Source organism: Microtus oregoni, unplaced genomic scaffold (assembly GCF_018167655.1).
Source record: "Microtus oregoni isolate MIOR12 unplaced genomic scaffold, Mior012 000008F_ref0000371, whole genome shotgun sequence".
Taxonomy (NCBI): Eukaryota; Metazoa; Chordata; class Mammalia; order Rodentia; family Cricetidae; genus Microtus; species Microtus oregoni.
This window is the reverse complement of record NW_024543067.1, coordinates 31,873,410-31,936,742: the sequence shown is the minus strand read 5'-3', so window position 1 is coordinate 31,936,742 and position 63,333 is coordinate 31,873,410. Positions and strand designations below refer to the sequence as shown.

The window sequence follows — 63,333 nt, the reverse complement described above, 5'->3', positions numbered from 1 at the left end:
TCATCCTAAGCAGTTCCTGACAACCTTTAATCAGTTTTCTTTCCATACCCACTTCCCCAGTTAGATAAATAAAAAAACGTGTGCTTGAAACAGGAAACAACCCTGATTGATTATCTCTCCTGCCACACCTGCTCACGGGCCCTTCCCTTTTAGGATAAGCACTAACTTACAACATAATCACGGATATAAAACTGGACTTTGACCTGCCTCTTTCTCCCCTCAGGAAAGCAACTCAAGGTGCCTTTGAGAGCTCTGCATTCAGTTCAGTACATCCAACCGACGAATATCAGCACCTTTGAGAGCAGCCCGACTCTCAGAGTTGAGGAACAGACTGAGGCGTCAGACCATATTCTGGGGCTTCCACAGAAAATGCCATCTCTCTCTGGTGGGTTTACACTAAGGTAGTCTTAGGAAGAACTAGGTTGGTTTAGCTCAAATTATCTCCCAATGGGCATGGTAGCATACACCTATAACCCTAGCACTTGTAGGTGGAGGAAGGAGAATCAGGCTTGGCTGCCCAGTGAATTGAGACCAGCCTGGGCTCTATGAGACCCTGCCCCAAAATTTAAAACAAAAACAAATGGGAAAGTCCAGTGAACTATTTCCATGAAGGAAAAACAGAAGAATGAATTTGAACTTAGGACTTAGAGTTGCTGGCGCCTTTCCCACAGAGGCTGGTCCTATGTGACACCAGAAGCAAGCAGCAGGCAGCCCTCGCAGGCTCTGAACTGATTCCCTCCACTTGACCATTGACCCAGGATATAAAACCAAAAGCCCTCTTCTGTAGCTGACCTGGCAGCTGCCTTCATGCAGACAATGGAAAGGTGTTCCTTGTACAAGTTGCTCCTTGTTTCTGAATCAGAACCATTCCCAGGGAGATTGAGCTCATTTAGTCTAGTCTCTTCATCTAGTAAAGTCTCTCACATCCGGGAGAAGGCACATTTTTGTCTGACTTGTATCCCTTCCCTCTTATTATCTTTTAAGAAACTACTTTCTACCCATTTTTGTTCCATGTAATTTGAGATGGGGTCATTTCTAGCTCTTCTGTCTTGAGAAGGTTCTAGAAGGAGTCCACACCTCCTGGCCATTGATGGATGAACGTACATTTGGTCTGGGCTACATCAGTCTTAGTGACCTAACTGAATGAGTTTGAATTCTAATTAGCACACGTCTATTGTTTTCCACTGAAAGCTTATGGCGTGTCTTAAGGTCAGTTAAGGTAAGCCATTCCCACAGTCACTTTCTTACAGAGGACGGATACAGACATGATTTCAGCCATACACTAAGAGCCCTCATTCACCCATTTGTCCATTGGTGGGTAGTCACTGAGGTGATGCCAACTGCTAGGTGATTAGTTTGGTGCTGTGGCTATGATTGAAGCAGTCACCATCCCGTCCCCATAGAACAGCACACATATGGGCAGACCAAGGGGGTAATTTACACTGGACAGCTATCCAGAAAGACTTCCCAAGAAGTACATAGAGTACTTTCCTAGACTACCGCTTAAGTGCCTTCTCTATGCTCTGCCTCATCCTCACAGCTATTGCCATGGTCTAGACCCTCTTTGGCTCATATTTGAATGCCAACAGTAGTTTTTGTTGCATACAGAGAAAAAAGAATAGCAGCGGCTAAACCGGAAAGGCAGCTGACATATAATGCTCAGGAGATGCTGTTCTTTAGAGAAATGACCTTCAGGCCGTGAGCAGGCAGGCACCAAGATGGCAGAAAAAGCATTAGACAGAAGCAATACAACATATGGGACTATATATGATAGCATTGCACAAAGAGGTAAAAGCTTCCATTTAATACCTGCAGAGTAGCCAACAGTGGTGGTGCACCCTTTTAAACCCAGCACTCGGGACACAGAGGCAGGGTGATCTCTTAGTTTGAGGTCAGCCTGCTCTACAGAGCAAGTTCCAGGCCAGCCTGGGTTACACAGTGAAAGCAACCAAACAACCAAACAAATCTAGAGAGGATCTTCATTGAAAGAGGTGAGGGGACAGGAAGGGACACTGCCAGGAAAGGGTGCCAGAGGAGCCTCTACCGAGAGCAACAAAATAAATGTCAGACTTTTACGGGGGTGTGTGTGGTGCTACCAGGAAGCTTCACATCACATGATTTAATTCAGTATAGCTTATGTGAACAAGAGCACGGAAGAGCCAGATGCCATGAATTGAAAGCTGTCAAGTCATATTGCACAGTCTGCTCTCTTCCAGAGAGAGCTGCCGGGAGGCGTGGCCTGACCCTCCAGACTATGGGATCTGGTCTAAAGGGCAGGCACAGGGTCTCACAGCTTTTCTGCTGTGCCCCCTTCCACTCCAGCTCTGCTCAGCTCAACCCTTACTGATGGCATAGTGATATTCTAGGATATATAAGAGGACAACTGAAGCGAAAAGCTTGTTGTCTTTCCTGAACCAACACACCTGTTCACCAGAGTCTACACGTGCGAGCAGGCCACCTTAGCAGGAACCCTTACATCCATATATCTACCCTCACATGTGACAAAATTCAACATGCCTGTTCACCAGAGTCTACACGTGTGAGCAGACCAGCTTAGCAGGAATCCTTACGTCCATATATCTACCCTCACATGTGACAAAATTTCACTTTCAGTTATGAATCTCACATCACTTTCTTGCCTCCAGGTTGGACACAAACTTGCACAATCATCTCAGCTCTTTTCCCTCATGTTAACTGTTCTGAATTATTCCAGTGATCCTCTTCCCCAGGCTTCAGTGATCTCTTCCCCCCAACTGTCTGTGGCATAAGAGGAAAACCAACACACTCCTTTCAATTAACACATGTGGTCTGTGCCTTTATAGCTCTTATGTTAATAAAACCAAAAGCAAGCTAGGCTTAGCGGTTCATACCTATAATCCCAGGATTTAGGAGGTGAAGGCAGGAAGATCAGAAATTCAAGGCTAGTATCCAGCTGTGTAGTCAACTCAAGAACAGCTTGGGCTATAAGAGGCCCTGACTCCAAACAGTGGGAAATTACTGAAACTTCTATTTTTGAATAAAAATTGTTGAATTTCATTTTTTTTTAAATTTAAAACATTACCCTAGAAATACTATAAAATGTTGTAGGGTGTGGGAAGATGAGTCTAAACAGTAGGAGCTCCCACCCTGTTCCTGAATGCTGGTAGGAAGAGCCACCAGAAGACACTACTAGAAGCTTCTACATTCTTCTCTTGATTTTTCAGGACCCATATGATAGGAGGAGGGACTCCCTTTCTGCCAGTTGTCCTCTGCACCAACGCAAAACAAATGAATAAAGATGTAATAAGCATTTTAAAAAATTAAAACAAACCAATGAAAACACATTCAAAAGGCAAATTCAGGTGTGTTTCCTGTGGTGATGATGTGAAGGGCCCCCTCCCAACAGGTTCTCCCTAGCTTATGTGGACACACTGCAGGCCGGAGCTAAAACTCTTCTCAAAATTGCTTTCTCTAATTAAATCAGCACCCCCGCCCCCGCTTTTAGAATTCCAGCTAATAACAGCTGAATGACTCAATAAGAGAGGGTCTAGCCCTGGGGTTAAGCTTCCCATGTGATCGCAGATGCAGATACCTAGCTGTAACCATCTAGGTACACGTGACAAATTAGCGCAGCCTTAACTTGGGCGCAATCACGAACATAGAACATTTATTCATCATTTTATAGTCCCAAGTATTTTGCATTACCTTCCTGGGAGTAGAAATTACTTCTTAAGTGTTTAAAAACAGTGAATCTTCATTCATGCAGCTATTCATCCTCAGCTCCGTAGCACAAGGAATGCTGTTGGCCTGCAATTGGGCTCAAGGGCTGTACAAAAGCTGTCCAGTCAACTCACATTAGTGGGCATCAAACTTCTTATGCAAATCAGAGTATCTGAAGTTAGAATTGACTGGGGATGTCTCCCTGCAGCAGTATGCTCCACGCGCATGTGTGTGACTTGTCTGCTCATATTTAAAAGTTCTTATGTGTCATCCTTACATTGAATATTCACGTTCAAAAATCTGTTTGCTTGCGGGGGCTGGAAAGATGGGTGGCTCAGTGCTTAAGGGCACTTGTTTCTTTCACAGAGTACTGATATGGTGGCTCACAACCATGGGGATCCCACGCTCTCTTCTGACCTCTGTGGCACCAGGCATGCGTGCAGTACACATACAGGCAAAACATCTATAAACACAGAATTAAATAAACCTAAAAAAATCAGACTGCAAATATATGGTGTGGAGAAACTGAGGCAAACTTAGATGGTTTATTGGGTAAAGTCGCGTGCATGATCCGTTTCAGTGAAATAAACGCCTTAAAACTCCCCCCCCCTTTCTTTTTCTGGTGGGGAGTCAAGGATAGACTGCATTTCCATAACTCAGATAACACTTTTGCCTTCTGTACTGTGATGTCTCCACGAGCTCCCTTTGCAGTGTTTCTAGGACCTGTCACACTGCTCTGAGTCCGTGCCTGACTCCACAGCTGGCCTGTCTTGCAGGTCTCCAAGATCTGGTCTACAGTCCTTTTTCTAGGGCTTGAGTCCAGCTTCACCACCACCCCCACTCCCATCCCCACCCCCACCCCGCCCGGGGCGTCACTGGCCAAGCACCAGGCAATACGGAAGGAAGCTGTTTCTGCTCTGAGCTCTGGAGTGCAATCACAAGCTCACACCCGACCCCATCCACCCACACCACCGCCTAGAGACTTCTGGGGACCTCTCAAGTCCACTACTCTGAAAGGTGAAGGCTCAGGCCACCTAGGCGCGGGGACAGCGGACACACTCGCACAGAGAGGCGCGACTGCGACCCGGGGTGAGGCTCCAACCGGGAGCAATTGAGGAGCCCAGGAGCCCTTGCTGTACAAGGGAACCAGCGCAGGCGCAGCAGAAAACGCCCCGGGCCCGGCCCCGCAGGTCTGAGGGCGAAGTGTCTGGGAGGGACAGGGTGGCGCCGGGCCAGGCTGTCCGCGGGGCTCACCTCGCGCTGGACCTGGGAGGGGCGCGGCACCGCCCGCGGGCCTACGGATGCCCCGCCCGTCCCACTCCACGGCCCGGGCCGGTCGTGAGCTGCTGCAGTATGAGAGCCGGTGCCGCCCCTCGCGGTCGGTGGACGCGTGGCGAACCGAGGCGGCGGCTCCTGGGCTCTGCATGGGGACACCAGGGGTCCGGCGACGCGCACGGCGCGGAGGCTGGGGATTACCCCTGAGCTCCTCTGCGCTGACTGCAACAGGACTGCTGTGCACCGCGTTGACCGCCTGCATCTGCTGGGGACAGCTGCCGCAGCTGCCCTGGGCGTCCCCAGCTCCGCCGCGCCCAGTTAGCGTGCTGCTCTGGTGGGAACCTTTTGCGGGGCGCGGCGGCTACTCTAGGCCTCCCCCTGATTGCAGCCTGCGCTTCAACATCAGCGGCTGCCGCTTGCTCACCGACCGCGCGGCCTACGGGGAAGCTCAAGCAGTGCTGTTCCACCACCGCGATCTGGTGAAGGGACCCCCCGACTGGCCCCCGCCCTGGGGCGCCCAAGTGCGCACCGACGAGGCTCTGGAGCTACGCTTATTCGACGACCATGAGGGAGCGGCGATGCTAGCAGGCGAAGCCCTGGAGACCGCAGGCTCTAGACCTCCGGGTCAGCGCTGGGTGTGGATGAACTTCGAATCACCCTCCCACACCCCTGGGCTGCGAGGCTTGGCTAAGAACCTTTTCAATTGGACCTTGTCCTATCGGGCCGATTCGGACGTCTTCGTGCCCTATGGCTTCCTCTACCCCAGAAGCCACCCAACTGACCAGCCACCAGGCCTGGCTCCCCCGCTGGCACGCAAGCGGGGCCTGGTGGCCTGGGTTGTGAGCCACTGGAATGAACACCATGCACGGGTCCGTTATTACCACCAGTTGAGCCGGCATGTGCCTGTGGACGTGTTTGGTCGGGCGGGACCCGGACAGCCGGTGCCAGCTAGCGGACTGCTGCACACTGTGGCCCGCTACAAGTTTTACCTGGCCTTTGAGAACTCGCAGCACGTGGATTACATCACTGAGAAGCTGTGGCGGAATGCCTTCCTGGCCGGGGCCGTGCCAGTGGTGCTAGGTCCTGACCGTGCCAACTATGAGCGCTTTGTGCCTCGTGGTGCTTTCATCCACGTGGATGATTTCCCTAATGCTGCCTCCCTGGCAGCCTACCTGCTCTTTCTTGACCGAAATGTGGCTGTCTATCGCCGCTACTTCCACTGGCGCCGGAGCTATGCTGTGCACATTACCTCCTTTTGGGATGAGCCGTGGTGCAGGACTTGCCAAGCTGTGCAGACCTCTGGGGACCAGCCCAAGAGTATCCGCAACTTGGCAGGCTGGTTTGAGCGGTGAGGCCACTCTGCTGTGAATTGACTACATCTCTTCGGCTGAAGTTTTAAAATACCCAATTCTGCTTGATGGGGAAAAGATGAGATACCGATTATTATTTGGCACAAAGATAGGATGGGAACATTCCCAGGCCCGCGTGACTTTTTACGGAGAGCTGGGCTGGCTCTCTGTTAAGGGGCAGTGGTATCCAGGGTGAGGATGGAGGCTCTCTTCCATACCTGCCATCCATGGGAAGAAGTGGCTTTTCCTTCTGGCCATCGGCCTCTTAATTCTCTAGCCCACGGTCGCTTGGACCAGTGAGGAGAAGACCGCTGGTTTTGAAAGCTCAGTGTGAGATGGGGGAGGACTGTGTCCAGAGTGGGTTTTTCTTTGATGGTTGAATTTTTCAAATCATCCAATCCTGGAAAATAGAAGCCATTGATTTCCTTCACCAGCTGTTGGTGTCCCCAGCCTGTGAATAGAAAACAAGAGGCAAAGTTTTCCTCAGCGGAACGTCAAGGTGAAGATGTGGGGGCACCTCACTTTGCACTAGAAACCTATTCCTGACAAGCTGCATTTAAGCAACACATCAAACTCGGGGCCCTAGGAGAGGACGGTATTTGATAGAAATAAATGGAAAATCCCTTCACAATGTGAATGATCACCTCCTAAGTGTTTCTTCTGTCTTCATATGTCCCTATAAGCTGGATTAAGAAAGCATTAAAAATACAAATATGAAAAAGCACACATATCTTCTTGCCCTTTTCCTATCAGTGTTTACAACGGAAGAGACATCAATGATAGTGTCACGTCCACAAAGTTGTTTATTTCGTGTCTCTGCTGGACCTGAAGTTTAAACTGGAATAAGCAGCGTTGGCAGTGCTGTGCAGAGAGAACAGTAAAAGAGACTTTGATGAACTATGGGTTTGTGCAAAAGGAAAAAAAAATCTTTTGTGTGTCTGTTATATGGTTGTTCTGTTTCTGTCCTTTTTGTTGTTGTTGTTAAATGGAACTGAACTAGTGCCTTCAAATTAGTTGTCTGTTCTTTGTTAAACGCTGAAACCTCCAGGTTCTCCTCTGAATCTGTATCTCAGTACACTGATTCTATAGTGCCTTTGAGCCTATCTGTGGACCAATCTTGAAAATCCACTCCTGGACTTTCCAAGTTCAACAGAAGTCAGGGCATGCCTGCTTGTGCCAAACACTGGGCTTGAGCTCCCCGGGAGGTACAGAAAGGTCTGAGAAGTGCCTTCTCTACCACTGCCACAGTGAATAGGGATTTTGGTCACAAAAATAAAGCATCGTTCATAAATCAGAAGGCTTTATGCTGTCAATCAGAAGGCTTCACGCTGTCAAGCTAGGACCTTTGGTCACTGTTATGGGCAGGTTCCAAGATTAGAGTTCTGCCGCCCAGAGTTTTAGGTCAGGTTCTCAGCCTAGAGCTTAGGTCCAGGTGTTTTTGTTTGTTCTCTTCCCTAAAGGCGGCAATTAAAAGCTGTGAATAACGTTTCCTCCCTCTAGTGTTATAGTGTGGGCAGAACCACAATTACAGAGCACCAGCCACCCAGCAAAGGCAAAACAAAAGTTCTGGGTTCTCTTTGTTTTGCTTTTTCAAGACAGGGTTTCTCTGTAGAGTCCTAGAACTCTCTACTTCTTCTCCTCCTCCTCCTCCACCAGGCTGGCCTTGAACTCAGAGACCCACCATCCCTGCCTTCCAAGGGCCAGGATTTAAAGGTGTGCATCACCACACCCAGCTTAAAAGTTCTGTTTTTAAAATGAGTATTGATGAAATGTTGACCGGGGTCTTGGTGTTGTTAGAGATCCACACTGGGCAGTAGGAGAGAGTTTAGGATTTGGTAATCTGGTAAACTCTGCTTTCCAGCTGGGGGAACACTGGGATGAGGGGTGACGCTGGGCATAGAGTCCCTCTTCTGTGAAGTGTGGAGAGAGAATACCTGACTTTTCCCTGGGCTAGGAAGTAATGATGCCTCCCATGATTTAGGCAGCTGATTATACACACACACACACACACACACACACACACATTTCCTTCTTTGCAGTGAGTTTAAGTTGCCCTCATATGCATTTTACATTTCTTGAAATTAAATATCAAAATCTATTACAGAATCAACCTGAAAAAGGAAGGTTAGTCATATCATATTGTGTATTCCAAGTAAGTTCTTAAAGCTAAGCCATATTTCAGAATCATACAATTTTTTTTTCTAAGCTTGTATTTTCAGACTAGAAGTGCCTATGGTTTTTTTTTCCTGAAAAAAATTATTTTGGTAAAGCTTTGTAATTAAATTGTTATGGATTGTTTCACCTATACCCTTTGCATTAAATTTATGTTAAACTAGCCTATGTTTGCGGAATGATTATTATGGGGAAGAGTGCTTCTGAATGTGTTATGTATGTTAAATGTATTTTATGTGATTGTCATGACTTTGTTTAAGGCATAACCTTCCCTTCCAAGTTGATCCCAAACGTAACATTTTTACCCTTGGATGACCCTCCTTCCATTGAGGGACTCGGGAAGGATCGTCTTCAAAACCAGGAGAACTTGCTGGCAGTGCTTAGATTCTTTTGTGTTCCCAAGCCCTCGCCTGACAGTAAGAGGAAGACACTTAGGGTGCCAGGATGACTTCAGGAAAGAGCTTGTTGTTGGGAGCCAGAACCTGAGACTGTGGCTTGGCCACTTTCTGCTTCTGTGGCCTAAATCAGGCAAGTCATTTAAGTTCTTGAGTTGTAGCTTCCTTTTTATCACATGAATGACTGTAAGGAACCATCCTGAAGAATGACATGTGCCTAGGCAAAGTGTAAGCTGCTGTACCATTGCAAAAGCAAGTCTTTGAAGGCTCTGGACAGAGCTTAGCAGACAGTTTCTGTATAGCCAGAGTGACTAGTTTCCACTCTGTGGGCTGGACAGTCTATGCCTGTACCCTGCGGGCTGGACAGTCTATGTCTGTGCTCTGCAGGCTGGACAGTCTATGCCTGTATCTTCCTCTGCTATAGGAGAGCAGGAGAAGCCTGGAGGAGGCAGAACCAGCAGAGATACTAGCTGCTAGCTTTAGAGTTCACCAGCGGGGTGGTGGTGGCACATGCCTTTAATCCCAGCAGAGGCAGATGGATCTCTGTGAATTTGAGGCCAGCATGGTCTACAAGAGCTAGTTCCAGTCCAGGCTCCAAAGCTACAGAGAAACCCTGTCTTGAAAAACCAAAACCAACCAACCAACCAAACAAACAAACAAACAAAAAAAACCCCAAAAAACAAAAACCAGAGTTCACCAACTCAGCTCTTAGTTTAGTTTGTTTATAGACAATGGAAGACATTTGGAAAACTTAACTGTTTTTAAAAAGTATAACATGATGGGCATTCCTTGATTTAATAATTAGGATTTAAGAATTCTGGAGGTGGATTTTAGTGGGTTCTTAGACCAGCTTTGCAACATTCCCTAGTTGCCGATCTTGGGCAAGTTATTGAGCTTTTCTGTGTTTTGGTAGTCTCATCTCTAATTGAAGGTAATCATATATGGAGGTACAGAGGTGGATGAGGTAACACCCTCAACATAGTCCTGGCCCCCCCCCCAGGATGAGCCTAGAAACTGTTCAATTAGTCCAGTCCCTCCCACAGAGGGAGGCGCCAAGGTCCATACCCTCTAAAGGACTTGCCTAAGGCGATGGTAATGTGCCGTGTGTCTCACTCCTTGAGCCTCTGGTCACTTGAACTGCAAATAAGGGGCTGGACAAAAGCTCTTGGGACCTTGTGGTTCCACTTGCTCTTATTCTGCTAATTGGCTCCCCAGAGTTTAGAGAGTTAATTGCCCTCTGGTGGATTCACACCTCAGAGCAGGAAACTGGCAGCAAACCAGGGGGTGGGGTGGAGAAGGAGGGGATAATGTGGGATTTAGCTTCAGTGTGTGTGTGTGTGTGTGTGTGTGTGTGTGTGTGTGTGTGTGTGATTGTGTGTTACACTTCCCAGATACCCAGAAGAGGAGAGAAGCCAAGTTCTTGGTGTTCAAGTGTTCAGTTTGGTGAATAAGAACACAGTATACATTTCAGGTTACTCCTGCCTGTTCTCAGGGACCTTTAAGTTACAATGTCTCTTAACAAATCCAGCCTTTCTTTCTCTTTCTTTCTTTCATTCTTTCTCTCTCTCTCTCTCTCTTTCTTTCTTTCTTTCTTTCTTCCCCTCCCTCCCTCCCTCCCTCCCTCCCTCCCTCCCTTCCTTCCTTTCTTCTTTTTTGAGTTTTAGACACAGAGTTTCTCTGTGTAGCCCTGGCTGTCCTGGAACTTGCTCTGTAGACCTGTTTCTGCCTCCCAAGTCCCAAGTGTACCACCGCTGCCCGACTCAGCAAATCCGGTCTTCGGGAGGGTGGAGTTTATGAGTTCCCCGGTTCTGCACTGGTTTGCCAGTGTGGAGCTGCACCCAGGCTACCTTAGCTGGTCCTTTTTAATGGTGCTGGTTTGCAAGGGCACACACTTGTCTTTCAACTGGACTTGTTTCCCCACATGTTCCTATGTTCTCAACAGTGTAGTTACGAGCTTCTGTCCACCACATTAGGTAATATCAAGTTTGGGTAGAATAAAAAGACTGGGAACCTAATGGGGGAGTGGTAGGCTGGCAGCTGGAAAGGGAAGCTTTATTCTTTATAGAGGGCACACCATCGCCAGGAGAGGAAGATGTGAGCATGAAACCAAAACTAGGGATTCTCTTTTTCCTGTCCTCTTCGGTACACACATGGTGAGAGCTCACTTAAGCACTAAAGGAGAAAACAGAACCACCATGGACATCTAACAGGAGCAGGGCTGCCAGGAAAGAAGAGTCAATAACGTATGAGCTAGAAGTGCAAAGTTGGCTGGGGAGTGGAGAGTGGACATGGAGCCAGTGAGACCAAGTGAAGAGAGCCTGAAACAATGAGTCCGAAGAACGGGCGAGTGGGGAGAGAAGGGGAGAAGAGGGAATGGAAGGTTGAAGGGCAAGAAGTGGAAGAAAACCAGAGTGAGGGCCGGTTTAAGAGAACTGTTCGCTGGTTTAAAGATTAGCACCGTCCACCAGTGCGGATTTAAAGAGCACCATCCATTATGTCCACTTAAAGGTCAGCACCGTCCACCCTGCCGACTTAAAGATTAGCACCGTCCACCTCGTCCACTTAAAGATCAGCACCATACACTACGTCCGCTTAAAGATCAGCACCGTCCACCATGCGGATTTAAAGAGCACCGTCCACCTCGTCCACTTAAAGATCAGCACTGTTCACTGTGCCGGCTTAAAGATTAGCACCGTCCACCATGCCGACGTAAAGAGTGCTATCTTCTGTACCCTTTGCTGAGAAGAAACCTTTGTGCAGCATGAAACAGCCTCTGTGGAAGTGAAATCAAAGTAGGAACTATCTGAATAAGGAATAAGTATCAAACCCAGGTTCATTATAGCAGATTCTCTTTTTTGAATGTTTTTATTGTGCTATACATTTTTTCTCCACTCCCCTACTTTCCTCTCCTCTCCCCTTCTGCCCTCTCCGGTGACCCCCCATGCTCCCAACTTACTCAGGAGATCTTGTCTTTTTCTCCTTTCTATTTAGATCCATGAATGTCTCTCTTAAGGTCCTCTTTGCTGTCTAGGTTCTCTGGGGTTGTGAATTGTAGGCTGGTTTTTGTTTGCTTTATGTCTAAAAGTCACTTATGAGTAAGTACATATATTTGTTTTTCTGGGTTTGAGTTACCTCACTCAATATGTTTTTTTCCAGATCCATCCATTTGCCTACAAATTTCAAGATATCATTATTTTTTCCTGCTGAGAAGTACTCCATTGTGTAAATGTACCACATTTTCTTTATCCAGTTTTTGGTTGAGAGGTATCTAGGTTGTTTTCAGGTTCTGGCTGTTACAAATAATGCTGCTATGAACATAGTTGAGGACATGTTCTTGTGGTATGAATGAACTTCCTTTGGTTATATATCCAAAAGTGGTATTGCTGGTTCTTGAGGAAGATTATTTCCTAATTTTCTGAGAAATTGCCATACTGATTTCCAAAGCCCGCTATACAAGTTTGTACTCCCACCAACAATGGAAAAGTGTTCCCCTTACCCCACATACTCTCCAGTATAATGCGGGTAGCCCCGAGGGGAAACCAGGAAGCCGCATCAATGCAATGGGGGTGGGGAAGTGGGGGGACCACAGGGGAACTTTCTGGGGAAGCAGTTTAAATAAACTGGGGGAGTGGTCAAGATTTTGGCGGGCTGTCTTGACACTCCTCCAGGGAGGGGTCAAGGCTTGGTGGGTACAGGGACAGGGCCTCCAAAGATGGAGGCCAGAGACCGGGACTTGGGGACTTACACTACTTTTTTTGTTTGTTATTTTCAAGACAGGGTTTCTCTGTGTAACAGTCCTAGCTGTCCTAGAACTAGCTCTTGTAGACCAGGTTGTCCTTGAACTCACAGAGATCTACCTGCCTCTGCCTCCCAAGTGCTAGGATTAAAGGTATGTGCTACCACTGCCCGGTTGAATACTCCTTTTTTATCTGGGAAAAAAAAAATATCTTTCGTTGCCCTTTATTAAATTCTGGTTAGCATACTTCATTGATTCTCAATGTCTACTTTTAAAGATAGGGACTTTTGGAAGCAAACACCAACGTTCTTTTAAAGAAAAGGGAGGATATAAAGTTCATTTTCATTGCTTGTAAGACAACTGCTAGTAATATGTATGAAATGCATTTTTATGACATTCATTTTGAGATCTTTAGTATTTTTTAAGTTGCTGTGTCTTGGACCAATGAACTGGTTCAGAGGATGAAGGCACTGGCCACAGCCTGATGATCAGAGTTTGAGCTTCAGGTCCCACTTGGTGGAAGGAAGGAGCAAACTGATTCCCAAAAGTTGTCCTCTGACTGCCACATGTGTGTATGGCATGTGCTTGCCCCCACATGTCCACACACATATGCAACAGATGAATAAGTGCATGCCGTTTGAGATGGCCGAGTCTCATCTAATACTGTGGCAATGAGAATCTTCCATTAGACCACATGCTACATATTTGTAAAGGATCTTTCCCAAAGCAGAAGAAGTGACTGCCAACAGCTAGTGTGTTGAGAAAGCCTTCTGCGCAGGCTCTACGCTGGGACCAGGAGATATGAGGACACTGAGGACAAAAAACGGTCAGACACGTTCACCAGGGAAACGGACGTGTAGATGATTGGCTGATCAGAATTTCAGGACTGTGCAGACTGGAAAGTTGCAAGCCCAGAGGCTAATGACCTTCGCTTGTGCTAAGTTCTGGCCCTCCAGAACAGCTGTTCCTTGCTCTCTTCACAACAAAACTAACGTCTCATGATAACAGAGAGCAGCTGAGTAGGAGCCATTGCCCTAGCAAGCAACTGGCTTCTACCAATCCACAAGCTAAGATGTCACCAGGTAGCACCTTGGTCCTATAGGAAAGCTTTCCCCATCTCGCTGTACCTGCCTCTCTAAAGTACTCATCAATGTGTTTGGATTTTTTGTTTTGGTTTGTTTTTCTAGACAGGGTTTCTCTGTGTAATAGTCCTGACTGTCCTGGAACTCACTTTGTAGACTAAAGTCTTCTGAGTGCTGGGATTAAAGGCATAGGTGCCCATCTCACCAATGTGGGTGGCTTTTTTTTTTCTCTTCAAGACAGGGTTTCTCTGTAGCTTTGGAGCCTGTCCTACAACTCACTCTGTAGCCCAGGCTGGCCTCAAACTCACAGAGATCCGCCTGTCTCTGCCTCCCGAGTGCTGGGATTAAAGGCGTGTGCCACCACTGCCCAGCTCACCAATGTGTTTTAAATTTGCCTTAATTTATGACTTTCTCTGTTCCTTAAAACTATAAAAACTGGGGGGCTGGAGACATGACTCAGCACTTAAGGGCACTGACTGCTCTTCCAGATGAATTGGGTTCAATTCCCAGCACCCACATGGCAGCTAACAACTGTCTCTAATCCCAAGATCTAACACCCTCACACAGATATATGTGGAGGCAAAATATGAATGCAAATGAAATAGAAGTAAATAAATTATAGATAAGACAACTATAGGAAAGGAGTTGGTGCCTCCATTAGCTCAGGTGGACTGCTTCAGAGGGTGTCCTCATCATGGTCTAAGAGCAGAGCTGGTGAGCTCCCATTAGCTCAGGTAGACTGCTTCAGAGGGTGTCCCCATCGTAGTCTTGATCTCTTTGCTCATATTCTCACTCCTCCCACTCTTCAACTGGACTTTGGGAGCTCAGTCCAGTGCTCCACTGCAGGTCTCTGCATCTGTTTCCATCAGTTGCTGGATGAAGGTTCTAAGGTGACATTTAAGATAGTCATCAATCTGACTACAGGGCAAGGCCAGTTCAGGCACCTTCTCGTCAATTGCTTAGGGTCTGAGTTGGGGTCATCTTTATAGATTCCTGGAAATTTTTCTAGTGGCAGGTTTCCTGCTAGCCCCATGTTCCCTCAATCAAAATATCTCCTTCCTTGCTCTCATCTCTGTCCTTCCTCCATCTTGACTCTCCTGTTCCCTTAAACTCTCCTCCCTCTTCTCCCCTCATCTTCCCCTTCCGCCTTCCCTTCTCCCCCCACCCCCATGCTCCCGATTTTGTCTTGCGATCTTATCTATTTTCCTTTACCAACTGTAGCCAGACTGGGAAGGAATCATCATAGGACCAAACTAGACCCTCTGAATGTGAGTGTCAGTTGTATGGCTGGGGCAGACTGCGGGGCCACTGGCAGTGGCACCAGGATTTATCCCTATTGCTTGTACTGACTTTTTGGGATCCCATTCTCTTTGGATGGATACCTTGCTCAGCCTAGATATAGTAGGGAGGGCCTTGGACCCTGCCTAAAGCAATGTGCCTTACCCTCTCTGAGGAGTACACGGAGGTGTGGATGGAAGGAGGAAAGTGGAGGGTATGGGAGGAGGTGAGAGAGTGAAATCTGGGATTGGTATGTAAAATGAAAAAAGATAGTTTGTTTTCTTTTTTAAAAGAAAAACTATGAAAACTGTTAAGCTGCTTCCATACTAGAACCTGGGGTTTAGATAACCTAAGTCTGTGTTCCTGAGCCACGATCGCCCCAAGTGGCTCTAGAATAAATCATCTCTTCTTTCTCTTAAGATGAGATCTGTGGCTTCTGTGTCCACAACAAATAACTCCAACATATGCTATTGCCACATAAATGTCTGTTCTAGGAGGAAATATCAGCATGTGTGGAACCAGTCTAGAACACTCACAGAAACCCTGAAACATCAGAGCCCTGCAGTTTAGGGAAGCATCTCCCAACTACAGACTAAGTTCCTCTAATGCTATCCGGAAGAAGTCAGCATTGCTGCCTCTGGCCTTAGTATGTTGTCTACCTGAACGTTGTCACTAAAGTTATAGTTAAAATGAGAGCTGTGCTCAAGGAGAACCTTCAAAATGACTAATCTCCATGGGGATTTTGCTCTCCTAGCAACTAGACACAGCCATCCTACCCTCTGATTTTCTGGTTCCCCTGAGGTTAAATCAACATTTTAAAAGGCTTCTACTTCTACATTCTGTCTTGGTGATCAAATAAATACATCTCAAGGTAATGCTGGAAGTCCTACAGTTTGTCAGGCCTTCTTGGGGAGGAACAAAGACACAGTTTTTGAACAAATGCTCTTTGCCAGAGGTCTAGCTGACCTGGGATCTGCAAAGATCCTGGTCCACACAGGATACTTCAGGCTTATACTGCCTCTTGCCATCGCCACGATGACAACCATTGGTTCTGGCCTCCTGGCATCAACAGTCACGTGATTTGATCAGGATTGGGTGACCCACCGCTGATATCAAGTACAGGAGAAGTTATGGTTGACTTTCCAAGATAAATTATAAACCCCTTTCCCTCTTTCTTCTACTGCCTGCCGATCTGCTGCAGTTTCTTTTGTGAATGTGTCTACAAATGCCAATTGAACTATAACATCTGAGGCCCATGGTAGAGGCTCCTCCATCCTTCAGGAACCCGCCTCCCAGATGCTTGCACCAAGGTATGTCGAAAGTGCTGTTCTAGTGGCATTGCAATTGTGTTTTAATAAATAAAGCCTGCCTGAAGATTTGAAAGTAAAACAGTCCCACTGGTCAGCCTTACAGACCAGAGTATGGTAACTGACACACACCTTTAATCCCAGTAGCCACACTAGTTGCCATGGAAATTGGGTGGTGCGTGCCTTTAATCTCAGTGGTGCATGTCATTAATGCCAGCCCTAGAGAAGAATATAAGATGAGAGGGGAGGGAGAGGTGGGGGGGAGACAGCTCTCAGCATTCTGAGATTCCTGGAGGCAGGATTGCCATTTCAGACTGAGGTTGAGGTAAGAGTCAGTGGCTGGCTGTTTTGCTTTTTGGATCTTCAGGTTGAACGCCAATTTCTGACCCTGAGATTTTATTAATGGTGCTTCATGCTGTGAATTGTAACTTTCTTTATTCTGTTACCATAAAAAATGCCATGAACCTGTCTCCACATTGGAACCTGGGGTAACCTAGCCCCATGTTCACAAGCCATGCCCCCCCCCCCCCCCCGTAATTTGGTTCCAGAATAAACTAGCTCTTTCTCCCTGGGAACTGAGAAGTGTGTTTTTGCATCATTTTCCTGTCATTTCCTTCCTCCCTTCCTTCTTCTTCACCTCTCTCTCTCCCCTCCCATTTCCCCCTCCTCTCTCTTCCCTTTCCTCCCCTTTTTTCTTTTCAATGGTACATAAGATAAGACTATATATGAGTGATTTTCCTTAAATAATAATCATTTTTCTTCAAACTCTGGGCTTTAATCCATACTGTTATATGGAAAACCTAGTGTGCTAAGAGAGTCCTTGTTTTTTACATTTATGCCTTCAACTGCACACTTGACTTTACTGTCCCAGCTTCTGAAGGTTCTAAGACACCAGAGGAATTAAATTTTGCTGCTTTCAAATTTGTTGCTTTTAATCCCTGCTTCCCATGTCCCTTTTCTTTATTGTTTAGACACCTGGCAGTGCTTTCCTGTCGCTGGAAGGAAATGGTTCAGGCTGTTCCTATCCAAGAGGCTGCATCATTAAAAAAACCCACCCCAGCATGGGCATCCTTTCATGGAAGCCGGAAACACAGAGTTTACTGCAGAACTTGCAGGCAGCTCAGCTGGTGGGGCCCCTTCGGCAGGTTAGTCTCTTCCAGGTCGCTCACCTGGTTTGAAAGTACCTTTCAGCTCTCCTACAGCTTCTCTATGGTTGAGAAAGAGAGGCCTAGTGTATGGGCAGGTGTAGGAAATAACCTTTGAGTTATTTTCTGAGCCCAAGAACTTGCCTGCGGGATGGATTGTTCACTCCTCAGAACACCCAGGGATTCACATACTTTCTCCAATCCTCAGTCGATTATCCAGACGCTGCTGATGGAGCACTTGGAGCCTCCTCCAAAACACAAGGTTTTCGTCCCAGAGAAAAGTGCCACACAGCAGTCAGCACGCTTAGGGAGTCTGCACGGACCTCCAAACACAGTGCATGCAGTCAGCACACTTAGGGGGCCGGCATGGACCTCCAAACAGTGCACGCAGGCCACACTTAGGGAGCCCACACGGACCTGCAAACACAGTGCATGCAGTCAGCACACTTAGGGAGCCTGCACGGACCTCCAAACACAGTGCATGCAGTCAGCACACTTAGGGAGCCTGCATGCACCTCCAAACAGTGTGTGCAGGTACAATACTGCTCTTCACAGGCTGAGACACATCATGCTCAACTATGGTGACTCACCCATGGTCACAGAAGCAGCTTTGTCCCCAGTGAAGTCACCCTGGAAGCTCTCCCTTCCACCAGCTGTGCACCTCTTAGAGTCTTCAAGACTCTGGCCTGAATTAGACTTTTAAAACACGTTTTTATTGGCGTGTCTATTTGTGCACTGGAGCCCAAGGAGGGCAGAAGAGGGTGCCAGGTCTTCGGAACCTGGAGTTCCAGACAGTTGTGAGTCACTTTGCGGGTGCTGGGAACCAAGCCCAGGTCCTCTGAAAGAGCAACAAGTACTCTTAGCCACTAAGCCCTCTCTAGCCTCCAGCCTAATTTCTTTAGGATCGATTGACAATGCTCCATCCATTTCTAGGGCACCATTAGTCTAATGGTCCGTCTTCTAACGTTCCACACGTGGCTCTCCCCTCTTCTCAGGGTACACCCTAACAGCACCCAGATGAACGCATTTTATAACCTCCGCACAAGCTTCCCATCGGGTCCAGAGTGGTATGTCATGCAGCTTTATAAAATATATATATATATATATATATATATATATATGATTGGGGTAATTTCTGAAAACCAGGAGCAGAGAGACACATTCTCAAAATGATAAAGACTGTAAGCTGGGCATTTATAGCAAATGAGGAGGCATGGAGAAGAAAAAAATGGGAGAGTTGGAAAGAATGAGAAAGAGAAAGGAAGGGGAGGAGAGAGACAGAGATAGATTTCCTGCCATGTGACTCGGGGCCCACTGCCGCCCTACTGCTCCTGCGCAGTTTGGGGGTCCACGTGCGCCACACGCCCACGCTCTGCTAGCTGTTTACCGCCAGGGTCTCAGGAGCAACTTCCAAGTCAGAGTCTCGCTGTCTCCTCACCAAGGAGAAGACAGCTCTGTAGAGGCTCAGGAGCTCAGGAAAGCCTCTGCACACTCAGGAACATGAGTGGCCGGGCTCGAGTGAGGGCACGAGGCATGGCCCCCCACCATGGTGCCAGAGAAGTGGGGAGCACCCCAGGAAATCTCGTGGTGAGTGTTTCTCCCTGTCCTCCCTGTGGCCATCCCTGCATTGCTTCCCCCGGCCTGCTTCTCTTCCCTGACTTCTCCTTTCTTCCCAGGGTTTCCACCTTTTTTTCCCCCCCAAGTGACTAGATACTGTTGTTGAGACCCGGAAGTGCAAAAGGCAGTGTGGATAGAAGATGTGGAACCGCCTTCTACTTTCTTAGCGATAATTCGGCTTGGTAACTCATAGTAGAAGTCCTGTCCAATTCGGATGTGGCTTAGAGTCTGCTGCTGTTGGTTGAGCAAGCGCTCAGAGTGTGGCTGTTTGCTGGTTTTGGGTGGTCAGACTGAACCAGTCCTGAGTAACAGCTACACACCCACGAATTGGAGAAACTTAGCCTCAGACCAGAGCCCTCAGTCTGTGATCATTTTGCCTTTGTTATCCTTTAGTGTTCTCTTGATTTGCTCTTTAAAAAAACAAAAGCAAACAGGCCAAGGTACAACAATTTCTTGGGCAAAGAGAAGTTTCTGCAGAGAAAATATTAATGGCCAATAATGTTACTAACTGGTTTTGTGGACTAGTTTTGGTTCTGTTTACGGGGGTTTTCAGGGTCCTACTTCCACCTCTTACCCTCTGGGCTCTAACATTGTCACCTGGCTCGTGCTCAGATGCCAGCGGGCTCACGCATGGCAAGGGGAGAGGGCTTCCGCTTCTCCATAGCCTTCACTGGGGAATGACCTCCTCCCTCATGTCCCTCACGGTTTCTACCTCTTAGTGTTTTCTGCTGCTGGATCGTGGTAATTTATATCAGACATGATACCGCTCTTGCCTCTTGGCAACCTTGTGGGTTGTGAGTTGATTTAAATCTGAGCAAACTTTCTCTCTGCTTTGAAGGCCATGTTCTCCAGTCCTCGGGACAGTCAGGTGTCCAGCAGTGGAGCCAGTGACATTTCACAGTCAGGTGGGTGCAGCTGGATCTGTTTAACAGAGCGGAGAGACCCACCGAGCCCTGAAACAGCAGGCTCCATTGACCGCTCTGTTCCCTTTCCCACGGGTCATCAGACACAAGGGTCATCCTCACACAGGTCGGGTCATCCTCACACGGGTCGTCCTCACAAGGGTCGTCCTCACAAGGGTCATACTCACACAGGTCGGGTTGTCCTCACAGGCTGTCCTCACATGGGCCGTTCTCACGCGGGTCATCCTCACACAGGTCGGGTCGTCCTCACATGGGTCGTCCTCACAAGGGTCATCCTCACATGTTCACTGTGGGTTCTCTGAGCTTCCTGGTCATGCTTGGGACACAGGGATTCAGATGGGGAAACCAGTTTTCTGATTCTTTCTGCTCAGGGAATAATTCTGAAACCTCACCACCCTTGAGACAGAGTCTCAGCGCCCAACTAGCTTCAAACTTACTGTATTCCTGAAGATGGCCTTAATTTCTGAATCCCCTGCCTCTACCCCCAGCCCTTCTGTACTGGGATTGCAAGTGTACATCACCCATTTTGCATGGCTCTGGAGATTGGATTTGGGGTCTCATGTGTGCTAGAGACAAGCACTTTGCCTACTGAGTTACTTTTCCCAGCCCTTGAAAAACACATTCCAAAAATACAGAGCACAAAGACCAAAGCATTCATTTACAGGGTGGGAGAGACCAGCCACACACACCACCGCTTTCCTCTCCCTCCCACCTGGGGGACACGTCAGTGAAGCCAGGTTCAGTCTCAGGATCCCTGTCCCCTCTAGATCACACAGCTTGAGTGCCAGGTGTATTGGGGTTTGCTTGTTCTGTGATCTAAGGCACATGGTAGACGCTGAGGTGGACTCTGTCTTCCCATCTTCTTTAGGAACAATCTGGTTCCTGATGGCTAGGCCTGGGTGGTTTCTGCTTTCAGTGATCCAAGTGAGCGATCCCCTGTGCTAGCCTGGATCTCTTCAGAGTACAGTTACCCTAGAACTGAAGGAGAAGGAGTTCACTGTCACTTGTTAGCAGGTGGACCTGGGCGCAGGGAGTCAGCGGTCTGCTGAGTCAAGAAGAGGAAGTCTATGTATTCTGAAAGCTAACACTAGTATTTCTGGTTAAACATCCTGCGCTTCCTCTGTAATTTTCAGCGCGGAGGCTGAAGTCTTCTGTATAGTCGGGTGTGTTGGCAATGCAGGACATCGCAGGAAGACCCGTTTTGACTGATGTCCAGGGTGCACACAGTCGGTCCACCATAATGTATTTTGTTCTTCTTCCAGATGAGGTTACCGTCTCTTCCGATGATAGTGGACGCTCCTTCATGGAAGGAGGCCAAGTCACACGGGACTTCGTAGACTTGAGTGTCTGTACCAGGGAGAAGATGGCACACGTGAAAGACTGTAAACTAGGTAGCCAGTCCCTTCTTGTCACTATTTAAAGGTTACCAGGGCTTGCCACGGAACGTATGTTTCTAGTTCTAAAACAGGGAACTGTGTTAATCACCTGAGAGCTATTGACCGTCTGTTCTTTTGAAGACATTGTCTGGGCACTCAGAGTGTTAGAAACACAGAACCTCCTCAAACCACATCTCACTTTTAGGAAAGATACCCCCTTCTCACTTGGGGAAGACATAGGGAGATGTGTCTTCTCTTTCCAGCCCTGACCCTATGTGGAGAATCAGCCTGTGGGGATTTTAGCTGTAGAAAGGAAAGCTCAGCCAACGGGGGCCCCTCTTTATTCAGACTCCAGGCTCCTTCCCAAATGGCACACACAGGTGTGAACTGACGCCCCTTCTGGAAGCAGGGTCTGTGGTTTTCTTTGGATTTGCAGGAAGCTTTGTGTCTCCCTCCTCACTAATTGGAATTTCTGTTTGTTTGTTTTTTTAAAGCAGCATAATAAGAAACAGGTGTTGTTACCTAGCAGGTAGCCACACAGCTGACATAACATTTCCCAGAAGGTGTCACCTCCCTGCATGCTGGTGCTGTGGGCTCCTTCTGCTGTCCTTGAACTGGAGAGAGGGCTGGGTGGTGAAGAGCACACACCTCACTAGAAAGGACTGATGTTCAGATCCCACTGTTCCTGTCAGGCCCCTCACAAACACCTGTAACGCCAGCTCCAAGGAGGTGCACAGCTGTCTAGCCCCATGGACACCTGCACGCAGGTGCATGCAGTTGAGCACACAAATGATAAGAATCAAGTCCTTTTAGCCCCTCCCTCCATGATGCGCACTGATTTACAGACCTTCCTGACCTGGGCACTGAGAGGGCCTGCTGCTGCCTGGACACACGGGTGCAGATGATCTCCAAGGCTCTGCCTGCTCCTCATGTGTCGCCCTTCACTAAGAATGCGGGAGACCAAAATTTTTCCTTAGGCAAAAATGACATAATTATCTCCTGCCTGTGCCAAAAACATTGATCATAGGCCCAGACCGAGGGCACTGAAGTATACAAGTACTGTCTATCCTCCATGAAAAAAACAAACTAGTGTATGTGTAGTAGAAAGATACAAATTTCATCATTTTCTGTCAAGACAAGTGAGAACAAAGTCATTGGTACCCGTCTAGATTCTGTCCTGGGGAGGAGCTTGTGACATCCTCTGAACAGCCAGCTATGTTCTGTCTGGCTCTGATTTTGTCCTGCAGATGTTTAAGCTGAGAGCAGAAATGTCCGTAGGGGAAGGCATTCCGGGAAGCACACATGGGCTCCATGTGCCCGTATGAAACAGAAGGCCAAGTCGTGCTGACCCATGACCCACCTCTACTTCTTTGGAGGCCTACTCAGTGTTCCGACTATTGCTAGAACGTCATCAGAATTTCTGCATCCTGCTTCTGATTCGCTCAGTGTCTTAGAGTTTGGGAGTTGTATCATTCATGGCGAGAATGGGCTAGGCCTTTGTTTCTGTTGGGTTTGTAATCTCGCTAACTGATCTGCATCACAGAGACCCATCTGGAAGGTGCCGCGCCAGGGGCCCAGGCAGTCACCTTCAGATGCTTCTCCTCCCAAGCTTGGGAAGTCACATCTGTTCCTCTGTCTTTGGAGGTCCGTTGTGCACACAAACTCACATTAACTCCCAGTGGCATTGCCAGGTTGGAGATGCAAAGGTTTAACCCCACACCACTGATCAAAAGCCGCTGCTTTGTAGCAATCACGGTTCATGTGCAATTTTCTCTTTTCTTTTCTTTCTTTTTTTTATTGCTTTATAAATAATACCATTCAAAATTCCCACTTCCTCCCCCTCCAGTCCTAAGGGAGGGCAGGGTACCCTGCCCTGTGGGAAGTCCAAGGCCCTCCCCCCTCTGCAATTTTTAAAAATATGATTAATATTAACATGATGTGCTCCTCTGGTGAAAAGTGTCTTTTCCTTCCCCCAGGTTCTAGCGGAATCCCTCTGCGGCTGGTTACGAATCTCTTTAGTTTAGATTTGCCCCAGGATTGGCAGCTGTACCAGTACCATGTCACGTATAGCCCAGACTTAGCCTCAAGGAGGCTGAAGATTGCTTTGCTTTATAGCCACAGCAAACTTGTGAACAAGACAAAAGCATTTGATGGCACAAGCCTTTTCCTCTCAGAAAAGCTGGACCAAAAGGTACAGTGTGGTCACTATTTCTCTCTGTCTCTCTCTGTGTGTGTGTACACGTGCGTGTGCACACATGAGCGTGTGCATGCATGGATATATTTGCTTATGTATGTGCAGAGAAGATTCTTTATTTTCTTGACATTTGAAGGAGTGTTTCCCATTCTACTTCCTCGTCCCCACTCCCTTGCTTAAGAGCCCAAAGGTTTCTAAGACGTCACCGTCACCATTGACGTCATAGATAAAACTGAGGTTCCAGCATGCTGAACATTCAAGAGCTGCACATTCTTAAGACAGATGAACTTGGAAACCTCCAAGCAGGTGGAACCTATAGAATCACCATTTCCATGGCTCCGAGGCTGGCATTTCTGCACGCTCTTGCCCCCGTGCAGGGTGCCTGTGTGGCCAAATAATTCCGTGTCTGTTTCTGAATGTAAGACCATCCTTTCTGTCATCCCTCACTAAGCCACAGGAGAGATGAGTTACTGATGTCAATTCTAAAAGTGTTTGCAAAATGAGACCACTGAAGTAGTTTAATGTTTGATCTTCCTTTTTTCAACATTACCATACCATAAATAGATATCAGTAGGCATTGGTCTCTCAATATTTCTGTTTTAAAACAGGATCCATATTACTATGAGAAGAAAGAGCCCGGCTTTAAAGAGTTACAGTAGAACACAGGATTAGACCTTTGATGCGTCAGCGAGCTCCCCATTTTTAAGCGCTGTGGTGCCCACAGCATAGGATAGCTAACCTTGCTAAACAAGAAAGGTGTTGGGATTTTCCATAAGAAACGAGTTTCTGAGCATTCCTTTATCCTCTGTAAGACATTGAAAGGGATGGTACCAGTGGTGAGATGTGGTGGCTCAGATCCCCGGAATCTGCTTTTGGAGTGATTTTATTGCCCGTCAGTCCTTTGTCCAGTGACATGTTGATGAATGTAGCATATTAATATTCTTAGGATGTGTCTCCAGCATCTTGTCAGGATTAAGATCAGCTTGTCCTTGGAGTCGTGTTTTTAGCATTAGCTGAGAAGCTTCAGTGGTGTTAGAGGTCACTTGTGTGTCACCGGCATGGTCCAGTTTACCTTAGTTGTTCCTAGTAAGCTGGAGAAATTCTGTTCTGCGCATGCCAGGAATAGGTGAGCACTGCTCCTGTCAGTCCAGAACTAGCATGTCGTGTGTGTCAGACACATCTGCGTGTTGGGGATGGAGTCAGTGAGGACGCAGGTGACAAGGTCGGCTGTAAGACAGAGCATCTGTTGGCCTTATCCCCAGATGAGGTGACGCTGGTGTAGACAGAGCTTACTGTGTCCTTTATTTGCTCTACGTCCTGTCACTCAGTTACAGTGAGCATCCTCACAATGACTCCGACCCTCTAGCCGTGCCAATCCCCACCTTTCTAGGCTGTTTATCAGGATTTGAAGAGTTCCTTGTCTTCATTATATTCCTGTCCATACTTCTGGAAGCCGCCTTCGGGCTGCCTTGTGGCCTTCTAGTATTATCCCGGACTCCATCTGTGAGCTGGAAGGTTTATTTGCTTACATCTCTTTCCACCTTTGTGTACTTGTAGAGTGGACTACGTACTTCAGGTGTTAGCACCATGAAGAAAATAAAGACAGGTACAGCAGCCGTCTTTTCTCTAAGAGGCTTTCAGCTTAACATCAGAGTTACAGATGAACACAGCGAGGTCGAATGTCCAAGTGCCGTAGTAATAATCAGTATTGCATTAGTATTTTTATTATACTAACATTGACTGTGCACTTACTGAGTGTAGAGTGCTATGCTCGGCAGGTCTTTGGATCAGCATCACAACTATCATTATGCTCCTGCTATATCTACCAGACTACATTTGTTGGCCATGTGCCCTGCCAGGCTCTTTTTTTTCTTTTGGTTTTTCGAGACAGGGTTTCTCTGTGGTTTTGGAGCCTGTGCTGGAACTAGCTCTTGTAGAGCAGGCTGGTCTCGAACTCACAGAGATCCGCCTGCCTCTGCCTCCCGAGTGCTGGGATTAAAGGCGTGCGCCACCACCACCCGGGCCCTGCCATGCTCTTAATGGCACCGTGTGTTTAACCCTTTTATCACTCCTGGAGCTCAGAGAGCTCGAGGATCTTACCTCAAAGTCAGAACTCGGAGCATGGTGAAGAACAGGACTCCTGAAGAGTTATGATTAGTGTCTTCAGAAGAATGTCAGAGTCAGGGAGGTAGGCAGTGGGGAATGGCTGCTGAACGACAGAAGGGAGGGGCGCATTTGAGAAAGTTTGGTCATCGAAGTTTAATTAGTGAGGTGTGGAAGTGGCCTTGAAGGTCCTTTTGGACACTGAAGATAGGAGAAGAGTTTGTCTCTTACGGATCAGTGAAGCACCACAGCAGAGTCTCCCAGTCACATCCTCTTGAGGTTTCCTGAAAGAGGTGGGAAGAGAAATGGGATAGCCCGGGCAGTGTGTCAAAAGGACTTGAACAAAAACCCAAAATGCTGTTCTCTGTTTGACCTTTGTGGCTGCCTGTGCTCTGCAGGAAGATAAAGATCCTGGAGTGGCCTATTTATCTGCACAGTCCTGCAGCTCCAGCTGGCCTCGCTCCCGCTTTAGAGATAGTGGAGAAGCTCCAAGCATTGGAACAGCTTCCTCTGGGGCACGCAGTAGACAGGAAGACACAGCATCCATAGTCTAAGCGTGTGGGATGGTGGTACCAGAGCAGTTGAAGTCACTTAGAAACATTGCTGTGCGGATGCTATAAGGCGTGTGGATTGCTCAGGTGGCGGGTTGTGGGTGGGTGGGGGGGGGAGAAATGTGCAGTGGGAGGTTGGCAGCTTGGGAACTGGAGGGGGCGGGCCCAGGAACACATGGAGGAAGTGCAGAAGCTGTTGGTGTTTGCTGAGAGGGGATCAAGGGGGACGAAGTGTTTGATCTTGGGAAATTTCCAAGACTGCCTGCTGCCAGCTCCCTTCAGTTCTTCTCCAACACCTATTGTTGTCCACATCCTTTTGCTGTGGTCCCAGCAGGGCTGGGAGCAGGATGTCCCTTCTACTCCTGTGAAGGGGACTTTGCCACTTCTGTGTGAGTTGTCTGAGACCAGGAGTCTCCCCAGGGCAGTACCCCACCCCATGCAGAAGGACAGGTTTCTCTTTGCCTCTGTGCAGTTCAGTTCCTGCTGTAAAAACTGACCCTGAAACTAGAAGAAGGTGGATGTGACTATGCACATGCTTGCTAGTGAGCTGACTTCGGATTCATTTCCCTTTGAAACATCCCTGGTCATTGACATTTATTGGCTGATTTGTGAACGCTTGGATATGAAAATTCTGTATTGAGCCCTGCATGATTTAGAGGTTTCTTTGTAGCTGTTTAAAGATTTATTTTTAATTATATGTGGTGTGTGTGTGTGCGCGCGCACGCGTGCATCCTCAGTGTAGAAGAGGGTATCAGATCATACGGAGTCGGAGTTACAGCAGCTGTGGGCAGCCCAGTGTGAATGGTTAAGAACCAGACTCTAGTCCCCTGCAAGAACAGGTGACTATAGAGCCATCTCTCCAGCCCCTGGTGACTTAGGGCTTCCTTTAGTCCGGCGGTTGATACAGAGCCTATCCCTGTGGTCCTTACATTGCTAGAACGGTTCCATTCTGGACGATCCCTAAGACTTTCAACAACCCTTTGCAAGCTTTTATTAATAGAATGAAATTACCCATCCTAGCACCCACGTTTTCTCTGCTGTATTTCCCTCATCTTCCTCTTCCTCTCGTCTGGCCCTTTCCTTTAAGGATTTCCTCTCCCCCAGTTTCCTGCTTTGTGAATACACTTTTTGAGGAATTTCTCATGAATTCATGAACTTGGAAGGGGCCAGGCAGTCTGCTGCTTCCTAAGAATATGTACATTGCTCCTCTAACTATATGTGCACACGTGGGATTTTCTTGAGGGAATGTCTTCATCAGAGTTGTAATTTGACCCCCAGAGGTGGATGGGAATAGCCCGCACACCAGCACCCTCAGCTCCGTTGGTCACGCGGATACGGCTGTTGTATAGGATCTGTGTCCTGACCACCTGAGGGTAAGCTGTACCCTTTACTGCTGCCGTTCCCAGGTTACAGAACTGACATGTGACACGCAAGGAGGTGAGACTGTGAGGATCACGCTCACGCTCAGCAGCCAGCTGCCCTCCACCTCCCCAGTGTGCATTCACTTCTTCAACGTCATCTTCAAAAAGTAAGTTGTTTGGCCTTCGGCGCACAGCCTGGGTATTGATGGGATGGCTCCGGGCTGTGTGGGAACGAGCCAGCAGCAGCTCGGGCATGATTTTCACCATCGTTGATGTACTCTGGCAGTAAGATGGGACACCTTCCATCCCTTTGACCCAAATCCTCTTTATTCAGTCTTGTCCAAAAGTTAGACCCTATTGCTTTTAGTCTTTTCTTCACTTCCTGTGCACTGCCCTACTCTGACCCCAGACTCAAGGTCACTGAGTAGGAATTGGCCGGATGGTGGATTCGGTTCTCCACTAGCTGGCTGGTTTGGGACATACGAGGCTGCCACTAGCTGTGTGCTGCCCTGGCTCTATCCCAAGCCCCACATAGGACTTCCCAGCACGAGTGCAGGAAGGGAACTGGTTGTATGTAAGCTTTTGACAGTCTTTAGAACGGACTGAGAGGCATGTGGTCCAAAGTTACCTTGGGGATGAAGGGATTTGACCAGTGTGAGATCCCTGGCCCCTCTCTACACTTGGTCAAAACAGATTTTCCATTGATAGGACTTGGAGGCGGAACAAGAAAACTGAGCAAGCCTCCCTGATGACACTCGAAAGCAAGTGAATGCTCTGTGTGTGTGTGCGTGCGTGCGTGTGTGCCAGGTCTCACACAGCATTGTGTGTGTGTGCGTGCGTGCGTGTGTGCCAGGTCTCACACAGCATGTGTGTGTGTGTGTGTGTGTGTGCCAGGTCTCACACAGCGTGTGTGTGTGTGTGCCAGGTCTCACACAGCATTGTGTGTGTGTGTGTGTGCGCGTGCGTGCGTGTGTGTGTGTGTGTGTGCCAGGTCTCACACAGCATTGTGTGTGTGTGCGTGCGTGCGTGTGTGCCAGGTCTCACACAGCATGTGTGTGTGTGCGTGCGTGCGTGTGTGCCAGGTCTCACACAGCATGTGTGTGTGTGTGTGTGTGTGCCAGGTCTCACACAGCATGTGTGTGTGTGTGTGTGCGTGCGTGTGTGCCAGGTCTCACACAGCATTGTGTGTGTGTGCGTGCGTGCGTGTGTGCCAGGTCTCACACAGCATTGTGTGTGTGTGCGTGCGTGCGTGTGTGCCAGGTCTCACACAGCCTGTGTGTGTGTGTGTGTGTGTGAGGTTCCACACAGCATTATGTGTGTGTGCGTGCACATGAATCAGGCTCCACACAATACTATGTGTGTGTATGAGTGCATGTGTCAGGTTCCATACAGCACTGCGTGTGTGTGTGTGTGTGTGTGTGTGTGTATGTGTGTGTATGTGGGCCAGATTCCACACAGCACTGTGTGTGTGTGTGTATGTGTGTATGTGTGTGCATGTGGGCCAGATTCCACACAGCACTGCGCGCATGTGTGTGTGTGTGTGTGTGTGTGTATGTGTGTGTATGTGGGCCAGATTCCACACAGCACTGCGTGTGTGTGTGTGTGTGTGTGTGTGTGTGTGCCAGGTTCCACGCAGCACTGTGTGTTTCAGGATGCTGTATCTGAACCCTTTTGTAGAGATGCCACCTTCTGCTCAACAACAGACTGAGGGGGAGGAGGTCAGGAAGTTTGGGGGTTTCCAGGGTATCTGAGCACATAAAGTAGCTTCCTCCTTATACAGTTTCCTAGCATTAGTCAAACGTCTCACCCAGTCTCTTTGACCCTTCCTTCCCCATGAGAGGACTGTGCTTGGCCAGCTGATGTGTGGAAGGTGCTTTCCACTGTGTTTATTATACTGTTCCTTGCTCCCCAGAGCTGGCACTGCTACACAGACCCCCGCTTTATGAATGGGAGACTGACCTCTGTGACACCGGTAGGCATGTCACCAGAGCTAGTGCTCCTGTGTTCTGACTCAGAACTGCTAACCTTTCCCCATACATGGGATACCACCGCCCCTTGCCAGAGGTGGTTAGGATAGACAGTTGCTGGAGATAGTGTCACAGCGATGTGGGGCATAGACAGTGCCTGGAGATAGTGTCACAGCGATGTGGGCATAGACAGTGGCTGGAGATAGATAGTGTCACAGCGGTGTGGGCACAAAGAGAACAAATAGCCTCTTCCTTTCAACATAGGAGGGGTCAGAGAATTAGAATTGCACAGACTTGTATTGTAGTTAGATGTGTAAAAATGTCAACCACCTCATTTTAAAGTATGGCTTATAGTTCATGTATATTTAGTGTTTGTTCTAGTGGTGTGTGTGTGTGTGTGTGTGTGTGTGTGTGTGTGTGTACATGTGTGAGGGTGCACATTTGCTTCAGTGTGTGGAAGTCAGAGACAGCTCGTCTGTTGGTCCTCGTCTCCCTGTATGAGATAAGTTCTCATTCCTGTTGGCTGCTGCTGACATCAGGCCAACTGGTCCATGAACTTGGGGAGTCTTCTGTGTCTGCCTCCTGTTTCCCCACTCTGTGTTCCTGTGTCCTGCCTTACGTGGCCTCTACACACATGTGACAAGTGCTTTATTCACTGAGCTGTCATCCCAGCCCCCGAAGGTTGAATAAGGCTATTATGAATACTTATCAGATTCCAAAACTATACTTCCAGGCTCTTTAAAAAGCTGAAAATGTACCAGATTGGACGGAACTTCTATAAGCCTTCAGAACCAGTGGAGATCCCCCAATACAAGTAGGTTTCTTCATGTTTTCTGTCCCTGGAAAACGGTAAGTTACCTTGCTGTGCTGCCCCCGCCCCCGTGAGGTGTCACATGTCTGGAACGTGCAATGTAACGGACTTTTGAAATTTTCAAACACTCTTTCTTGCTTTGTTTGTTTTGGGGAGTAGTAAGCCCAGATGGGAAGCTAGAAGTTTGTGTTCTTTGGTTCATGTGCTAGGTCGTAAATTCTAGAGGGGACTTGGAACCCAGCTTTCTGCGGAGAGCCAACAACAGAAGCAGACCCGTTTATTCTGAAATACAGCTAGCATCCTGTGCCCGTGCTGAAGGGAAGTTAGCACAGCCAGGGCAGCTGGCAGAGGTCCTGGGGAGCATTCTGCAACACCCAGAAGAGCTCCTACCAGAAATGCAGGGTCTTACGTAAGTGCCAGGGCTCAGCTTGAAATTCTTATTCACAGGGATTTTATCCTACATTTGTTTAAAGAAACCCCAGCTATAACGAGTTAGAGTTTTCAGTCAGTAACTGAAATAAATGACACAAAAGAAAAAGACAAAACAACAATAACAGCAAAGCTATGATCCTCAGAGACCTAGAATGAAAGCTCACTGCGTTATTATAGGTTTTTCCGGCAGTATGTTTTAAATATTCAGTACTGTGTTTGTTGTTTTTTATTTGATTTTGAAGGTTGTCCCTGTGGCCTGGCTTTGCCTTTTCTGTGTCCCACTTTGAAAGCAGACTCCTGTTAAATGCTGACGTGAGCTACAAAGTCCTGAGAAATGAGACTGTTCTGGAATTCATGACTGATCTCTGCCTCAGAGCCAGCACCTCCCACTTCACTGAGACATGCCAGAAACAGCTGGTGGGGCTCATTGTCCTCACCCGGTAAGCGCTGGCCCCTGACTGCTACCTGGAATGCACATTTAGGGGTGTTTGGGATCCAGAGTGTCCCTGTCACATTGGCCAGAATACTGGGGGGTAAAGGGAGGGGGTGTCAATTGGCTCGCCCCTGTGCAAGCCTGTCTGTTCCTGTGGTTGCCTCTGATTTCTGAACCGACCCAAGTCAATAAGACTATGATATATCCTGTCATCCTGGCCCTCCAGAGCCTGCACTGGGCGGTTCCAGTACGTCTGCCTGGTTCCCAGTGTCTGGTTCCCCCTTTCACATCTTTGCCTCCCCAAACCCAGCTCTTTCTACTCTCTGAGAACCATCCCCCTCCTCTGGCCACTCCCTGCCCGGCTTTGCTTGGAACCCACCTCTTCATGGTCATTCTGTTGTGTTACAAGACAGAATGCATGCTCTGCTGCAGCCCACTAGAGATTCTGAGACCTCTTAGACAAGAGGTCATGCTTCTCGCCTTTGCAAGCTGGGCGACTTAGCAGTGCAGTTCACTCTCATTGAACACTGAGCCAAATCAAACTCTGGCAGCTTAGGAATCTTCCTGGGTTCTCTCTCTCTCTCTTTTTTTCCCCCCCAAAGACCCTTTTATTCAATGTGAGGCTGAGGAAGCTCAATAATTTATCAGGGAACCCTCAGAAGTGCACTCCCATGGGCAACAGTGGTGCATGCCTTAGTTCTCAAGAGCTTGTCAAAGACTGATTTCCTTTCTGGACCATCTCAGTGGCTCACTAGCCTGGTCTGGAATGTCATCTTAGAGCTGGTTTCCTGGGCTGAGCAACAGAGGGGCAGCCAGGCTGGATTTCGCCTTGCCGGGCACAGGAACGCTTCCTTTGCCTTCCCGTGTATATTCTGATGCTTTAGCCTCCCACACTCTTAGAGACACCTTTTATGGTACTTGGAGCTCTGGGAAACCTGCCTTGGAGGTTTCTGCCGCAGGCCAGGCCACAGGAGATCATGGTGCTAAAGAGAAAAGGAACTTAGAATGGTCTAGGTTGTTCACTGGTTCTTGTTCGGCCGAGGGTCAGTCCAAGATGAAAGAGATCACCAGGATACCAGAATTGTGTGATTGGCCAGATGTGTTGGGTTTTTATATCATGAAAATTACCTGGGAATTGATATATGACCCCAGAGGAGGGCAAGGAAGCCAAATGGGATTTCATCATTGGGAATTTAAGAATGACTTACCTGGAACTAGAGTCTGTCAGTGGGACAAACACTGTGGGTTCTGACTTGCCGAGTGCCTCGGTTAGAATGCAGAAATCTGAAGAATCCACACTCTTCTTGTTTAGGAGCTGGTTGTGTGGTACAAAGGTGTGACTATGTTTATAGCGTGTCTTCCGTAACCTCGGGAGTGGATCTTGTATTTTGAGTTAACTCAAGATTGTGGTGTGGTAGCCATACACGCTAAGGGTGATTTGGCAAAGTGTTTTCAGAGTGTCTCAAATTTACCAGATACAACAACAAAACATACCGTATTGATGACATCGACTGGTCTGTAAAGCCCACACAAGCATTTCAGAAGCGGGACGGCTCTGAGATCACGTACATGGATTACTACAAGCAGGTAAGCGTGCTTCTTGCCTCCCTTCTTAACCCAGAGACCACGTTCTCTGTTTTAATTACTTTTCTTGTGGTTGTGACCTTTCCCACAGGAACAGGGTGAAGGGAGACTGGTTTCTTCTGGTTTACAGTTCCTCTGTGGTGAGGAAGAAGTGGGTAGGGGTACTGGGCAGGGTGGGAAGCTGGCTGGTCGCACTGCAGAATGAACCAGACATGGAGCTGGACTATAAAACCTCAGGACTGCCCCCACCCCTGTGACCCGCTTCATGTTGCCCCACCTCCAGAAGCTCCTACAACCTTCTAAAACAACGCTTCCAGCTGGGTATCAAATGTTCAAATACAGGCGTCTGTAGGGGACATTTCACAAATGTAGACCAAAGCACTCTTCCTGAAAATTCCCTGAACTGCCAAGGCGAGTCTGCCACCCACATAATTCACTTACTGTCCCTTGTCACCCTCACTGTCTCTGGCTTGGCTCCTATATTTTTTCTTTCTGTAGTAATCGGTCTTAAAATCATATCTGATCATGTTACAGCCAAGCTATAATGTTTCCATGACTCCCACTGCCTTAAGAGACAGCTTTGTAAGCATCCAGTGGTGCTTTGATCTGGCAACCCCCACCCCCTTCTCATAAACCATTGTGAGTATGGAGACCTGGCCTTTGTGGCACCTGACTCAGCCTCTGTCCTGTGCGTGTTCATGTATATTGCTTCCTCTTCCTGGATAAGTTCCTGGAGAACCTTCAGTTCTCAGTTAGACAGCTTGTCCCCTGGGAGCCTGTGGGGCTGATCCAGGCCTGCTATCCCTGAACTCATTGATTGCTTCATTGCTGGGGGCAGGGTCTGCCCTCTCTCTTGCCTGTAAACTTTTTTTTGGTTTGTTTTTCTCAGTGTAACAGTCCTGGCTTTGTAGACCAGGATGGCCTCAAACTCACAGAGATCTGCCTGACTCTGCCTCCCCAGTTCTGTGTTTTAAAAGCATGGGCCATCACTGTCCGGCTGCTTTAAACTATTTTGGACCCCTTGGATTGTCGCCTGGGTTCCTGTTCCATAGCACACTTAGGTGCAATCCATTGGCAGACTAGTCTACCGCATTAGTGTGGGGCCCCATTAGGATAGGTAATGTGGTCTCCTTGCTTCACGTCTCTCCTGTCTCTGTTACTGGAGAAAGCTTTCTGTAAATGTTGCCCAGGGGTGTGTTTAGCACTGTTCTGCAGCTCTGTGTACCTTAGGCCAAGCACTACACTCAGAGCTCAGTGAGGGACCTAACTAAGCTCACTGTTACAGAGCCGTGCCTACCGCCATGGTGCAGTGTAAGAGTGAGCATGGTGGTAGAGCGGCCAGTGCCTTTAGCCTAATGTCTGCATGCTGTGTGCACAGGCAGGTGGTGGAGACCCTTGCTACCTTCCTCTCCCTCATCTCTGTAGAATCACAGCGTGGCCCATCCAACTTATAGCCTCATCTCCCTCAGCATGCCTGACTCAGCCATCCTGTCGTGTCCCTGTCTTCTTGCTTGTCACAAATGGCCCAGTCTCTGTGCATGTTCCCAAGATAACCGCATGAAGCCACGGTACCTTTCCCTTCTACCACTAGGTCAGGGTGTCGCTTCAGGATCCAGGGTTGCCTGGTCTGTGACAAGCTCCTGACTTTGCTGTTACTCATGCAGAAGGCAAGCAAGCATGAGTGGATTGCATTGTCTCTGGGGCACATTTTCTTTAGAGCAGCAGAGGCCTTTGGAATGCTGATTGCACGGTAGCTTGGAAGGTATCTCGTGCATAATCTGGGCTCTGAGTTTGTGCTCTAAACCTGGACTCCGTTAAACGGCTGGGTTTCTGCACACATTGGTGAATTGGTTCTTACTTGAGCAAATGTATTTTAGGACCTGTCATTTTCTAAAAGAGCACCGTGGAAAGACCTGTTCCTTTTTCCAGTCGTGAATTGGCATCTCTGTATAGTTAAGGAGGAAATGAGACAGAATCATGTTGGATTTCAAACATCCTACTTTCTGAACCAGGAAATGCAGGCTAAATTTCTATTTAGTTTCAAAGCAGAAATTTGAAAATTCTCAGAAAATTGGGTTTAGGGAGAAGGTGAAAAGCTACCTTTGGACAGCCGCGTCAGGAATACTTGGCTTTGCACCACGAGTAGAAAACCCTCTTTCTGAAGTGGCCCGGGTTTGGCAGAGCTGTTCTGTAAGATTCTATTACTCTTGACTTTTCTCTGTTCTTGGGGTTGGACCCCTTCACGAAGCTCCCTTGACTTGTGGCGTGGCGCAGAGTGAAGGGTTCAACCCCAGCCCTGCTACTGTGGAGCCCTCAGGAACTACCTGGTTCCTCGCTGCTTTGTCTGTCCCCTGTCACGTGTGCAGCTTTGCTATGTAGATAATGTAGTCATCAGAAAAGTCAAGGGCTGTTTTTCTTCGGTTTCTGTGTCCACCTTAGTTCCTGAGAGGTAGAAAGTGTTCCAGCCTCCTATACTGAACCAGTGAAGTCCTGTAGAAGCACTTTCAAGAAAGGCTTCTCTGAGCATTTTCTCCCAGCATTTGCTGTGCTTGCGACTGGGATCCCAGATTCCTGAATTGGTTTTTATCTTAAAGAATCAAAGTCCTTATTGGGCTAGAGAAAAGTTTGCATATTATGCCCTTAATTATAATTGTGATGATCAGTAAAACATAATTCCTGGGTGTTGTAATTTGATGTTATGCCCTTTGGACCCAGCCCCCAGATGAATCACACATGGAGTTTAATTCTCATTTACAAGCATCCAGCCTTAGCTTGGCTTGTTTCTTGCCCACTTTTCTTAACTTATATTATTCCATCTACCCTTTGGCCCCTGTGTTCTCCCCTTTTCTACTTCTGTAAATGTTACTCTTACTCCGCGATGGCTGTGTAGCTGAGTGGCTGGCCTCTGATGCCCTCCTCCTCCTCCAAACCCCTTCTCCCAGGTTTCTCCTTCTATATATTCTCTCTGCCTGCCAGCCCTGCCCAACCTCTCTCCTGCCTCGCTACTGGCCATTCAGAGCTTTATTAGACCATGAGGTGTTCGAGACAAAGTATCACAGCTTCACAGAGTTAAACAAACGCAGCATAAACAAAAGTCACACACCTTAAAATAACATTCCCAACACCGAGGTATTTTGTAGCTTGTAATTGTATAATTCTAGCCCTGTCATTAGTTTTACTGGAAGTTAGTCATGATTCACCTTTGGAAATGGGCCTTGGGCAAGGTGAAATTCAAGTTTAGGAAGGGACAGAGAGGAGTGTGACCAGCCAGCTGCTGAGGACTCATCCTAAACCACACAGCGTTTAACTCTTTCACCTGGGAACTGCTAGCATCCTCATTCCACAGAGGAGGAGTGGACAGAAAAGCTGGGTATCAAATTCCCCCTTGTCAGCTCTGAGCTGCTTCTACCACCCTGCTATATAGTGCCATCCTGGGTACCAGAGACCCCTTTGTTCTTTCGGGAAACTGAGTACACTGTAGCCTTTGCCTGCAGCTTGTGTGTAGATGTTGTTACGATGAGTTTCGATGTCTAGAACCATGGGCATCTGCTTCAGCCCTAGCGTGTATACAGGCAGCTGAGGGCTGTTCTGAATCTGGAGGAAACCCAGAAGAAGCAGGAAATTAAGTCTTAAGAGTGGCATTGCAATCTAAAGGGTAATAAAGGCCAGTGAGATGGCACAGCGGGGAAAAACGGTGTCTCCCAAGCCTCAGTGATCTGAATCTGAATTTTCAGGATCCACATAATGGAAGGAGATGACAGACTACACGGCTGTGTTGTGACTTAAATGAATTACCCGCACACAAACATACATACATAATCTAGTACACTAAATTAAAATGTAATTAAAAATAAATGATAATTAAAGGTCTAAACAATGAGTCCTGGAAAGAAAGTGGTAAGGAGTAGTAGAAAGATTTACTTAGTGACTCATTGGGGGGGAGGGTTTGATGTAACGGAGGATGCCCCTCGGCTCCGTATCCATGATTGCTGCCCCCTCATTTATCTTGTATTTTATAGCAATACAATATCACCTTATCTGACCTAAATCAGCCAGTGCTTGTTAGTCTGCTGAAAAGAAAGAGGAATGATAACACGGAGCCTCGGATGGTCCACCTGATCCCGGAGCTCTGCTTTCTCACAGGTGAGCTTTACGTGCGAGCTCCGCTGGCCTCCCCTTACGTTAGCTGAATGCCAAAGTGTTCCAGTAGCTAGGGACAAGGGGCCCTTTAAGTGGCGTAGACAATAGCTGGGCGAGTGGGAGGAGGACGTGTCCTCTGGGACCTCTTTTCTACACGCAGTCTGCTCGAAGACTGATGATGTCAGAGCAGCCTCTGACTAATTGCCAGAGGCCGAGCTGCTTTTCTGCTGTGTTGGTGAAGTTTACTAGTCGAGGAAATCATGAGATATTTCTTTTTCTTCTTCTTCTTCTTCTTTTTTTTTTTTTTTTTTTGGATCAGGCTATTTTGTTAAGATCAGAATGACCCTTAGTTTCTTCATCCACCAGTTTCCAAAAGGCAATTTTCACTATGTAGTAGAGGCTGCCCGAGTGTCAGTTCTCACTGTGTAGTAGAGCCTGCCTGAGTGTCTGCCTGAGCCAGTGTTCTTACCTGATGAGCCGTCTCTCTAGCCCCCAAATTTATTTATTTTATGTATACCGATGATTTGCCTATGTGCATCACATGTGTTTCTGGTGCTCCAGGTGGTCAGAAAGGGTATTGGATTCCCTAAGACTGGAGTTACATATGGTTATAAGCTGCCATGTGGGTGCTGAGAATCAATCCTGGGTCCTCTGGAAGAGGAACAAGTGCTCTTAACAACTGAGTAACCTCTCCAGCCCAAAACTTCTTTGAGAGAGAGAGGGGGGTGTTGGGGAATATTATTTTTAGATGTATTGCTTTTGTTTATGTTGCATTTGTTTAACTCTGTGAAGCTGTGATTCTTTGCCTGTCTAAAACACTTGATGGTCCTAATAATGACCGGAGCAGCCAATAGCGAGGCAGGAGCAAGGATAGGTGGGGCTGGAACGGCCAATAGCGAGGCAGGAGCAAGGATAGGTGGGGCTGGAACGGCCAATAGCGAGGCAGGAGCAGGGATAGGTGGGGCTGGCAGACAGAGAGAACAAATTGCAGGAGAACCAGCGAAGAGGAGGCGCAATGAGGAAATATGACATCAGGGGCCAGCCACTCAGCCACCCAGGCAGCCATGGAGGAAGAGTGAAAGTAAGATTTACAGAAGTGAGAAAAGGAAAAAGCCCAGAGGCAAAAGGATAATTTAAGATAAGAACAGCTGTCTAGAAACAAGCCAAGCTAAGGTCAGGTACTCATAACTAAGAATAAGTCTCCGTATGTGATTTATTTGGGTGGAAGACCCCTCAAAAAAAAAATAGCCAGAAGAGAAAAGAGCAAAAACATTGCACTATAGAGAGGAGACAGTTTCATAATGTAGCTTAGACTGGCCTTGCGTTCACTTTGCAGCCCAGGCCAGCCTGGAGCTCCTGTGAGCCAGCGCACTCAGCTATGAGAACTGTGATGACCCTGGGCTTGCCTCCCTCTGGGCAGTGCTCTGTGGACGGTCCTCTTATTAATTTGAATGGGAAGCTTGCCCTTCTGTCTGCTTCATTCTCTGCATCTCTTTGCTTGCCTCTCACAGGCATGTCTAGCCAGGCGACCTCAGATTTCCACCTGATGCGGGCAGTGGCTGAAGAAACTCGGCTCAGTCCTATGGCGCGGCAGCAGCAGCTGGCCCGGCTTGTGGATGACATGCAGAGGTACAGGCCACAGGTTCTCTTGATAAGGCTGGCCTCCTCAGTTCTCCTCTCACAAAGTGTAGCCTATGATTTTCCTGAAGCTAAGTTATTTTTTTGTGTTAAAAATATTTATTTCTTAATAATTTCAAGTACATGAAATATACGCATATATAATGTACTTTGATCATAGTCCCCCATTGTTCTTGTCTGTCCTACTGAGCCTCTTCCCAAGAAACCCTCTTACTTCCACACCTTTCTGGTGTTCCATTGTGTTTACTTTGCGTTGCCCACAGAAGGGTGTGTGGGTATCTGATCAAGGACAATTCACCAGTGTCTATGCCACTGAGGAAGATGATTCCCCTCTCTCAGCAGCCATTGACTGCTCAAGGCACCAGGAGGAGGAGTGAAGGCCGCTGAGCCCCTCCTCCGTCCACACTGATAGACTAGTCTAATACAGGTAGCCACCCCACGGTGGGTTCACGTGTACCGCAACCATGGTTTGTAAACTGTCTGCTTTTTCATTTCCTGGCTGCCCAGACTGAATAATCACACACTAACTATATTAATTACAACACCGTTTGGCTAAAGGCTCAGGCATATTTCCAGCTAGCTCTTACATCTTAAATTAACCCATTTCTATTATTTTATATTTAATATGAGGCTCGTGGTTTGTTACTTCACATCTTGCTTCTTTGACGGCTTCTTCTGCCTGACTCCGCCTTCCTTCTCCCTGTATTCAGTTTAGTTTCTCTGCCTAGCTGTATTCTGCCCTGCCATAGGCCAGCAAAGCTTCTTTATTAACCATGGTGATAAAATGTATTCACAGCGTTCAGAGGGGCATCCCACAGCAATGTCTCGTCTGGAAGATAAAGCTGTATTCCTGTCTCCCATCTTTTATCTTCCCCATCTGCTCCCAAGCCAATATAGTCAAATGTTCCCAGGAGAAATCTGTAAATACCAACTCCAGATAGTCCCTCTGCTAAATGGTTTATTCTGGGGTGGTATCTGATTGGCGGCAGCAGGCAGCCCTGCGGTAAACAATTGCCATTTTTAATCTTTACAAGTGTATGATACAGTATCTACATTGTGCCCTTCAGAAAGCCTGTTCAAGGTCATCTGTGAAACTGGGTTTGCCTTGGAACCCCTGTGCCCTACTGCATGCCTCCCCTCCCTTCCTGTCCTTCGTTGGCACAGTGGTTGACGCAATAAATATTTATATATATTTTATAGATATCATGAGAAATAGAAGCCAAAAGCTCTAAAAGATAGAATATCACCCCTGAATAATTCAGCAGTAATGATACAATAATATTGTACGTGTGATATTTAAAGCCCTCAGCAGAGGTACACTGACTGGAAATGACTTTGTTTGCAGGAACCAAGTGGCTCGCTTTGAGCTTGAGAGCTGGGGACTGCAGTTTGGAAACCAGATGTCCCTGACTGGCCGAGTAGTTCCTTCTGAGAAGATACTGCTGCACGACCACACAGTGAGCTGTCGTTTCTTTTCATTTGGAAGGGTTTGTTTGAAAATGTGGACGATGGCTCACTTAGCAGGGTAATGGGGCTTGTCTTCCTGTCTTTGTCCTAAGATTTTGAGTTTCTTTTGATTTTCTCTTTGGTATCAGTTTAGTTGCAAGGATTTAGCAGCATCCAATGGGCATGACTCAGGTTTTTTTTTTGTTTTAAATTTGGGGTTTCTTTTCTTTTTTTCCTCTTCTCTTCTCTTCTCTTCTCTCTCTCTCTCTGTCTCTCTCTGTGTGTGTCTCTGTCTGTCTGTCTGTCTGTCTGTCTGTCTCTCTCTCTTTGATTTTTCAAGACAGGGTTTCTTAGTATCTATGGAGCCAGTCCTGAACTCGTAGGCCAGGTCAGCCTTGAACTCACAGACGTCTACTACCTCTGCCCCCTGCTTCCTGAGTTTCTGGGATAATAGGTGTGCACCACCACCGCCTGGCTATTTGGGTATTTTTATAGCTGCTATTTCAAACCATTGCAAATCACACATGGCTGTCTATGTCTCTCTTATGAACATAAAACAAGCATGTGTGATCACCCAAGTATATCTAACTGAGAGGGGGTGACTTTAACAGCTGACATTGTCCAATTTCACATAGAAGGCCAGCGATTCATACGGACCTGAGCCCTGGACACAGTGCTTGGGTAGAAGTGGACTGAGACATGAACAAAGAAATCACACTTCATCTGAGCTTTGGTTGAAGAAATGAAAGGGGCGTCAAAATGTAGAGGCCACTTGAATACAGATGGCTGTTATCAGCTTCCTGACCCATGCTTTTTCTGAAACCAGACCCTAAGGCTCAAGTGCACTAATGGTGTGTGGGCCCTTTGTCCTGGACTGTGGTCTCTACAGAGCAACAGTAGCAGTGAGGTCAGCAAGCAGGGCTCCCTGCACACGGGAATGAGCGTGGTTCCCAGTGTAAGCACATAGAGGGATCAGCCTTCCCTACTGTTTGTGTGTTAAGTCTCCTGTCACTCGGTCCCAGCCATACACCTGATGCAGATGGCCGTGACTGGAGCTCAATGCTTGGCTAAGACAAAGCATTCTAAACTTGTCCTCTCTGCCACCTGACTCTCAGCACTTCTCTCTGCTGTCAGTCTTCAGGTTGTAAAAACTGAGAAACATCACGTTGCTTCTGCAAAAACTGTTGACCTTGGTCCTGGGTGATGGTTCAGTGGACCTGAGTTCAGATCCCCAGAAGCCATGGAGAGCTAGGTGTAGCAGTTACACCTGTATCCTCCCCAGAGGGATGAAGTGGCACGGGATCCCTGGGACTTTGAACACACACAAACATGCACACAAATACATGTATGAAACCACTATCGGCTTCCTCTTTGCTCTGCTGTGTAGCTGTTCCTCACTAAAATAGTCTCCCCTGCCTGTGAGCCTAATCTCTCAGAGCATGGTGAACCTTAGAGCGTCCGTAGTCATTCTTTTGAATGCTCTAAGCAAGAAGTCCAAAGAGGACAGGCTGCAAGTCTAATGTCCCTGAGAAAGGACAAACAGGTGGAAGGGAACGCCGAGATCTCTTTTTCAGTCAGACACCAGCAGTATGTCTCATTCCCAGTGACCTACACAGGACTCATCAGACCTTGCCTGACTCCCGATGCCTCTGCATCCAGGAAACTCGTGTCCTGTGAGAGGCATAGTGTCTCACCCGTAGCTTTTAGCTGTTCTTGTGACAAGCGTTTTTAAATGGCTCTCGGTTTTCCTCAGTGTCACCCCGCGTCTGCTGCTGATTGGTCCAAGGATATGCGCTCCTGCAGAGTTTTGAGTTCTGAGCCTTTGAACAGATGGTTGGTCATATGCTGCAGCAGGGCTGAGAACCTGATCGACGGCCTCCTGAGCTGCTTGAGGAGAGTTGGCAGTCCCATGGGGTTTAACGTGAGCTACCCCAAAATGTGAGAATACGGTGAATTTTTTTGTGTATATTAATTTGGTTTGAAAGTTGAAAATAATGCCTGGCATATCTATAAACAATTCATTTTAAACAAGGTAGTAATGGTGCACGCCTTTAATCCCAGCACTCGGGAGGCAGAGGCAGGTAGATCTCTGAGTTCAAGGCCAGCCTGGTCTACAAAGTGAGTTCCAGGCCAGCCAGGGCTGTTACACAGAGAACCTCTGTCTCAATAAAAATAAAAGAGCATTCATTTCAGTAATGTTTATTTTTTAAAAATTGACTGTATAAAATGATGGGTATGGCTGTGTAAGGCAGAGGTGGGGTCAGAAAGTGGTTCTGAGTTATCCAATGGGAGCGCTAGGAAATGAACTTCGGTCGTCTGAAAGAAAATACTTGCTCTTGTGGGCTATCTTTCCAGGCCATCATTGATGTTTCTGTTTGGGGAGAGGGGAGCAATATTTCTTAAAATGTCAAAAGTAGTCACAAGAAGATAGACTTTATATTTATTTAATTGCTTTATAAAGCTAAAATTTAGGGGCTGAAGATGGTTCCACAGTTGAGAGCATTGGGCCCAGGTTCAATTCCCAGCACTCAAGTGGCAGCTCCCAAGTGTAGGTAACTCAAGTTCTAGAGGATTTGATGGCTTTTTCTTGGCTCTTAAGGTACCCAGCACACATGTGGTACACAGACATGCATGCAGACAAAACACTCATATACAGAAAACAAAAATACTTAAATCTTTAAGAACCCTAAAATATATTTTACTGTCTTTGTAAAAGTTTGTTTTATGGGCAAGTCTCATTCCCTCAGAATCTTTCACTGTCAGTTGGGTCTATATTCTGAATAGTCCATGTGGTGTCTTCTCTGCTTTAACCCTTCAGGTCAGTTGTTTATAAAACTTAACAGTAAACATGATATTAAAAAGGAAGTGTAGCCAGGCGGTGGTGGTGCACGCCTTTAATCCCAGCACTTGGGAGGCAGAGGCAGGTGGATCTCTATGAGTTCGAGGCTAACCTGGGCTACAAGAGCCAGTTCCAGGACAGGCTCCAAAGCTACATAGAAACCCTGACTCAACAAACAAACAAATAAACAAAACAACAAACAAAAAAGAAAGCGTTGCACTTCTTGGCTGACTTGGTAGAAGTTAGGCTTCAAAAAGTTATGGTAAGATGCATGTTAGGAAAGCTTTCTGACAAACGAAAAACCAAGGTTATCCTGTGGCGTGTTAACTCCCGTGCACTAGATCCTCAGTTGGCTGCCAGAAAGGAAGAAGAAAGGGACTTAGACTTACATATGTACAGACACAGTCAAGCTCAAAAAACTACATATCGTTTAGCCATGAAATTGGCCTTGATGTAGAGCCAGGCTCACGCTTATCGTCTTGTGGGAAGTTACTCCGCAAACACTAACAATTACGTCAGCAGCATATGTAGCATCCAAAGCCACAGCTCTTCCCAAAGTCTCCTTCTACACCACATTAGAATTTTCCTCTTCTCACCGAATCTGCTGACAAATCATCAGATTCGGGTTTCCCCTTCTCTGGTGTCTCCAAGCTGGGAGTTAACACAGCAGGAGAGAAGTCGCGGTCACAGTCAGCCAACCCGGGCTGCTCGGGCAGTCTGTGGGGCACACAGGTCCAGCGAGCAAGCCTGTGCCCGTATGACTTTGGACTTTTCTTATAAGGAAGACTTTATTTTATTTCACTTTTCCTCATCTGTGAAGTATCCATTTGCCTGCTAGAGTCACATGCCTGGCCCCTTTCATCTAAAATGTCTGTCTGGTGCTGACACCTGTGTCTGAGCTGGGGTGTGAGAGTCTGCATTGGGAAAGTTCAAACCACTGACTTGCTGAAGCAGGGCTTGCAGTCCTTCAGGTGGCTGTTAGGAGAGGGCAGGAATCCTGCCATATGCTGGGCCTCCTGCACTGAGACCACTGAGCATCGAGATTCTTCCTCTCTCCCCCTCCCCACCGCCTGTGGGGAGCAGATAATTTTATTTCATGTCCAGAGACTAGACTGGCCGATGTAGGGACCGTTCCTGTAACCTCTGGCCCCGATACAATTATGTAATTGGGAATACTTGCTGACTGACAGGCTGTCCCTAGGGAAGGGCAAACATGGCCGCCACCACCTCTTTTGGGATTTGTGTGGATTAGTCGAAAACCTTAGCCATTAATTGATTCCTGAGGCATTTTGGGAATTTCAGTCCTGCTTCAGTCATTTTAAGTTATGGGTTTGAAATGTCAGAAGTTCATGTTTAACCCATTTTTTGAATAGCAGAACTATTAACTAAGGGGATTCTGTACAATTGAGAAAATTTCTACTTATACCAATTTTAATATGCTAACCGAATGGTCATTGAGTATTTTGACATATTATGTTCTGGAGAAACTAGATTGGCGAGGTTTTCGTTTTTCTCTAGGGTATTTTCTTTTCATAAAGTGGCTGGTCTGTTAAAGAGCCCATCAGTATTTTTTTCTAACACCCCATGATTGCATGTCACTAAGGGACAATTAATCTTTCCGTGTAGCATAAAAGTAGACGAAAGACCGGCAGCGTTCCTCCGAGCCATCCAGCTCCACGTTGACCCTGATGTGCAGCTGGTGAGTGTGGCCTGTGCTCTGGGCTTTAGATGCACAATGTTTATACTTTCTTATGTCTGAAGTCTTAAAAAAAGTTCTGAACATACTGTCTGTCTTAGTCAGGGTTACTATTGTTGTGTTGAAACAAAGCATTCTGGGAGGAGAGGGCTTGTCTGGCTTATGCTTCCATATCATAGTTCATCACTGAAGAAGTCAGAACAGGAGCTCAAGCAGGGCAGGGACCTGGAGGCCAAAGCTGATGCTTGCCTGATTGTGTGTGTGTGTGTGTACTCGTGTATGTGATGTGCGTGCATGCCCTTGTGTATGTGCCTACTCACTTGTGTGTGCATGGGTTCTTATTTGCCTGCATGTGTGTTTGCCAGTGTATGTGTGCCTCTACTCCTTCTTTGCATGCATGTAAAGTCTGCTGACTTTGCAGACTGGGGCCTAAGGATGATTTTATCACACTCCAGGAAAGTTAAGATTGGCCTCCCTGTTAGTAGAAAGCTTTCTATTTACAATAAAATTTGTAGTTTATTCATCTCTCAGGCCTGGGCCCCCACAGCTGAGCCATGAAATTGCCTGCATAACTGTTCAGTTTCCCTGCAGACTGCTGTGGTTATCTCTGTCTGCTACACACACACACACACACACACACACTTCAATGGATAGTATATTAAATGAAGATAATTCTCACTCTAAGAACATTAAATTCAATGAATGTAAAACTGTGCAGAAAAGTGCAAACCTTTCTTTGCACAAAAATTTATGATTTTTCCCAGAACCCAGAGTTCCTGGCATTTCCTGTCGTTTTTTTTTTTTTTTTTTTTTTTTTTTTTTTTTTTTTTTTTTTGTAACCTTTTGAGTGTCTGTTACAGGATGCCCTTTACTCTTGACTGTTCTTGATACAAATGTCCTAAAAACAAGAACCACAGGGTGGCCAGCTAACCTTTGGAGAAAGAGCATGCAAGAAAGGGGTCTGAGGAGACTATTGAGTTCAGGAGAGGATGAGGAGGAAGCATGGCTGTATCCACAGCTTGAATGCCGTGTAGTTAGCTGCCTTTGCCAGAGTGAAAACTGGCCAAGTGAAATGGCATTTCAAGTGGTACAGATTCACTTATCAATGGCTCCATGCCAACTTAAGGGATCCACAGCCATGTTTGCTTTTGCTTCTTGGGCACATAGGGCACACGGTATCTAGAGAATTCATGCTTTTGTCCTGACTCTCCTGCCAGACCTGTTCAGAGACAGAGAATGTTTAAACAGCTTCCAGGATGTTTGCAGAACCTCCACTTACATGTTGCCCATAAGCTGTTCAGAAGTGTAAGCGGCTGGGTTTGATCTGGTGTCCTTTTGCTTTTAGGTGATGTGCATTCTGCCTTCTAATCAGAAGAACTACTATGACTCCATTAAAAAATACCTGAGCTCTGACTGCCCGATCCCAAGCCAGTGTGTGCTCTCCCGGACCCTGACTAAGCAAGGAATGATGATGAGTGTGGCCACCAAGATTGCCTTGCAGATGACCTGCAAACTTGGTGGCGAGCTGTGGGCCGTGGAGATTCCGGTGAGGACAGGCACAGTTTCCTTTTTCATGGCCAGTCCTTTCCAGATCCTATTAGCGATAGTATCCTGTGATCCCAGTGTCTCAGTTACCCGTTGATAGCTTGGGGGCAGAGGGCTAGTTCTCAGATCTCCTGAAGATGCCCAGTTTCCTTAGAGAATTTAGTGCTGTGGTATGTGCAGGCAGCCAACATACTTTTGGTTGGATCCAAATTGCTTCTGGCTGTTAATACAATGGGCATGTAAACCTGTGATCCCCTGTGGTCCACTCTTTCTGATGTGTGTGGTTGAGCTCCCCCTGGGATAGGCATTGCACAAGCCTTGGCAGAGCAGTTCCAAAAGGGGATGAGGCACACCCCTCCTCTCAAGGAGCTTCAGTTTAGCTGCCGACTAACTTCATGGGAGAGACTCTCAGGTGTCACAGACCTGGGGGAGGATTAGTTTGGGTTCTCCTGGCTGCCATTTTAAGTCCTGTCCCATAGTCTCTACTTTGACATGTGTTCAGCGGAGTGTGCCTTCTCAGAGAGAACATAGCCTGCTCTCTGGATGTGTGTCTAGTACAGTGTGCCTTTTCAGAGTGGCCTTGTACCCGGAGAAAACACAGCCTGCTCTCTGAACTGCCCACACTGTGGTGGATACTTACCAGATGCCTCATGAGTGAGCAAATGGGAAGTAGCAATGCTGCCTGTCCCTCGTACCTCCTCAGCCGTCGCAAATGTGGTCATAGCTAAGCGAGGAGCCTCAGCCAGCAGTTGGGAAAACAGGAGTGGGGTTCATCTTCAGATCTTCCTGAATAGGTAGAGAATGGAGGAACTGTCACCTTCCTTGCCCCCCTCTGCCCCTCACCCACTCCCAGAAGGCAGATGGCCAATTAGGCCCTTCAGCGAAGTATCTATCATGATGTTCCTCCATCTTTCTTTCTTTGGTGTCAGGTTTAATTAACTGTCCCATCTGGAGCTTGGTTTCTTGGGCGTACAACTTAATGTGAATAATGTGCTAACTGGAGAGATTGTTTAAATGCTCATGCCATTAAATCACGACTGCCTTCATTTAACAGTTGAAGTCCCTGATGGTAGTGGGTGTTGATATCTGCAGAGATGCTCTCAATAAGGATGTGGCAGTTGTCGGGTTTGTAGCCAGCATTAACTCCAGGATCACCAGGTACCATAAGCTCCTCCTGACCCTCTGAGTCCCTTTGGGACTGCTTATGTGAATATGTGTTTAGGGATGACAGCTTGGGGCTGGATAACCTCTCAGTGGCTTACCCTGGAGAAATACAATTACCTTCATCTAGGAACAGACCATGAAATTCTCCAATATTTATGTGTATATATGTGTATGTGTATATGTGTGTATATATATGCTAAAATTATTGTTAGAATGTGCTTTGAAGTTTAAAGTAGCACATATTAATAGCATAGGCCAGTGGTTCTCAGCCTGTGGGTTGCAACCCCAAGAAACCGTTACACAGGAGTCGCATATCAGATATCTACATTACAATTAATAATAGTAGCAAAATTACAGTTATGAAGTAGTATAATTTTATGGTTGGGGTCACTACAACATAAGGAACTGTATTGAAGGGCCTCAGCATTAGGAAGGTTGAGAACCATTGGTATAGATATTTAATTATATTTTTAATATACTTTATCAGTTCACCCCATGATTGTTCTGTTACATTTTAAAATATTTTATTAATTTATGCATGTATATGGAAACACAAATGCCATGGTGTGTGGGGGTCAGAAGACAACTGTAGGAGAAGACAGTAGTTGGTTCTCTCCTTGTGCCATCTGGGGCCTGGGATTGAACTCAGGTCGTCAGGCTTGGTGTTGAGTGCCTTTACCTTCTGAGCCACCTCACCTGCTCCTCCACCAGATTTTTAATACATTTTGACGAACTTATGACATACATACCAGTCTTTATCATTTACTCCTATTTTAAATGCAGATAGTTAAATTAATGAATTACACGGCACTAGTAGAGTAAAATGGAGCCTCGGTTTAAAGCCATTCTGCACGTTCGCTGGGGTGAGTTATTGTTTGTACTCCAGCCACATCTCTGGATCCTGAATGCTGGGAAGCCTTGTGCCTGTTGTTCTGAGTGTGGGTGAGGAGCGCTCGTGCACTCTATAAAACACCTTAGAATTGAAAACAGACTGCTTTCAGTTCTGCCTGGTCTGCTTTTCACTCTGCAGCTGAGGCCCAATGGTCTAGTTACGTACAAGCCCCGTAGTTACCCATAAGATGGCGAGAGTGACTGACTAGTTCGTAAGGTTTCTGTGGGGCTCTGTCACATTAGAGCATCAGCATTGCAACCTGAAGTGCATGCTTCTGTACATGCAGTTCTCTTCCTTGTCAGCACTTGGACATGCTCCATGTGTGGGTCATGCAAAAGGCTGTTAAAGGCGGGACAAAGGTAGAAAAGCCTAGAACAGGCTTCTGGCTCTTGTTACATTGTAGTCCTAGAATTACTTCAGGATTTTTAATTAAATAATATATTTTGAGGCCGTAGCAGCTGCTTGCAAAGTCTTTGTTTCCTGGTCTCAGTTTGATTTACTCCATTAAATTAGTGGTAGGTGTGGAGCTGCACTTGTAAGATACAGGAAGAGTACATACTTTGCTTGCACGGACACAACCCATTGCAGGTGGTGTGTGATTCCTGTAAGAGCGTCAGTCATTTCTCACGCGGATCTGAGAGAGCACCGGCTCTGCCATCTTGATGTCACTCGAGATTGAGACGCATTTGTAATTGTGTTACCTTAATTACAGATAGGGAACTGGGACAATGATGGCAAAACGTATTAATCACTTCCTGTTGGTGTGAGGAGTCTGAGAACAGCTCTTAGAGGAGGAAAACCCGATTCTGCTTGTGCAGAGGTGTCAGGCAGTCTCCCGGCCCCATCCTCTGGGTCTGAGATGAGGTTGAACATCTGGGTCTACGCTCAGCACAGCTGCTCACCTCAGGGCAGCAGGAAGCAGAGACAGCAAGATGCATTAGAGATTGGGTCGAGAGAGACAGACGTACCCTTCAGAGGTGTGTCCTCAGTGACCTGCATCCAGCAAAGCCTCCTTCCTCAGAGCACACTTACCTGTTGGTTCAGCTTGGTTCTGTGGGTCAATCCGATGCCATACCCTCTGGTAGAGTCACTTCTCCCTAGTGCCACAAGCTGAAGAGCAGGCCTCCAGCACTCAAGCCTTTTGAGGGGACCCTTCATATCCACGTCCTGACACACTAAGTCTTGACTTTCATTTCCCATGTACCTCTAATTAACCACTGTCAAAATCACCCGCTGACTTGTTGAGATGGTAATTCTGAAGAGTCATCGCTAGGACTGGGTTCAAGCTTGAGGAATCTCTAAATATTTTTGAGCAGACGATGCGCTAAATTAGCACACAGTTTGCCGTGCAGGTGTGAGCCTGTGTCTGCACTGCCTGCCTCCAGACCGTTGTTGTCTTTAGGAGGTGCTAAGGACTGCCCTTTAAACTCTCCTGCCGCAGGTGGAGAAGTTCAGGTTTGGATTTGTCAACAGGTAGCTGTTGGAGTGAGTTCCTGGTCAGGGTTTGAATGCAGATGGCAGCACTGAAGGATGGCTGTAGGCTAGGAAGAGGACCATTTAGTATGGTTGTAGTAGACAGCATGCAGAGATGGGAGCCTAGTGTTTGCGGCCGGCGTCTGTCTATGACTTCACGGGTGTGTTGTAGCGGGGTCTGGACGTTATGTTTCACGTTTGCATTTTGTTTATTTCAGGTGGTTTTCCCGATGTGTTCTCCAGAGAAGGGCAGCCGACATTGCAGATTGCTTAAAAGTCTGCATGACTGGTATCTGATGGGGTGGGCTCTGGGGACACCCCAAATCCACAGACTGCTGGCAGCAAATGCCCGGACCTTCAGCTCTCACCCAGTTGGAGACCCCACATCTGTGTGCTGACAGATAGTGTAGTGTTTGTGTTGCTGTGTGTGCTGAGCACAGCACCCCAAGCCAAGAGCGTGTGGTTACGCAGGTGACCCTAGCCAACAGTTTGAGGCTGAGTGAGGCCTGTACTGGAAAAATGAGGGTAGGAGGCAACATTAATTCTGCACAGGAAAACCAGCCTTTCGCCCTGAGGATAGATGTGCTCGAAGAAGTGTGGTATACTGGAGGAAGACAGGGAAGACAGGAAGTGAGGGGCTGTGTCCTCTTCCAGCCCCAGCCACTTTGGCCTTTACCATTGAGCAATATGTGTATATGTGTCTCTGCTTTGTTCTCATCTATGGTTTTCAGTCTCGAAACCTGAGGGGTTGGGATGTCTTTTAAGTGAACTTGATGATCCTTGTTGGGCTTGCTCTTGGAAGTGTGATTATCTTCTGTCAAACCAAACCCCTTTCCTAGGCAGTAAAGGCTCCTGAAACAGATTATGCCCTCTACACACAAAAAGGAATTACCGCATCCTATGACTTTCTCCTCATTTAGAAACTTGGCCCATGTTTAGCCGTTCCACCGAGAGCCTCTCTCGTGAGGAGTTGCCATCTGGTGCCTACTCCGCAGCAGGTTATGGTTAGAGTGGGTGGAGATGGTTCAGACTCCGTCCCATCTGTGAGACTTGGATCGGGAGTCGGCGTGAAGAGCGGCTTTGAGAGAATTCCGGAGTCACTTCCTTGTGTTTTCATATTTATTCTCATTAGGGAAGAAGACGATACCAACAAATCCAGCTTGTCTCGAGCAGATTCAAAGACTTAAAGTTGAATTAGTGTTAATTTGGTTTTAGGCATTTGTCCACTGCGTGAATTAAATTTTGTTTTCTCACTTCAGTATTCAAATTTGGCTAAAGAAATATGTTAAATTTAAGAGTGTATTATGCCACAGAAACCCTTGTGATTGCTCAGATAGCAGAGATAAAGGAATAGTCTTGTTAGCCATTTTTATGTTATTGCAGATACAACCCAAAACTAAGTCTTCTCATTTTACCGTGGTCTGAAAAAGCAAAGTTACTTAAACGTGATGTTATTTTTGGTAGCCCTGACAGATGACTCTCTTCTCATTAACACTCTCCAGGAGCTCTCAACAAGTGGTACAAGCACAACCATGATTTGCCTTCGCGGATAATCGTGTACCGAGATGGCGTAGGGAACGGGCAGCTGAAGGCGGTGCTGGAATATGAAATCCCGCAGCTGCTGAGCAGTGTGGCTGAGTGTGGCTCAGGTGCCAGGTATTCTGTTCCCTCTCTCTAACACTCACGATGTGTACGGCCACGATCCAGGTATTCTGTTCCCCGTCTCTCTCTGCCCCTGACAACATGTCCGGCCATGATCCAGGTATTCTGTTCCCTCTCTGACACTCACAACGTGTATGGCCATGATGCTGAACGAGTGCTTTGTCAATATGACTTACTTTTTAGGCAGTGAAGTTTTGTTGTGTTTCTGTGCCGTACCTACATGGATGGGTTTTTCTGAGACTGGAGTGTAGTCTAATACTAATATCCCGGTGCTGTAAGTTTTTGGGGGGCTTGAGTCAGGCACCGTGAGGTAAGCAGCTGCAGAGTGTTTCCAAGAGTATCAGGGGGTCAGGGTATCAAAGATGCTGTGTATGTATTAATCCTCCACTGGGGACGGGGAGCTGTGATTTAAAATTTGAGTCTGAAATTAACACAGAGACAGAGGTTCTGATGCAACCACCAGTACCCAGATAAGTCATGAACAGGGGCGAGGGAAGTCTCTGCAGGCAGAAGCCGGACTGTCTTGATCATGAGCTGCCCTGGTCATTTTTTACTGCTAGATCTCGTGTTGTCGTGAGCAGTTTTCTTCAGTGTTTTTTGTGGGAGGGAGGATGCAAGGAAAATCCTAGAATGGGAAAGAGCCAGGACAATGCTCTCAAACTGGGTCTTAAAATTCTTAGGGATTGTCTTATTCCCAGGCAATCTGGGTATGGACACACTCCCATCATGGTTAGCCAAAGCCCCATGGTCGCCAGCCACAGAGGAATGGCCGAGGCTCGGGCTGTTCCTGGTACAGCGGTGGGAAAGCCAGACAGCATACTGACAATGCCACCCACAGCTACAGCCAAACTGACAGTTTCTTTTTTGTTACCAATCCAGATAGACCCTAACTGAGAATAATTGTATGTCTGTCTAGAGAATGAGGATTCGTCGGTGACTTTTATTTTGTTTTGTGGTGTTTTTAGAATGAATTTCCTTTTGTTTCTCTTACAAACTGACCAGAAAGACCCAGAACTGTTTGGCTGGGTCTCAGTGCCCTTATTTCCACCTTTTCGGTTGTAGCAGCAGCACCAACAGCATCAGCAGCAGCAGCGGCGGCGGCAGCAGCAGCGGCGGCGGCAGCAGCAGACTCTCAGTGGTTGTGGTGAGGAAGAGATGCCTGCTGCGGTTCTTCTCCGAGACAGACCGCACCGTGAAGAACCCCCCGCTTGGCACTGTTGTGGACTCGGAAGCAACACGCACTGAGTGGCAAGTGTCACTGGGAAACTGTGTGTGTGTGTATCTGTACGTGGGTGTCTGAGTGTGTGCACAGGTGTGCACGCTCGTGTGGAGGCCAGAGTTTGATAGCAGATGTCTTGGATTGCACCCCACCTTCTTGGTTGAGACAGGGTCTCTCACTGCATCTGGAGATGAGGGGTTGGCTGGGCCGTCCCTCCTTCCTCAGTGCTGAGACTGACGACAGGCATACAGCCACATCTGACTTTGTGTAGACATATGTGCTACAGGACCCAGCTCAGGGTGTCAGGCTTGCACACACAGCAAGTGCTTGGCTCTCTAATGAACCTCCCGCCCCCAGACTGACATTGTTTCAGTTTGACCCTGCTTTGTGACCCCTTTCCACTCCCCCGTTTCTCTGCAGGTATGACTTCTACTTGGTCAGCCAGACTACTAACCGGGGGACTGTTAGTCCCACTTACTATAACGTCATCTATGACGACAATGGCTTGAAGCCTGACCACATGCAGAGACTGACCTTCAAACTATGCCATCTCTACTACAACTGGCAGGTGAGTAACAGCTGTTCACTGAAGTGAGGGTGATGCTAAAGATTAGGGCCTGGGACTTGCCATGTCCTTTCCCTCCCTCCTGCTCCCTACTCCTGACTTCACAGGGAGGAGTGGACACAGGAGTCCTTAAATTCAGGGTTGGAGGAGCCCACTCAGTCAAGGAAGTAGAACCGCAGGAGGCATCTCAACAGCCCCAGGTTTGGTCCCCACAGGACTTTAATCCCACTCACTACCCCAGGCAAGACTGGGGATAGCAGTTTTGTCAGTTCGTGCTACACACGAGAGACGTGAAGCCAGCATGACTGTCCCTGGTGAGGTTAAAAGTCATGGTCTGCCTGTATGCCTATGCATTAGGCCCAGGCTTGCTCTGAGCCCCTCTAGAACACGAGATCACAGAAAGCTTAGGTGGGCACGTGTATCTCCCGGCTCCCACTACTGAGGCAAACCCCCGCCCCCCACCAACCCATCTTGCCAGCAAGCTGAAGTTTCCAGTGGGCGGGGCTGCCTTCTGTTGGCTAAGTTTATTATCATTTATCTCGGACACACTCTATTGGGTAAGTAACCAGTAGGTGAAAAGGAGACTAATTAAAAAAAAAATCACTTTGAAGGACAAACAGGTTTATCTCTACAATGCTGTCACTTCCTTTCCTCCCCAGGGCTTAATCAGTGTCCCTGCACCCTGCCAGTACGCACACAAGCTGACCTTCCTGGTGGCACAAAGCATTCATAAGGAACCAAGTTTGGAATTAGCCAATAATCTCTTCTACCTGTAAGCACTGGGCCAATAGCAGGGCTCGATGGAGACGTGGGGGAGGGGGGGAAGTTTCTGTGTTTTGTACAAATCTGCCTAAAGCTCAGGGCTCTTGCTGCCTAAAGAGGGTTGAACCTAATTTTAAGTAATGGGTTTCTTATGGCTTTTTTCCATCCATCTATGTCCTTGAACTTTGTCCTTGTTTACTGTCTTGTTGCTTTTTTTTTTTTCCGGATGCTTAAGTGAATTCTCACTACTGTGGCATTTAGAATTTATCACCACAGTTAACTAAATTTTAAAACAATGTTTGCTTGGTCTTTTGATGGTAGCTAAGGGACTTCTAACTTCCTGGGGTTCTCAGAGTTTTCTAAATATTGTGGCGTAGTCTGTAGAGTGGTTTAAATAAAGACGATATGAGCATCATGTCTGCGTTTGGTGTTACTGGGAAGTTGAGAGACTTGAACCTGGAGTTAAAGTAGCTGTGCCATGGACACGCCCACTGGACCCTCTGTCAATGAATTTTCTGCCTCTGAAACAGGACCCAGCGCTTGGTCTGTGACAGGATCTCATTGGCCCAGCAGCAGTTCCCTGTGTTGGAGCCCAGCCTGACTTCCCACTCAGGGAAGGCAGAAGCCCCAGGAGAGGACCTGACCAGGTGCAGCTGCATCCACCTGCACACCAGGGCTCTTGTGCTGTGGCCTCCCTGTCACTAAGAAGCCCATAGTGGATGACTTTGTACCTTTGCTCCAGAACCACCCCTGCCAGCCACAAAAGGTGGCATCTCTGTTTGCAGATCACCAGTTTTTCCTCCCTGACCACTGACATATAAACAGGCCTTTCTCTCATATGTCCTAAAACAGAAACCATCTTCCTCTGCAGCTACTACCCATCCCTTTCCTCTCTGCCTCCCAAGTGCTGGGGTTAAAGGGGTGCACCACGGCTACCCAGCTGAGTCCTCCCTGCTCACCAGCACTTTGCCCCTGGTGGAGTCCTTCCTGCTGACAAGCACTCCTCCTCTGCTGGAGTGCTACCTGCTCACCAGCACTCCTCCTCTGCTGGAGTCCTCCCTGATCACCAGCACTCCTCCTCTGCTGGAGTCCTCCCTGCTCACCAGCACTCCTCTGCTGGAGTGCTACCTGCTCACCAGCACTCCTCCTCTGCTGGAGTCCTCCCTGCTCACCAGCACTCCTCCTCTGCTGGAGTCCTCCCTGCTCACCAGCACTCCTCTGCTGGAGTCCTCCCTGCTCACCAGCACTCCTCTGCTGGAGTCCTCCCTGCTCACCAGCACTCCTCCTTGCTGGAGTCCTTCCTGCTCACCAGCACTCCTCTGCTGTAGTGCTCCCTGCTCACCAGCACTCTGCTGCAGTGCTCCCTGCTCACCAGCACTCTTTCCCTGCTGGAGTCCTCCCTGCTCACCAACACTCCTCTGCTGGAGTGCTCCCTGCTCACCAGCACTCCTCCCCTGCTGGAGTCCTCCCTGCTCACCAGCACTTCTCTGCTGGAGTGCTCCCTGCTCACCAGCACTCCTCTGCTGGAGTCCTCCCTGCTCACCAGCACTCCTCTGCTGGAGTCCTCCCTGCTCACCAGCACTCCTCCTTGCTGGAGTCCTTCCTGCTCACCAGCACTCCTCTGCTGGAGTCCTCCCTGCTCACCAGCACTCTTTCCCTGCTGGAGTCCTCCCTGCTCACCAGCACTCCTCCTTGCTGGAGTCCTCCCTGCTCACCATCACTCCTCCTCTGCTGGAGTCCTCCCTGCTCATCAGCATTCCTTCCCTGCTGGAGTCCTCCCTGCTCACCAGCACTCCTCCTTGCAGGAGTCCTCCCCCTACCAGCCCTGATTACTGTCTATAGGGGAATGCCCCAGCAATGAGAGTGTTGATGGAAACAGGAAGAAGGCTGCAGTGGGGTGTGGTGGGGGAGAGAGTCAGATCTTGAGGCTTTAGAAGCCAGGCGCCTGAGGGACACCAGGAGCAGTCTTGTCACATTGCACTGAAGACATTTTTGTTGCTCTGTCTCCTCTCCACCTTCCTGCTTCTCTCCCTGCTCACCAGCACTCCTCCTGTCTTGAGACAGTCTTGTCATGTAGTCCGGGCTGGCCTGAAACTTGCAGCAGGACCCCTGCCTCAGCCTCCTCAGGTGTGCACTAGCACGCGTGGCCAAAAACATCCTGCCTGTGGGGAGCTCTGTTGTGACCAGCGGCAAGCTTGACATTCACATTTAATACTATGGCTGTGTGATGAAGCTGTAACAACCACTTAGCGGCTGATGAAGTTAAGGATTAGTTATAAGGTTCAGCAGAGTTGAGGAGATGAGCAGGTATATGGGACCTGTCCTCTTGCTTGTCTCAGGACACCTGGGGGAGGATCACAAAACTCTCCCGCCGTAGTGAAACCTGTAAAATGGAAGAGCGCCCTCCCCCACCCCAGACTACACAGAGGGAGTACCTTGTGTGGGGAGGTGTCACCTACAGGGGCTCAGCATCATCCGCCTCCTTCCTTCAGACTTTAACAGATGTCTTAGTTTGCTGTTGCTGTGATAAACACCACCAGCAAAAGCAACTTGGGGGAAGGAAGAACTCATGAGGTCCCCCATCACAGTCCATCACTGAGGGAAATCAAGGCAGGAATTGAACGGAACAGAGGCAGAAAACACGAAGGAATGTTGCTTGTTGGCCTGTTCTCCTGGCTTGCTCAGCTTGCTTTTTTCATGCAACCCAGGACCACCTACCTAGGGGCATCACGGCATTGTGGCTTGTCACTCTCAATCATTAATCAAGTAAATGCCCCCCATAGACATGCCCACGGGCCAATCGGATGAGTTGATTCCTTAATTGAGGTTTCTGATTCCCAGGTGATTCTAGTTAGTGTCAAGTTGACAAAAATGAGCAAGCAAAAGTGATCTAGAGCCCCCCCCCCCCCCCCCCGCCACATCAGATACATTTCTTGAATTAATCTGCCTGCAGCACTTTGAATCACCAATGCTGGTGTCTATAGCCATTGCCATGGGCGCCTTTTTGCTTGCATCCACCAGAGGGCGCACGCACACTGCCCTTTGAGCCAAGTCTTCCATTGCTGTGTTGAGAGGTCAGGCCACATGGGATTAAGAAATCCTCCTTTGAATTCAGATTCCAACAGGCCAGGGGATATGTAGGCTTCTCTTCTGGGGGCTCTCTTACCCTGTTTGCCTACACCATGAGAAGCAGACTGCACTATGGGAGACAAAAACCACAGGAACAGCTTTTTGATGTTCCTTCAGTGTTGTTGGGGTTGAACCCAGGGTCTCAAATGTGTTATCTAAACATTCTATCACTTAGCTACATGCTTCCTACTCCAAACACACGCGCGCGCGCGCACACACACACACACACACGCACACACACACACAGATTTCACAGATGAAGCCTGGGTGTCTAAATAATACCAGGTTTGATATTTAAAAATACCACGTTTCCGTATGCTGCCAGGGTTAATGACAGTTGGTCTACAAAATTAAGCTCCGCTCGGGCTCTCCTGCTATTTGACTGCCTCCTGTCGCCTACATTAGTTAGCTTCTCATTAAGGCTACCAGATATAAAGAGAGAGGACACGTGTGTCCAGCCCTGAGTTTGAGTCCTAGAACTACCACTTAGTAGCTCTGCGACCTAACCATCGTGAGCCTCAGGAGATCTTGTAAAACTTCCTACACCCGTTTCGTAGTTATTATAAGGATGATAAATGTGAAATCCAATGTAGCCGGCTTTACTAAAGAGGACCACATTATCAGCTCAGATGAGAGGACAGGGAACAACAGTTTGGTCAACAGATTTGTATGTGAGGCACTGTGCTAGACTTAGAATCTTATGATTCTCCTTAAAGCATCACATTCTTTCCTAGATATTCCTTAGTTCCTTTTCTCATTGCTGTGACCAAATTCTTAACAATAAGCAACTTAAGGAAAAAAGGTTTTCTTTTGGCTCAGAGTTTGAAGGAGCCGCAGGTGGCTCAGAAGCAGAGACCAAACAGGAAGGCCCGCCTCTTCAGCGACGCACTTCCTCCAGCTAGGCCCCGCCTCCGGAAGGTTCCACTACCCTGTGGCTCCACCAGCTGGGACTGAGAGATGGAGCCGCTGGTGGAGGGCAGTTCACGTTCAAACCCTAACAAGGCGTACTCAACTTGCTGTTTCAGGCCACTGACATCTGTTTCTCTTGGTGTCTGCTGTTTGGGAGATCTGAGCTGACCCAATTCTCTTCATGAAGCCAACCTTTTTTTTTTTTTTTTAATAAAAATTACATTTAGTCTCAAAATGTCTACCAATCAAAACATGAAATCTAAAAGAAACTGTGGACTGTGGGACTTCATAACCTTTTCAGTGCCGGGTTTTAATTTAGCAATTACCCATGGGAAAATTTTCTCATAAGCCTTCCAAGTAGGCTCCAAGATCTCAAACACTAAGTGCCAACTGCTCTTGGGGCTTGTTGTCAAATTCAGGGTTTCAGTGCTCACGTTAACCTGAGCTTGGCACTTTGGCCCAGTGCCCACTGACCAAGAATAACCCAGCAGCTGCTCCTGGAAGGATGCAGGGAAGACTCGTTTCCAGTGAAGACAGGATAAGGAGATAAATAAAACAGAAAATAAAGAGCCTTCCAGTGGACTGTGTATTGAAATGTGTTTTTTGTTTTGTGTAACCATTAATTTTAAATTGTAAAAATTATAGATGTACATGCTAAAATACATGGAAAATACAAAAAAGTAGAAAAAAATCACCAGCCAGAGGTAAACTTGGTCAACACTTGGGTTTGCTTCAATTGAGCTACTTAGCTGACCCACACAGGCAGTTTTGTTTTCCACATAAGGTTACAGTCTGTATATTTTTCTATTTGAATATACATTTTCTGTAGGCATGTTTTAGTGACTAATAGTTCACTGTGTGGCTGTAAGAAACACCTGTCCCTGTTTTCATCGTATTGTACACTGTTCCCTGCTGTGAAAACGCAGTGTGCAAGTGTTCTCCCCATGTGTTTTGGGGCAGTTTCCTGAGGGTAGGAAAAATTGCCGAATCAAATGTTCTAACACTTAAAGAAGTTAATCTTTGTTATTAACTTTATTTTATGTGGGTTGTTTTACATGCGTGTGTATGTATGTGTGTGTGCCAGGTGTGTACAATGCCCAGGAGGCCAGGAGAAGGCACTGGACTCTGGATCTCCTGGACCTGGACTTACAGAGAGTTGTGAGCCACTATGTGGGTGCTGGGAATTGAACCCAGATCCTCTGCAAGAGCAGCCAGTGTTCTCAATACCGAGCCGTCTCTCTAGCTCCAAAAATTTCTAATACATTAAAAGCTGCTAATATACATTGCCAATTTCTCCCCCAAATGTCTCTGGATTGTACCCTCAGGGTGGCACTGTAGGAAAACTAACCCATCCCACCGAACCAAAGAGGGCTCCTTTTGCTGATGGCGGCGTTACTTTCATGCTTGTATTTGTATTTATCAGATTAGGAAGTAAAAATAAATTGAAAATGTTTATATGTCATTTATGTTTTTGTTTTTCTTAAGAGTCCCCTTCTATGAAGCCTTTATGAAGACCATAACTCTTTGTTTCAATCTACTATGTGCTTTCCAGTGTTAGGATGCTTTTTAAACGGCACACACTCAAATTTCTATATTCAGATGATCACAAATCCCGTTAAGTCTATGAAAACTAGAACTTGAAAGCAGGGTAAATAGGGAAAAACCAAGCTTGAGCCACCCCTGGCAGTGCCATGCAGAGACAGTGTCAGTCACTACCACACACACCACAGAGAACTCAGAGAGGGGTGTGAGCAGGAACACATGCAGAGAGACATGCCCAGAAGTGGCCGTGTGTGCTCACTGGGAAAGAAAACACAGCCTTGGCTTTGTCTCTTCCTTGTCACTGTGATCAGACACCATGACCAGGACAGCTTAGTAAGAACGGTTTTAATTGGCTTACCATTTCAGAGGTTAGAGTTCATGATGGCAGGGTGAAGGCATCTCGATCCACAAATAGGAAGGAGAAAGAAGAGGGGGGGCTAACTGGGAATGGCTCAGAGCCTGCACCAGTGACATACCTACTCCTACAGCACCATGCCTCCTAATCCTTCCTATTTCCCCAACTGGAAACCAAGCAGTTAAGCACACCAACCTCCGAGGGCCTTCTCAACCTAGCAGAGGCCCCTCATGCACCTAGCGCATTATCCTCAGACTGCATAGTACCAAGTGTGGAGGAAATTGTCAACACTTCAGGACAGAAACAGACAGGCAGCACCTACAGAGAAGCAGCCACACTCTGTGTGGTGAAGGGGGAAAGTAAGACGAGATCTCTAAAGCCTAAAGAGAAATGGCTAACGCAGCTAGCGGGTATTCTGGGAGAAGCTAATTCGTCTTTCAAGAATGAGCAATTTAAGACTTCAAGTATAATAAAGGCCCAGTGCGTGGCTGTAGAAAGGTCTTCTAGAGCGTGTCCTTCTGCAAGATAGATGATAAGCCCTCTGGAGAAACAAGCTGAGCAAAGGGGTTGGTGTGGCTCTGTAAAGCCAAACTGTATCGGCTATAAACCAATGGTTAGCTGTCAATGCGGGCAACATTAAAGCACATTTGGAGGGAAGTCTGGTCTTGTTATGAAGGAGGCCAGAAATAGTAATGCTATCCTTGATTAGAAGATGAAAGCTTTAACTGTGTGTGATTATCTTTAAATCGATTTTAATGTGTGTAGGTGTTTTCCTGCATATCCATCTGTGCGTTCCCATGCATACCTGTCACCCGAGGAAGCCAGAAGAGGGTACTGGATGGTGTGAGCAGCCCTATGGTGCAGGTGATTGAACCCATGTCCCCAGCAAGAGCAGCCAGCACCCTCAACTTCTGATATATCCCCAGGGCCCTGTGATCATCTTTTAAAGGAGACTTTGGAGCTGAACTTAGTGGGAGGGAAAAGGAGAGAAGGAAGCATTATTACATCCTTACATGGTGAGACCTCCCCTCAGCAGCTAGCCCTGGTGGGCAAACTAGGGTCACAGCAGAGAAACCACCCTATTGGCTGTTCGTTTATGACCCTGATCAGTGTCTGTCTGCAATTGGCTGAAGTACAGAAGTCTGTAATTGGCTAAAACTCTGCTTTTACAAAAACACAGATTGTGGTTCATTGTATAGGAACCCAAAGAATGGAGACAGATTTGGGCTAATGCTCGGCTTGTTTCAGTTAGCAGGTTACAGCCTATGTAGTTGGGGCCAGAAACAGAGTAAAGGAGAAAGGAAAATGAACATAAATACAAAATACCATGTAAGGTAGGAAAAGACACTGAAGGACACCATTAAGGTGGCATTATAAAAGATAAATAAAAGTTATTTATCTACATAACTGAGCTGTATATTGCCTCTAGGAAGCACATTTAACTGGAAAATAGAAAGTGTCTAAGATGAAAGATGTCTACTGCTCTTGCAGAGAACCTGGATTTGGTTTTCAGCACCCGCATGGTACCACATGGTTACAACTGTCTGTAACTCCAATTCCAGGGGATTTGATGCCTCCTTCTGGCCTCTGCTGGCTTCTACACTTATGTGGCACACACAAACTCATATAAGCATTCACTCATACACAGAAAAATAAATCTGAAAATAAGGAAACACATACTTTGTATTAGTACCTGAAATAAATGCATGATAGGTATATCAATATCAAAGTAAAACAAAAACTAAAAAAGTAAGGATATCATATATTTCTAAAAATCTACAGTCAAGATGTAACAGTCATGAGCAAGCACACACATATGACAGTGACCTGATGTAAACATGAGCAAGCACACACATATGACAGTGACCTGATGTAAACATGAGCAAGCACACACATATACAGTGACCTGATGTAAACATGAGCAAGCACACACATATGACAGTGACCTGATGTAAACATGAGCAAGCACACACATATGACAGTGACCTGATGTAAACATGAGCAAGCACACGTGCACGACAGTGACCTGATGTAAACATGAGCAAGCACACACATATACAGTGACCTGATGTAAACATGAGCAAGCACACACATATACAGTGACCTGATGTAAACATGAGCAAGCACACACATATACAGTGACCTCATGTAAACATGAGCAAGCACACACATATGACATTGACCTGATGTAAACATGAGCAAGCACACACATATACAGTGACCTGATGTAAACATGAGCAAGCACACACATATACAGTGACCTGATGTAAACATGAGCAAGCACACATGCACGACAGTGACCTGATGTAAACATGAGCAAGCACACACATATGACATTGACCTGATGTAAACATGAGCAAGCACACATGCACGACAGTGACCTGATGTAAACATGAGCAAGCACACACATATACAGTGACCTGATGTAAACATGAGCAAGCACACACATATGACATTGACCTGATGTAAACATGAGCAAGCACACACATATACAGTGACCTGATGTAAACATGAGCAAGCACACACATATACAGTGACCTGATGTGTAAACATGAGCAAGCACACACATATGACATTGACCTGATGTAAACATGAGCAAGCACACACATATGACATTGACCTGATGTGTAAACATGAGCAAGCACATGTGCACGACAGTGACTTGAATGTCAACATGACTGCAACCTGAAATGTAAATATAAGAAACAGTGTTACATAACAATCTTATGTTCCCTTACTTCATTGCAAAGCAAGGAGACCTTAACAGGAATTTCTTAAACACTGATAAAAAAGACAGACGTTTTGAGCAAAATGGTACATATCCCAGTACTAAAAAGCAGAGGCAGGAGAATCAAGAGTTCAAGGTCATCATGGACCAGAGGGAGACCTTGTACCAAAAATAACAAAAACAAAGAAACAAAACACCAAACAGAAAACGAATTCTATGTAGATGTAATAACAAGAATAATTATTGAAATTCTCTCTTTCTTTCTTGTGTGTGTGTTGGGAGGGCGCCAGCACTGTGTCTGTGGAGGTTGGAAGACAACTTGTGGGAGCAGGTTCTCTCCCTCCTCCCTGGGTCCTGGGGATTGAACTCAGGCTTAGCAGCCAGTGCTTTAGACACTGAGCTCTCACTGCTCCCACAGAGATAATGTTTAAAGAAGTTGTGAGATGTGATTTAATGAGAGGCGCAAAGTCAATCTCCACTATTTACAAATAACTGATATTGTAAGACGTTCGTGCAGACAGCCATAGGCCGCATGTGCCTTAAAAAACATTAGACTGGGAATTTCTTAAAAATTAAAAAAGGTACTACGTACCGGAAGGTTTGTAATATACAGTGAACTTGATATTTCCAGGGAGTTTGTGGCCTTAGATGTGCATACTAAAAAGTAAAACTGAACATTAAGTACCTCAGCTGTTTTCTTATGGCGGTACTGGAAACAGCTTGGGGAGTCTAGACCACTGGACCAGTGCGGCCCTTAACCTAAGCGTTTAATGGGAAAGGGGGGAACCACTATGAAAACTTAAGAAAAAATTAGAGACTAAAGATAAAGTCACGCTGCT

At 47.3% G+C, this 63,333-nt stretch overlaps 2 protein-coding genes across 3 annotated transcripts; both read left to right on the top strand.

Annotated features, from left to right (window-relative positions):
• Positions 1-4,641: 4,641 nt before the first annotated feature.
• Positions 4,642-8,652, top strand: Fut4 (fucosyltransferase 4). Its single transcript, XM_041656685.1, has one exon. It carries the CDS (start codon positions 5,001-5,003, stop codon positions 6,324-6,326), a length of 1,326 nt encoding a protein of 441 aa, XP_041512619.1. The 5' UTR covers positions 4,642-5,000; the 3' UTR covers positions 6,327-8,652.
• Positions 8,653-18,938: 10,286 nt separating this feature from the next.
• On the top strand, positions 18,939-53,845 carry Piwil4 (piwi like RNA-mediated gene silencing 4). Of its 2 annotated transcripts, XM_041657786.1 has the most exons (20): positions 18,939-19,031; positions 19,894-19,960; positions 21,241-21,369; positions 23,331-23,545; positions 27,609-27,730; positions 30,264-30,344; positions 31,016-31,213; positions 32,682-32,793; positions 36,810-36,933; positions 38,442-38,559; positions 39,914-40,025; positions 41,768-41,952; positions 44,480-44,552; positions 45,895-46,095; positions 47,149-47,252; positions 49,842-49,912; positions 51,126-51,284; positions 52,410-52,533; positions 52,925-53,072; positions 53,729-53,845. In XM_041657786.1, the coding sequence occupies exons 1-20, from the start codon at positions 18,939-18,941 to the stop codon at positions 53,843-53,845; spliced, it is 2,553 nt and encodes an 850-aa protein (XP_041513720.1). The 2 variants fall into 2 exon arrangements, with proteins under 2 accessions (XP_041513720.1, XP_041513721.1); XM_041657787.1 differs by lacking the exon at positions 19,894-19,960 and having other exon boundaries at positions 18,939-19,041.
• The last annotated feature ends 9,488 nt before the right edge of the window (positions 53,846-63,333 follow it).

What these genes read in the sequence shown, in the direction of transcription:
- Piwil4 (XM_041657786.1), top strand. Translation starts at nt 18,939, where the DNA reads ATGAGTGGCCGGGCTCGAGTGAGGGCACGAGGCATGGCCCCCCACCAT. An exon ending in CGTGAAAGACTGTAAACTAG is followed by an intron (nt 21,370 to 23,330) that starts GTAGCCAGTCCC and finishes TCCTTCCCCCAG; the next exon opens with GTTCTAGCGGAATCCCTCTG. An exon ending in TGTGGGCCGTGGAGATTCCG is followed by an intron (nt 46,096 to 47,148) that starts GTGAGGACAGGC and finishes TTCATTTAACAG; the next exon opens with TTGAAGTCCCTGATGGTAGT.
- Fut4 (XM_041656685.1), top strand. Translation starts at nt 5,001, where the DNA reads ATGCCCCGCCCGTCCCACTCCACGGCCCGGGCCGGTCGTGAGCTGCTG.